The 68899-nt window shown below is 46.9% G+C and overlaps 6 protein-coding genes and 1 pseudogene across 11 annotated transcripts; 3 read left to right on the forward strand and 4 right to left on the reverse strand.

Moving 5' to 3' along the window:
• Window positions 1-219: 219 nt before the first annotated feature.
• LOC120688605 lies at window positions 220-3992 on the reverse strand. Of its 4 annotated transcripts, none has more exons than XM_039970971.1 (9): window positions 3732-3984; window positions 3565-3641; window positions 3407-3448; window positions 2976-3017; window positions 2328-2411; window positions 2131-2218; window positions 1891-1988; window positions 1533-1800; window positions 220-453 (listed from the first exon to the last, which is right to left on the reverse strand). In XM_039970971.1, the coding sequence occupies exons 1-8, from the start codon at window positions 3907-3909 to the stop codon at window positions 1780-1782; spliced, it is 630 nt and encodes a 209-aa protein (XP_039826905.1). In that variant the 5' UTR covers window positions 3910-3984; the 3' UTR covers window positions 220-453; window positions 1533-1779. The 4 variants fall into 4 exon arrangements, with proteins under 4 accessions (XP_039826905.1, XP_039826908.1, XP_039826907.1 ...); XM_039970974.1 differs by lacking the exon at window positions 220-453 and having other exon boundaries at window positions 1706-1800; window positions 3565-3638; window positions 3732-3779; window positions 3822-3990; XM_039970973.1 differs by lacking the exon at window positions 220-453 and having other exon boundaries at window positions 1706-1800; window positions 3732-3779; window positions 3822-3990.
• Window positions 3993-4151: 159 nt separating this feature from the next.
• LOC120688604 (putative magnesium transporter MRS2-G) lies at window positions 4152-7131 on the forward strand. The gene is made up of 4 exons (XM_039970970.1): window positions 4152-4670; window positions 4780-5225; window positions 5910-6194; window positions 6538-7131. Exons 1-4 carry the CDS (start codon window positions 4247-4249, stop codon window positions 6817-6819), a joined length of 1437 nt encoding a protein of 478 aa, XP_039826904.1. The 5' UTR covers window positions 4152-4246; the 3' UTR covers window positions 6820-7131.
• Window positions 7132-9722: 2591 nt separating this feature from the next.
• LOC120693314 lies at window positions 9723-14530 on the reverse strand (annotated as a pseudogene).
• A 2406-nt stretch (window positions 14531-16936) lies between these two features.
• On the forward strand, window positions 16937-17809 carry LOC120689128 (uncharacterized mitochondrial protein AtMg00310-like). Its single transcript, XM_039971462.1, has one exon. The coding sequence runs from the start codon at window positions 16937-16939 to the stop codon at window positions 17807-17809; it is 873 nt and encodes a 290-aa protein (XP_039827396.1).
• Window positions 17810-19688: 1879 nt separating this feature from the next.
• Window positions 19689-24297, reverse strand: LOC120689806 (probable protein phosphatase 2C 72). Of its 2 annotated transcripts, none has more exons than XM_039972215.1 (5): window positions 23805-24297; window positions 23235-23662; window positions 22385-22752; window positions 21568-21804; window positions 19689-20297 (listed from the first exon to the last, which is right to left on the reverse strand). In XM_039972215.1, the coding sequence occupies exons 2-5, from the start codon at window positions 23554-23556 to the stop codon at window positions 20010-20012; spliced, it is 1215 nt and encodes a 404-aa protein (XP_039828149.1). In that variant the 5' UTR covers window positions 23557-23662; window positions 23805-24297; the 3' UTR covers window positions 19689-20009. The 2 variants fall into 2 exon arrangements, with proteins under 2 accessions (XP_039828149.1, XP_039828150.1); XM_039972216.1 differs by having other exon boundaries at window positions 19689-20279; window positions 23805-24294.
• Window positions 24298-35325: 11028 nt separating this feature from the next.
• Window positions 35326-41478, forward strand: LOC120689753 (plant cysteine oxidase 5-like). The gene is made up of 6 exons (XM_039972153.1): window positions 35326-35575; window positions 36867-37114; window positions 37686-37849; window positions 37985-38135; window positions 40608-40808; window positions 40902-41478. Exons 2-6 carry the CDS (start codon window positions 37015-37017, stop codon window positions 41024-41026), a joined length of 741 nt encoding a protein of 246 aa, XP_039828087.1. The 5' UTR covers window positions 35326-35575; window positions 36867-37014; the 3' UTR covers window positions 41027-41478.
• Window positions 41479-51062: 9584 nt separating this feature from the next.
• Window positions 51063-55076, reverse strand: LOC120687209 (NEP1-interacting protein 2-like). 2 transcript variants are annotated; one of them, XM_039969200.1, is made up of 4 exons: window positions 54776-55076; window positions 54517-54695; window positions 52526-52609; window positions 51063-51535 (listed from the first exon to the last, which is right to left on the reverse strand). In XM_039969200.1, the coding sequence occupies exons 1-4, from the start codon at window positions 54903-54905 to the stop codon at window positions 51245-51247; spliced, it is 684 nt and encodes a 227-aa protein (XP_039825134.1). In that variant the 5' UTR covers window positions 54906-55076; the 3' UTR covers window positions 51063-51244. The 2 variants fall into 2 exon arrangements, with proteins under 2 accessions (XP_039825134.1, XP_039825135.1); XM_039969201.1 differs by lacking the exon at window positions 52526-52609.
• Window positions 55077-68899: the final 13823 nt, after the last annotated feature.

Genomic DNA, 68899 nt, shown 5'->3' on the forward strand with positions numbered 1-68899 from the left:
AGAAAGTACTAAGCGGTAAGCCTTGGAATATTCGAGATGGTCCATGGTACATGTCCATTGTGACAGACCTGCCGAGTTAAAACACTTAATTAAGTATAACCGCCATCATTTAAACGCATCAGACGCATTAGTTTAATTAAGTGTAACTTGACAAGCTGTTTCCAACCCACAGGCCGATCGAAACACACCAGAAGTCTCGCACGAAGGCGAGCGCAGAAGTTACCAGCAAGATATAAAGTTACAAAAAAATGTAAATAATATTAGGACTTTTACAAAAAACAGCTTTAAATTTAAAATTTACAAAAAAAAGATAACAGCGAAAGAGAATCTGACTTACAGAGCATTTTTACTAGAGAATAAATAAAACAAACTAAATAAGTCGAGGACTACCGAGACGTGAAGACAAGGCGTAACATCGAGCCCACCGATGTGAAACCTAGTTAGCACATATACCTGAAATAGGGTAAACAACAAACCCTGAGCAACTAATACTCAGCAAGACTTGCCCGACCAGTGGGTATAACTTAGCCCACATATCTAGACATGCAAGGCTTTCTGGCCGATGGTTAATTTTTGCAGAAAAAACTTCTAAAATGAGTCCTTATTTTTTTTCCATTTTTAGCTCCAAATTCCATATGCAAAAATCATCAACTAGTATTTGCACCTGCTAAGCAATCGTAACAAACATAGAGTAATAATTCATGATAATTATTTCCAATCATCATTTAAATTTCATATAGCATTACTACGATGCGGTGCTGTGATCAAGGTGCTCATATCCAAGAGCGACTGACGGCGAATCGATCCGCTTTAACATTGCAAGGTGGACCTAACCAACACGGCACCCAAAAGCCCCGTCGGACCCCACGCACCAACATTTCCCCTCTCTGTCTCAAACTACAGAACCGCCCCACCTGCATATAGTCAGCCGAGCCCTACGAGAGACCACAAAAGTAAACATATGCATCCCAATTCTCCGTGGCCACTCAACTCGCCCTAAGGGGTGGGTAGAAGTTCTGTACTTTCGAAGCAAAGCAGTACTCGGCTTACCGGTTTCGACTACCTCCTACTCCCGGCATGCGGCTAGTACAATTCAAACTCGATCATAGGGCCAGACAACGGTACGGTCCTTAACCGACACAGACGGGGCTAAACATTTCCCGCCCGGTCTCCAATTCCTTTCCTTTCCTGCATCTTCTAATATTCCATATATTCAATTTATAGAGACATCCTATATCTCGCGAGTAACATAAAATTACTCGACTCTAAAATATCCTATATCTCGCGAGTAACAGTAAATTACTCGACTCTAAAATATCCTATATCTCTTGAGTAACATGATATCACTCGACTTCTACCGAGACCTATTAAGCATAGCAGTGCTACCGACCTACACATACTAGTATAAGGCCCAGGGAAACCTAGGGATCATACAACTAAGGTTTCAAACAACTCCTGAAACGTAATGCACAAGTAATAAGCATATATAGTGATTCATAAATTGAAATAGTAGAACATGCACCGGGGCTTGCCTGAGGGTAACACTAAGTTAGTGTTAATTCTAGCAAGGCCTTGGGCCCTTCCGACCATTGGGCCGGGTCTTCACGAATTCCCTCTCAATCCTTCTTCTCCGATCCGGGGCTTCACGATCCATTAACAATCCTAGAATCCTAGCACTTGGTGATTTCAGGAGGTCGTTTCATGGTTTCTCCAGTGTTCCTGAATGTTCTTCATAGGCCTTGTCATTCTGCTTCGCCCATTTGCTACTTCAGATTCTCTTCACTCAGTGTTCTTTCCTGTCTGCAAGCATAAGGGGAGGACTTGACCTGATATCCCAGAATCAGGAAAGACAGAAGAATTGCGCTTATCTTAGTAAAAATCAGAACTAACCAGCATCTCATGGTCACCCATTATTTCCTCAATCACCTCACAGAGAACCTTCTCCGCACTGTTAGGAACAAGTGCAGCAAAAGCAGCAGGTTCCAACCCTGAAAAAAGAGAAGAGGAAGAACAATCAATTTTATGAGACATGACCTGCAAGCATTCAAGTTTAGTCAATTTGTTCGTGAAGATTCATCTCATCTAATCTGTTTCGTCATTTCATAATTTAACATAGAACTTTTGAATTACCAGTTTCTGGGAAGGCGTTGATGAACATCATCATCTCCTCACCAGTCAGACCAGAAAATACGCATATCCTTGGCAGTGAGTCTGCAATCTGTGAATTGGACATGCATCTTTGCTAGAGTGATGTATACAAATTCAAGGGTACGAACAGGGCTCGACAAATACTGTACTAAAAAGTTAGGTTTACAAATAGTGAAAACCTTCACAGCTTCTAAATTAGGCTGCTCAGTGTGCATGGCATCCCACAAGGTTTGCTTTGTCATCTCCTCGGTACAATGAATCACCTGATTCAACAAGTGAAAAACATTGGTAGAACAAAAGCAAACAAACTGGGTGGACTTTCAGGATTGCATGTAGCTATTAAAAAGTGAGATCACACTGGGGCAACAACAAGAGAAAGGCATTATAAACTGAAGGGAGGATGCTAATAAGTCTACCATTCTTGACACGTTTTATGGCATAGCACAGATAGGATTTTCCTCAGAGTTCCAACTCATATGATTGTGCTAAAAAAGATTAAGTCCTTATCCCTAAGTTCCACTCATATTTAGTTCCTTTCTTTTCTAACTATAGAGTACATATATGGGGGTTCAATTCAAGTTCCATCTGCAATAACATGTAGTAGAACTACTTTCTCTTAATCACAGCAAAAGTTTGTAGCCAACCTAGTCAAAAATTCCTAAATCAATGGTAAAATTACAAAAGTTACTACCGTGGCTGTGCGTATATTGAATAAACAAGTGACTGCATCTCTCTAACCAACATGTAAATGTAATGAATAGGCTGCGATGCGACTGGAAAATTAAGGCATTCTTGCATATGTCAGTGGCAGCAGATGCAGAACTTGCCTTGAGGAATTCACCTTCAAGCTCTTTCAGGAAGGCCTGAATCTGCATAGGTTGTGGAACTCAGATTAGTTGAAGCTGGCAGTGCTACACAAAGTATATTTTTTTAGGAAGCAACACAAAGTATTATTTACTAATATTGCCCATGACACTAAATGCAATACATATCTGATCTTTTATTGTATTCTTTTAGGAACATTAAATGTTCAGGTCCATGAAAAGTACACGTTGGCCGTACAAAGTATTTATACATGATATACCTGTCGTGTGCTTAGTGGAATTTGACAGTATGTATGATTATTTTTAACTTCACTACCGTTTTTTCCAGAGCCAGAAAGTGCTAAAAATCATCTTTCAAGTGCTGTTACTTAAAATGTATTAGTGCCAAAATCCAGAAAAATGCTACTGTTCTGCAAATTGACATCGCTGTTTACCTTGTCAGTTTCGCCTTTATCAAATCCGATAAGCAATAGCGCCTGAAATCCACAAATAATATAGCGCAATGTCGGCATTTTTTCGAGTAAAAGCACTACAAGAACGCAGCGACCAGCGATGTGGAAGAACAAGTGAACAACCCCGAGCTGTGACTCACCGGTGGGCCGTACATCGGATCATCCGCGTTCAACGGCACGAACTTGGAGTCCTCTTCCATCAGCTCGGCCGGAGCTCCTGGAACGCACGCGTGTAACGTAAATGAACCGAAACCGAGTATGAAATTATCTGAAACGCGCAGTTCCACCACCACGCCTAGCATCTTACCTTCGGGAGGCAGCGACCGGAGCGGGCCACGCCACCGCCGTCTCCTCGGCGGCGCCACCGAGATGGAGGCGGGACCGCGCGGCGCCGGCGCCGGCGCACGGTGGAGGGGGATGGCGGCAGCGGAGCGTGCGACGAGCACGCGGTGGAGGACAATGGCGGCTGCGGGTGTCGCGGCCATCGGCGCCGGCGGCGAGGACGGGGAAAGCTATCCTCTTCGCTCCCCTGGTGGCCTCTCTTTTGCTGCGCGGCCTCTGCGCTTTGCCAGCGCGGCTCGTTGGAGTGCTGCCGCTGCCGCTCAATGCCAGCCGTCCGATGAGCATCGTAGGGCTTTCGCACCGCGGGCCGTTGACTTGGCGCCGGCCGAGCGCGAACCCCAAGGCGGCATGGGCTGCGGCCCGGCCCAGCCCACTCGGCTAGATCAGTTGGGACCTCGACGACCGAACCCGCCGACCCATCTCCATCCCCGTGCCTGTGCCGTGCCGTGCCGTGCGGCCGTGCCACGCCGCCGCGACGCCATGGGGAAGCGATCCGGCGGCAGGAAGCTGCCGTTCTTCACCAGATCCTCTTCAGCGTCGTCCTCCTCCAAGCGGAATCGCTCCGCGCGCCGCCTCCCTAACCTTCCCAAGCAGGACAACGCGGCGAGGGCTCTTCTCGCATCCCCCGCCGACGCCTCACCTTCCGCGACCCCGGCCGCCGCCGCGGCGAGGCCGACCGCGCAGCCGCCCCCTCCCATCTCCGTTTCTGCGGGCGCCGGCGGTGTCGTGTCGGGTAAGGGCGGCAAGAAGAAGGGCGGCGCGCGTCTGTGGATGCGGCTGGACCGGTGGGGTACCTCCGAGATCGTCGAGCTCGACAAGGCCTCCATCATCCGGCGCACCGGTCTGCCCCCGCGGGACCTCCGCATCCTCGGCCCTGTCTTCTCCCACTCCTCGAGCATCCTCGGTGAGCCCCCCCCCCCCCCCAATTTAGACCCGAGCGCTTTTGGCGGCGGCAAAACCAAGAAGACACATTGTGGTGTCGTATTAGTAATTTACAACGATTAATTCTGCAGCTAGGGAGAAAGCGATGGTCATCAACCTCGAATTCATCAGGGCGATCGTTACTGCCGAGGAGGTCCTCCTGCTGGACCCTCTCGCGCACGAGGTGCTCCCTTTCGTTGACCAATTGAGGCAACATCTCCCTCTGAAGAGCCTGGTGGGTGGGAATGGTGAATGTGCCCCGGATGGCAACGGGGAAAAGCAGGACGGCTCACCTGGAGGTCAGCTGCCCTGTCTTAATGAGGCGACTGGGGCAGAGCACGAGCTTCCATTCGAGTTCCAGGTGCTAGAGGTTGCGCTCGAGATTGTGTGCTCGTCGCTGGACTTAAGCGTGGCCGACCTTGAGAGGCATGCTACTCCGGTGCTTGACGAGCTGACCAAGAATGTGAGCACGAGGAACCTTGAGAGAGTGCGGAGCCTCAAGAGTCTTCTTACCCGTTTACTTGCCCGTGTGCAGAAGGTATCATTAAAGAGATATCATTTGTGCTTGATTCCTGTCTATCCGTATTTAAATACTTTTTGGCCATCTGACTGTTCATTATTGTGCTTATCAATTTTGTAGGTCATATGCCCATTGGAATATATTTCTACTGAGTTAATCCTAATTAATTAGTTTCCAACAGTCTATTCTGTTTGCAACATTGGAGATATCACCGAGTTTTTTAAACAACCCTGAATACTTTATGGAATTGCAACTTAGATTCGAATATCCTTGTATTACTCTTAGTTTCTTGTGCATAGAGTCACTAACTTGTATTAGTTTTAGATTGCCTCATACTTATCGTAGTTGCTTGTGCACAGAGTCACAAACCGCTCCAGCGCAAAATTCTGCTCTGATTTTCTTCTTATCTGCCCTTAAGCATTATGCTCGTGCAAAAGGAACTGCTTGATGCACTTGCTTTGTGTGTCCTTTTTGGATTGGCAAAAGAGGCGTGACAAATAGGAATAAAGGGATCACACCAGCTGTTCAATATTTTTTAAAGTACATTATAAGGTTTCTTTCGTTCTCTCTTTAGCTTAATAATCTGACTGTTTAAATTGGATTGTTATGAGCTGGCAAATTTTCTGTTGTTGTGAGAATTTTGATGATATCTCATATGCTGCTATTCTGGGATCTGTTATGTATTTTGTTTTTTTTTATCAGGTGAGGGATGAAATAGAACATCTTCTAGATGATAATGAAGACATGGAACATCTGTATCTAACAAGGAAGCAAGTACAAAACCAGCAGGTTGAGACTATAATGTCATCTGCTACTTCCAACAGCATTGTTCCCGCCGGAACAGGTGTGGCCAGGCTGAACTCTAGCTTTCGGCGTAGTGTGAGCATTGCTACCAGCATGCATTTGGATAATGATGTGGAAGATCTAGAGATGTTGCTTGAGGCCTACTTCATGCAGCTGGATGGAATTCGCAACAGAATTTTATCGGTCAGTCTCTTTATCCATATTAGTTAGCATTGTTGTTATTATTCTGGATTGTTGGTTTTGTGATTATTTGGAACTGACGTATGATACAGGATGTACTTGCTATTGAAAGCATTTAATTGCAAAGATAAAATTTCATTTCATTTTTTGTAAAACATAAAGCTCATATATAAGGTAACAAAATGTCAGATGTTGGCTTATTTCTGATTTCTGGTGAAGAAACCATTTGCTTTGGTGTTTCCATCAAGAGGCTGAGAAGGCATATGTTGTTTGCGTGATATTATTCGGTGCTCTGTTTCATATCTATCTTGATGTGGACATTGATTTCTCCTTGGAAATTTGACAGGTTCGGGAATATATTGATGACACAGAAGATTATGTCAACATTCAACTCGACAACCAGCGGAATGAACTCATTCAGCTCCAGCTTACACTGACCATTGCATCCTTTGGGATAGCTACCAACACATACATAGCAGGGGCTTTCGCAATGAACATCCCGTCCAGTCTGTATAGCACTGACGGCAGCCTCTTTTGGCCATTTGTCGGGGGCACCTCATCGGGCTGCTTCGTAATCTTCATCATCTTGTTAGGGTACGCCTGGTGGAAGAAGTTGCTGGGTCCTTGAACATGAAGTGAAGGAAAGCCATGGGAGAGAGTCTTGTCATGGTTGCAGAAAGGAAGGAGGCACTTCTAGGTTAGAGGAGAACCACGGTATAGCAAGAATACCGTACATAACATCTCATGAGTAGTCAATAAGATGAGCGCACTGTAATTTCTCACCGGCACAAACTACAAGATGAGATGATGTAATAATCAGTATGCTGTCATCTTAATATTAGTGGATGTAGCACTTGCTGGCGATTAAAAAAATGTTGCGATGAAATTATAGATCCGCAAATGCTTGTTTTATGTACAGATTTATGTCTTTCTGTTCTACGGCTACCTTATTTCTTTTTGTGCTTCAGTTTTTGGGCAGGTGGTGTTGTTATGTCGACTGTAGCCATATACTGTGTCCAGTTTACTGAGCGATATCTCTCACCAGACGACGAATTGCGACCCGTGGATCTGATACATCTATAAACTGATGCAATTTTTTTGAAGTAAAAGAACTGAGGCAATTTTAGAAGGTATGTAAAGAGGGTATTTTTTTTAATTCAGAGATGAAGGGTTCCGATATTAGCTACGGCAGCAAAAGTGCTTATCTAGTTATCTGCGGTACACTATAGTCGTCTTTGACCACACCATGGTGGTGGGGTAGGGTAAATGCTTTGGTTCCCTCGATCTAGCATTTTAGTTGGTGAATTTTTTTTGTGAAGAGAATCTTACCATTTATGAGTGGTTAATGTAATTGCCAAATAACAACGAAATTTGCTACAGTATCAAAATCCAAACTTTTTCGCGACTAAACACTGTCTAATTATAAAACTAACTACAGATCTCGCCTAGAAATCGCGAGACAAATCTAATGAGGGTAATTCATCCATGATTAGCATATGATTATTGTAGCATCACTGTTGCAAATCATGGATTAAATAAGCTCATTAAATTCGTCTCGCAATTTACGGCCCATCCGTGTAATAAGTTATTTTTATCGTCTACATTGAATACTTAATGCATGTTAAATTCTCTTTGATAGAAGTTTTTTTTGTATATATCCTTATTATGATGACTGGATGATAGAGGGTGTTGACCAGTTAGGTTTAACAATTTAACAGCGATCGAATGTAGCATCCTCCGCTACCGATGTGATTACGTTCATAAAAAAAATGTTTTAACTGTGTTTACACCCTGTAACAAGCTTAGGTAAAACTTGGTACGTCATGGAGGGCGGCGGAAGCCCCGGGAGTGGTGGCAGCATCAAGCAAAACAATGCTGCGCAGATGGACGGAGCGGGAGACGTGTTACAGGAGGTGAAGCCGCAGGGGAATCGCAGGCCAGGAAAGGAACCTGCTGATGCGTCCCTGCCTGTGGAACATCGCATGGTCCTGCATGGTGCTAACCAACAGGACGAACAGGATGATGAGGATGAATACGCCTTTGAGGAAGATGTGGAGGCGACTCAGATGCCGAAGCGCTGGTTATCAGTGGCCCGTTTCTTCTCTGGAAAGGACTTCTATACCAGAGCCATGTTCGATGAAATGCGGAAGGCATGGGGGCTGAAGGAAGCGGTGCCGTATAGAGAGCTTGGAGACAATCGTTTCCTCCTGGAGTTTGGCTCTGAAGCTCTGATGGTGAAGGCAACGCAGGGTGGCCCTTGGCGTCATAAAGGAGATGCCCTAATTTTCGTTCCATATGATGGAGTGACGCGATTATCGGATGTGACCATTGAGTCTATCGGATTGTGGATCAGAATTTATGATATTCCAGTGGATATGATGACAGAGGGTTTCGTTCGAGCACTTGGTGGCAAATTGGGCAGGGTTATCCAGGTGGGAGAAGCTGTGCAGGATTATAGAAGAGTGAAGATCGACTTCTCATTGGCGAAGCCGATCATGCGCACCGTGCAACAGAAGGTGAGGGCATGGGATGATGGAGTTTGCTGTTCGCTATGAGAATATTCCGTTCTTTTGCTTCTAGTGTGGTAGGATTGGACACGACAAAAGAGAATGTCCGGAGGAGATACCAGAGGTGGGGGGTGTGCGCTTTGGTGAGGCTCTTCGGTGTTCTCCGCATAAGAGAGATGTGGGTAGGAGGCAGACTCTGAAGCCGCTAGAATCGAACGCTCGCAGAGGTCTGAATTTTTGTGGCGTACAGAAGGAGAAGGTCCGGGCAGCAGCGAGCTTTTCCAGCCACCATAGCGGAGGGTGGAGCGCTTCCCACAACTTGAAGCGTGGTAGAGATGTGCAGGGATGGCAGACCGGAGGAGGTAATGATGGCTTATACCCAGGGAGAGGCAACCCGGAGGACATGGAAAATGAGTTGTCAATGGGTGTCAAGAACCTGGCTATGAATAGCTCTCTGCCGGATTTGAATGCTAAGGCAAGTGAGGTGATGGAGGATAGTAAGGACAGGGTTTCTGGGCTAAACTCATATAATGGTACGTCGGAGTTACCCACCAGTGGTGATTCCAAGCAGGAACATGAGCATCTAAGTATAGGAGAACGTCTACAGATGGCGAAGGAGCAGAAGGCGGGCAGGAGCACTGAAAAGAAAACCTCTTCTCGGGGACTGAGTGGTGCAGCGAAGGAGATAGACAAACTGAAGAAACCCAAGAAGAGTGTGAAAGCTGGGTTAGCAGAATCGATCAAAGAGCTAGAGAAGAGTGGTATGGAGGTTGCTGATCTGATGGCGTCCTTGGAAAGGGAGTGTGAGTCACCTGCGAAGCGTAGCCAAGGTTTTCTTTACCGGTAACAAAAAAAACCGGAGGTCACCGATAAACACGTTTATCGGATTTATCGGAAAATTCTCGGATTCGAAGTTTTGTTTTCGGACGAAATTTCAAAAAAATACCTCATTTTGTACGGAGAATAACATAGATTATTTTCAAACAATCTAAAAGCGAAAAAAAGATATAACAATGCATAGAAATGAGAAATATGGCTATCACGAAGCAACAGATAGTCTGTTCAACATGGAGTTTCAAATATTGCACACGAAGATGCTCAATCCCAAATATTACAGTCTCCATCCATAGTTCCAATTCCAAGTACCAACAATTACTACATAGAATAGTCCATGGTCCTAAATATTAGAAGCACACGAAAAGACAAGCTCAAACCCAGGCAAATAGCAATTTATTTTGCATGGACCCTCGAATCTGACTTTCAGGCTTCAGTACAAGGTCTTGACAGAACGTTTCTTCATCCTTTTCGAGCTCGGACGGAGAGGGATTCCCTTATCCTTACCAGCTGATAATAGAATACAAATTAATCAATAGTGGACCAAAATTTTCCATTGCAAGTTGATCAATAGTGGACCAAGATTTTCCATAGCAAGTTGTTCAAGTACTAGTACAAGGAACATTACCTCCTTCCTGAGTTGTCGAGCCTCCCTCTCCAAGTTCATTTGCATCACCGGAAGCATGAACAGCATCACCATCACCTTTAAAAAGATTAATATTTCAGCAAAGCTACAATATATAATATGCAGAATCCCATCAAAAATTAAACTTACCATTGCCTTCACTGTCATCAGAACTACTCTCCCCTGACTCAGCATAAACAGGGCTACCTTGCTGATCCGATTCTGATTCATAATCAGAGAAAATATCTTCAAATTCTTCCTTCCTTTTCTTACCCCGTTTCCCACCAATCTTCTTTTTAAATGCAGCCACCTCTTCATCACTCATCCCTAACTCATCTATAACAAGTCTGCTAGGATTAGGGGGTTCGGGCCTCTGGTCATCACGCTCATCTAGAGTCGGCGCGGACTCACTCCTAGAGGTGCACAACCAATCCATGATCGGGTTCCTTTCATCATACATAGTCACATCTATTAGGATGCTACAAGGATCAGAATCTCTTTCATGCTCCTTGTTGGTTTGCATTTCTTGAAGGTTTTGCATGTCAGTTACGAAATGTTGGATACGCAACTTCAAATTATAATGTACAAAAACCAACTTGTGAAGCTTATCGTAACATAACCGGTTCCTCAATTTGGTGTGCACCAAGGCAAATGTGCTCCAATTTCGCTCACACCCACTAGAGGACATGCATTGTGAGACAATACGCCTTGCAACCTCTTGTAGTTCACTACAGTCTCCACCATATTGATCCCACCAATCAGCTAGGAAAATGATGGTAAATGAAATAAGAATTCAAACATAAGAAAGCAACAAAATAATGCACATTAAAAAAATTAAACATGCAATTACCTGCACTACACCGGCCATTAAGAGCCGATTTTCGAGCCTCCGCTCCTCCAAATAACCCTCCCTGTTTTGAGAGAAAGTAAATTGATCGATTGCAGCAGAAGCCTTTGAAGATGAGCCTGCAAGCTTCTTGATGGCCAATGTGACAGCATGTCTAGACTTTGGTTTCCTTGCAAGCTTGGAAGTGTACAGTGCTTTAGGATCAAGTGCGGCAGCTAACAAAAAATAAAATAAAATCAGCAATCTTAATAATTAGTGATGCATGAAACAACAACATGAATTGAACAATTTATCAATTAAGCCCTCACCTGCAAGCATAAGTGTATCATTGACAAGATAATCAAGTCTTCCTTGGACTTTTTCCAACACCCTATTCTGTAGATTTTTTTGGATGGTATTATCACTTAAATTGCCACGTATTTCTGCCATAGATTCCATCATTTTTGGAATGAATGCAGATATAGAATAGAACTTCTGTTGCTGATCAGCTAAACGAAGTACAGAATAGATTGGGGAGACAGCTTTTAACACCACTTCCATTTGACTCCACCATTTTTTGCTGGTCAAACAATCATATGTGAAATCATGGTCAGCCTTACCAGCCCACACACATTTCTCCCAGTCATCAGATACCATCCATTGCTTGAACTTATCTTGTCTATCCCAAAAACTCTGGAGAAAAATGAAAACAGTGCCAAATCTAGTGGCATTCCACCGAATCAGCTCCCTCCCTATCTTTTCTCTCATCATAGCATGCAGCCTACAAATAAAAAACATGACAACAAGAACATTATTGAATTTTCATAAACACAACAAGAAGACAATACTAGATGGCTGAATTATTTATCCAATACAAGAACACTAGTCACTAGTCATACCTATTATGCTTATATAAGAATCTGCAAATTCGCTTTGCACTATCCACTACTTCCTCAACATCAGGAAAGTGCCCTATGTCCTTTAGCATCAAGTTGATAGTATGGGCAGCACATGGTTGCCAAGTAATATGTGGATACATGGTAACCAAGTCTTGACATGCTTTCTTATAATTAGAACCATTATCTGTGACAACTTGAACAACATATTTGGCTCCAATCTCGTCACCAACCACTGTACCAATCATGTCAAGAAGATATTCTGAATTTTGAGTACCACCGGTTGCATTTACAGACTTATGGAAGAACATGCGTCCATTGCAATATATCATGAAGTTAATGATGGACATCATGGTAGGACCTGTAGATGCAGCAGAAAAAACACAACGCTAAGTGCACAAGATTAATTATTTTAATATGGACAGTACAACAAAATATAGGCCTACAAAGGTACAAGTATTCACCTGTCCATGAATCACACATGACAGTAACCCCATAATCTTTCCAATCATCCTTGAAGGCAGCCATGTGAGCCTCCATGTCAGCATAATTCATATCCAGCAAGGGACCATCTATTTCTTTCCCACGTGGAATTGGCACTCCTTCACCAAATTGTTGGGTTAACTTAATTGCTGAGCGGAAGTATGGGCAGTCCGCTTTTCTTCCGGGAATATCATTAGCATGAAACCATTTTGACCAAGCTTTCCCAAGCTGCTCTTTGGCAACCCCCTCTAGCATAACATCCACCCGAGGTTGTGCTTGGGCCTTACTGCGAGCCAAATCGACATCAAAAGGAGCATTGGAAGAACTTCCAGGACCTTTATAGTATCTATCAATCGTAGTTTGATGATTAGCTGAATAACTTGCACCAGCCTTGTTACAAACAGACTTGCCAAAAGATGAAGAATTATCTTGCTGCATGGCGGAATTAGAATCCCTTAGAGACTCACTCATTGCCATCTCAATCTGTGCTTCTTCATCAAGAGGGATGCTTGTCCTACCAGATACCCTTTCTGTTGCCACCTCCTTTTCAACATAGAGACGAAGATTAGTATTTCTCTTCCTTCTTATTCTTCCTGATGCAAATTCATCTGCCATTATATTCTTAATATGTGTTGGCACATTTTTACACTCCACTACATTCCCAGTTATTCCACCAAGATGCTCCCTTAGACGAGATACACCACCACCCTTTTTTGTTTTAAAACAATAGTAGCACAAAAATCCGGCCCCATTAGGTTTGGGGTAAGGCTCGCCATGGCTCCATGTGACCTCAATTGGTCCATTTAACTTCACCACTCTCCCTGCAGGAACACATACAAACTCAACTTTAATTTATGCAGCACACTTGCCAATTAAATCATTGTATATCATTGTATATCACGGATTGAACTTGTTCAATAGTACAGATCAAGAATTGTTCAATAGTACAGATCAACACTTGCCAATTAAATTTATGCTGCACACTTGCCAATCTAAACTCTAAAATCTAAATCTCACAATACTACTAAGGGAGCTACTCAAATAAGCACTTCAAAACAAGATAAATAACCAACATTTCACAATGACAGTCTAATAAGCAACTAGTTTGCCGATTTACCATCTTTTGCAGTCACCTCCACTCCACCGTTACTGTTCGTTGTTCCCCTAGGAATGGCACCACTGTATGATGCGCCGGCGGCACCACTGGAGGATGCACCAGCGATGCCTTTACCTCTGCAGCGGCGTTGCACCGCATCTTGCTCAACAGCATCATCAGGACCACGCGTGGGATGCGCAGGCGCATCATCTTCCCTTCCCCCATCCATTGCCATCACCACTCCGAGATGCTGAAATTGAAAAGGCTCAGCTTACCTTGCTACAATCGGCAAGCACTGCTGAAATTTAAGAGGCTCACCTTCTCTGGTAGCCTGGTCAAGGCATCGGGGAAGGCGCAGCTCCGGTGCGGCGTCGGGGAATCGGGTCCCGGCAACGGCGGCGCCTCCCTCCAGCGCCAAATGCCCAGGTGGCGTGGTGCCGGCAGTGGCCCAGGAGCTCGATTTCTCCTGGAGGCCGGTGAGGGCGAGGGACCGGAGCTCCTGGAGGCTGGAGCTAGGCGAGGCCGGCGAGGGAACTCAAGCGGGCGGCCGGGGCTCGTGCGTCGCGGCGTCCGGGCCGTTGTGCGGCGCGGAAGAGGCGGGGTGCAGTGTGGCCGGGCGCAGTGCCGCAGTCGCGCAGGGAGAAGCCGCGGCCGGACGCAGTCACGTAGAGCGGCGGCCGGGTGCGTCGTGTGTTGCGGCGTCGGGCCCGGCGCAGGAGACAGGCGAGCGCGACTCGACCCGGCAGGAAGGAGGCGGAGGCTCGGCGCGCGGTGCCGACTGGGAGGTGAGGCGGTGTGCACCGCCACAGCTACGGGGCCGGCGAGCAGGGAACGAGCGGAGCGCAAAGCCGCAAACCGCAGAGTGCTGCCGCCGCCAGAGCCTGAGATTGGGAATTGAATGGATGGCGCTAGGGTTGGAATTGGAACTCCGAAGGTCACCGGCGGGGTGGACTGGTTTTTGGGCTGGGCCAATTTCAAAACCAACGAAAATTTTGAGCGGTAGAAAGAATAACCGGGCCCCACCGAAAAACGTGATTTTCGGTTTTATCGGAATTTTATCGCCGAGAAAAAAAACCTTGAGCGTAGCAGGCAGACCATCCCTCACGAGGCAAACCTGACGGGAGCTCATGATGAATGCTCTAGCTTGGAACTGCCGGGGTGGGGTGGGGAATCCCCGGACAGTTCGTGACTTGGCTGCCTTTGTGCAGTCCTACAACCCTAAGATGGTTTTCTTATCGGAAACCAGACAATCGGAGGAACAAATGAATGTGTTGCGCTGGCTTCTGGGATTGAAAGGATGCCTAGCTAGAAGTTGTGTTGGAAAAAGTGGTGGGATAGCTTTATTCTGGGATGAATCTTTAAAGGTGGATCTGATCACAACTTCAAACAAGTTAATTGATGTGGAGGTCCTGGAATATCCCTCAGCTACACCTTGGAGGATCTCTTTCATTTATGGTGAACCAAGGGCAGAGGATAGACATCTTACTTGGGAGTTGCTGAAGCGTATTAGGCTCAGATCAGACAAGCCGTGGGTAATTATGGGAGATTTTAATGAGGTAATGTGGCAGTTTGAGCATTTCTCGGAGACTCGTAGAAATGAGAGGCACATGGAAGCTTTTAGGGATGTGCTGGATGTGTGTGATATGCATGATCTTGGTTTTTCAGGGAGACCGTGGACGTATGATAATATGCAGTCTGGGAGGAGGAATGTGCGTGTTCGGCTAGACAGGGCGGTGGCCAGTTCGTCTTGGCTAAACTGTTCGAGAACGCAGCGGTCGACCACCTAGCATCACCGTGCTCAGACCATTGTCCGATCTTGTTGCGTACATCCCCGACAGTCCACGCTAGTGCTGGTGCCAAAATATTGCGATACGAAATAATGTGGGAGCGGGAGGAGTCCCTGGTGGAGACGGTAGAAGAGGCATGGGCACGGGCACGACCAGCGGCCGAACTGGGTTCTTTCGCCCGACCTCTGAAGGAAGTCATGGGATCACTTCAGGAGTGGAGCAAAGCCAAGTTTGGGTCAGTACGTAAGAAATTGAAGGAGCTGAGGGACAAACTGAGTACTGCGCACGGGGGTGCGGATGATGACAGCCGCGCAGAAGCTAAAAGGATTGCCATGGAGATGAATGAACTACTTTATCGTGAGGAGATGATGTGGCTTCAACGTTCAAGAATCTCCTGGTTGAAAGAAGGTGATCAAAATACTAATTTCTTTCATAGGAAGGCAGTGTGGAGATCATGGAAAAATAAAATAAAAAAGCTTAAAGCCGACAATGGCCAATGGTGATATGATCCAGTGGAGATGGCGAACATGGCTTCACAGTTCTTCCAAAATCTTTATAGGAGGGACGAAAATGTTGTTCCTGATTGGTTGATAGAGCTGTTTAATGACCGCCGATATGAATGATCATCTCTGTAGAGAGTTTTCTGATGAAGAGATAAGTGATGCATTATTCCAAATTGGGCCTCTAAAGATGCCCGGTTTAGATGGATTCCCTGCACAGTTTTTCCAACGCAATTGGAGTGTTATCAAGGAGGAGATTATTGGTGCTGTCCGATCCTTTTTCAAGGACGGGATTATGCCGGATCAGGTAAATGAAACAGCTATTGTTCTTATTCCAAAGATTCCCTATCCAGAATCCTTGACATATTTTCGGCCGATCAGCCTGTGCAATGTGCTATATAAAGTTGTGTCAAAATGTCTGGTAAATCTCTTGTGCCCGCTGCTGCAGGATATCATCTCCCCAAGCCAAAGCGCGTTCATCCCAGGGAGGATGATCACAGACAATGCCATCATCGCTTTTGAGTGCCTACATGCCATCCAAAACTCCCCCTCAGCTCGGACAAATTTCTGTGCGACTGTGCGTACAAACTAGATCTCTCTAAAGCATATGACCGTGTTGATTGGTCTTTTCTTGAAAAGGCGTTACTGAAGCTTGGTTTTCATAGTACTTGGGTACGGTGGATCATGTCATGTGTCTCCTCTGTACGATTCTCTATTTGCTTCAATGGAGTCCTGTCGGATTCCTTCTCACCAACACGCGGTCTTCGCCAGGGTGATCCTCTTTCCCCGTACTTATTTTTATTTGTTGCTGATGCTCTTTCTATGGCCCTGCAGAAGGAAATCGAGTCTGGCAATCTAGAGGAGCTAAAAATCTCGCGGGCAGCGCCGGGTATCTCCCACCTCCTCTTTGCGGATGACGCTCTCTTATTTTTCAAGGCAGAGGCAGGCCAGGCCAGGCAAGTCAGAGAGGTGATCAGAAGGTTTGAAGTAGGCACAGACCAGATGCTGAGCCCGTCCAAGTGTTCCCTCTTGGTTCGGGAGAATTTGGCGTAGGAGGAAAAGGCTGAAATTTGCAATGTGCTAAGGGTGGAAAAAGCCCAATTTGAGGCCAAATATTTGGGTCTCCCTACACCAGATGGCCGACAGAAACAAGAGAGGTTCCAACCGCTTAAGGAGAAATTTGCGAAGAGGATGGCAGCATGGATAGAGAAGCATTTATCCTCGGCAGGCAAGGAAGTTCAGATTAAATCGGTGGCTCAGGCCATACCAACATACATTATGAGCGTGTTCCAACTATCATCGGCTGTCTGCGAGGAACTGGAACGGGGAATACGAAATTTCTGGTGGGGTTCAGAAAAGGGGCAGCGCAAAACCCACTGGATCGCCTGGGATAAATTTACTCGTTCCAAGGATAGAGGGGGCCTGGGCTTCAGGGACATGAAGATGTTCAATCAAGCACTACTAGCGTGGCAGGCATGGAGGCTTGTGGCCTTCCTGGACAGCCTGTGTGCTCGTCTGCTAAAAGCGCGATATTATCCGAATGGTGATCTCCTGGACACGGCTTTCCCGTCGGTTGTGTCCCCTACATGGAAGGCCATTATGTTTGGCTTGGAACTCCTGAAGAAAGGTGCTATTTGGAGAGTTGGTAATGGGAGGCAGATTAAAATCTGGAGGCATGCATGGATCCCTAAGCCAATTTCGCTCAGGCCGGGAGGATGCATTCGGCCTTGTCGATTAAAATGGGTGCACCAACTGATTGATGAGGATTTCCGCTGTTGGAAGGAGGACGTGCTCAGACGTTTCTTCTATCATTTTGATGTGGAGGAAATTCTAAAAATCCAGATTAACCAGAAAGCTGCAGAGGATATGATCGCCTGGCACTATGAAAAAACCGGTCTGTTCTCTGTGAGGAGCGCGTACCGGTTGGGCGTTAGACTGAAAGAATTGGAGGGAAGTTCAGACTCCTGCAGCGCCAACCCAGATGGTGCTAGGCCAGCGTGGAAGAAGCTCTGGAAGCTCCCAGTCCCCCACAAAGTACGTATATTTGCCTGGAAGTTGATCTAGGGCGGCCTGGCTACCAAGTGCAATAAGCAGAAAAGAAGGCTTGCCCAGGAGGCTACTTGCGACTTGTGTGGAAAAGAAGATGAATCTAAACATCATGCGGTTGTCAGTTGTGACCATGCCGTCGCCCTGAGGGAGGCGATGAGGGAATTCTAGGCCATGCCGGCTGAGAATATGTTGACATTTAACGGCCCGGAGTGGTTACTGTTGCTCATGGATAGGTTGGAACGTGTGGTAGCGGCTCAACTGCTGCTGATCCTTTGGAGGGCATGGTTTGTGCGTAACGAACTAACGCATAATGGCAGATGGCATCCCATGGCGCGTTCGGTCAGCTTCCTGACCAGCTACTGGGACACTCTGGCTAACATCCGTTTGGGGAATGCGGAGGATATTAAAGAAAAATCGCCGGTGATAGGAACTACAGTCCCTGGACGTGAGCGTGCGCCATCCAAACAACCCTGGATACCCCCCAGGTCGGGCTGGGTGAAGATCAATACTGACGGAGCTTTCTCGGAGGCGTTGGGCGAAGCTGGCATTGGCGTTATCATCAGGAATCATAGGGGGCGGGTGATCCTGTCAGGATGGAAATATCTTTCCAAAGCTGGATTGGCAGAAGAGGTTGAGGCGCTGGCCGCTCGAGAGGGTCTAGCTCTTGCAGCCGATTGGGCCCCGTACCCAGCGATCGTCGAATCGGATTGCGCCGCAGTAATTAAGTACTTGACACACCCAAGTACCCAACGTTCATCTTCCATGTTCATCATTCGGGACGCGTTGGAGGAAGCCGGCAAGCTGCCAGGAACTGAGTTTAGGCATGTGGATAGGGAGCAAAACGGTGTTGCTCATGAGTTAGTGCAGATGGCCAAGCCCCTTTCGTCATTGCGTTGTATGGAGAGAGCGAGTTCCAGCGTGTGTCGAGCAAGTCGTTGCTCAAGATGTAAACTCTTCTGATCATGATTAATAAAGCTCTCTCTTTCGCAAAAAAAAAACTTATCTTTTTTCTGTTGACTTATCTGATTCTCGAAAACCTTGTAATTTTGAGTGGGGTGTTGAGGAGCTGTTGGATCTTGGATCGCTCAAAATTAGCAGCTTGCGTAGCAAAAAAAAAGAGTAGTTGTGGTTTCAACTTAGTTTATTTTTCATTTTTATATTCATCTTTTTGTTGACATTATAATTCATTTTTCCACCAAATTAATGGTTAGGTAACATATTCTACATATAAACTTAGCATCAACTCAATGTAGCTTACTGGTAAGGTTCATTATAGTGGAACCTGTCATTTAACCAGCGCTATTCTTTCGGTGGTAGTGACATGTCCGTCGACAATGAAACATCTGTAGTGACTTTATCAATCTTGAGGGTCTACCAGCTCAGTCTTGCGGAGATGATCATAGGAGTAAATTGCATGTCTGTGCATGGATATGAATGTGTGCGCATGCATATGAACGTCTGCACCTGTACTGTGTTTCATAAAAAAACAATTTGGGAAGGCTTGTGTTTGTGTAATGGTGATATATTTTATTTTCTATCGATGATTGAATATGACAAGCAAGGGTCGAGGACCAAGTTGAAAAGAAAACAAAGTACTAAAATCATTCTCAGTCTTCTAACGAAACCCCCTCTAATTTTTCGTTTCTCTTGATCCTAACTAGTTAAAACTTAACTTGGGATCGCAGCCGTTAAGCATCCCTGTGTGCACCGCTCTCAACTTCGTCGCACCTTTTTTTGTTCTATAAAATGGTAAATCTGCTAATCATTTGCCTCACCATATCAACACAGGAGAGGCCTTGTCGATGAACCTGAGCTGTGCCCAGCAGGCCAAGGCTTCCATCGTCCAGGGAGAACACGCACCATCAGCTGAGCTCAATGTGCTGGACAACCAGTATAGCATGATGTGCGCAAAAGAAGGGGGCGATGAACTATTATCACAAGTTGATCCGGAGAATGTACAGCCACCTGATATCCCATGAGTAAATCTAAAGGGTAAGAAAAAAAAGAGAAGAAAAAAACTAAGAATAATCTAATCTTATACCTTGCTATCAGTACGCTAGTCGCCAGGTTGAGAATCTAAAAAAGGTTTTACAAGAACACGGCAGACGACAAAATACACTACTGCTGATCACAACTGCTGCTCTTTTTTCTTCTTTTTTTTTCTTTACTTTCTTTTGATCTTCTTGCCTGGCCCCCTTTCACCTCCAGTATGGTTTCAGTAAGAGCTGTTTAGCTCTGTGGGAACTGAGAATGGAGCAAGGGTGTTGGAAGGGATTGGAACACCGCCCCCACGTAGGGAGACTGTGGGTCTGCTCCAGGCAGCAGTTGCCGTGGCATTTGAATCGAAAAAGACCACGATGACAGTTATATCATCATGGAAGTGCCTCCTCACCCCACGATCAATTTTCTTGAGGTCGGAATACCTCATCTCCCTCTTCTTCGCTGCTTCCTGCATTGCAGCCTTTACTAATCTTCGAGCAATTCCCTGCGACGTAAGTAATATCTGTAAGAGCAATAAAGCAACAAAAAGAAATTGCAAATAAGGAAGTTGTGGACTCATGGTTGCACTATTTCTGCCTGTTAAAATACTTCCAGACTTGTTTAGGATGTGGGCACGGCTTGCAATATACACTATGACTATTACTTATCCTAATTAAATTATAGACAATTATATAAAAAAAGAACATCAAGAATACAGAAGAACATGATGGAGAACCTTTTGATAGAATTTCAATGTAGTGGTCAAGGTTTCAAGGGATGACTGCATGCATCTGAGGATGACATTGATTTAGCTACTGTAGTATCTATTAAGTTAAGTTTTGAAAAGCAAACGTGACTGCTATGAAAAATCAGTACCTTTGGGGAGGCGCGAGAAATATAGACTAAGCAGTCACAAAATAGATCATTTGTATTTCAAGTTGAATGCAAATTGCCAAATTTACACATGAGACTCCCACCCAACACAAATACATGCCTTTTTGACACAAATGCAGTCAAAATATTTTTTAGATCTGTAAGATTGAAAGTCATGCATGGATTTGTCTCGGGAAGTATTTCATAATTTTACTAAACATCTTACTATGTCCACATGCACTAGAAATCTGTGGTCAGCGTTGCATTTTGGACACAATACCATTGTCGGGAGTATCCACCAACTAAACATCTTACTATGTCCACATGCAGACATATATATACTGTCCATAATCAAGATTACACGAGTAGATACTCATCTCAATCACCAAAGATTCAAGCGACACAAAAAAATGTTGTAGAAGATGAAGATAACATAACATTCCAGATTATCCTGGAAATGGTCTAATACAGTATGAGGTGAAGAACACAAACTTGCATGAACTAAGCCACAGAGCAGTTTGCTTGTATTACACATTTTGCTACACACAATAATCACCAATAATGCAATAGTAGATCCATACAAACTTGAATGCTTAAAGACCTAGAATGGAGGAAATGCTTACTCTGGTACAATTTTCAAACTCATGGCCTACATCTACTATACTACACTATCGTAGAACTCGTTACATCTTTAGAAACTTAGAACAGAAGCTTCTAAAGACATACAGATAGTATACTCTCAAATTTCCTAGACAACAAGGTACATCCATCTACCTCACCAGGAACATCATTCAAAGCATGATTAAATTACGGAAAAAAGTTATTTTGTAGTTTTAAGCAGGCAAACAATAAAATAAACTAGCACTGCATCTCCAAATAACCAAGATACAGAAAGATAAACATAAGATAAGAACACATACATTTCGAGGGCTACTCTGCACCATGTCAACAGCTTCCTGATTACTAAGATGCTCCCAGAGTCCATCAGATGCAAAAATGATGAACTTATCAGTTGGCTGTATTTGGTGTACAGTAATTGCTGGATCAGAACTAAGAAGCGGTCTCCTGAAAGTTTCCTGAAGGCGAAACTTGGCATGCAAAGGTTCTCTATTGAACTCCGGTTTCTTCAGATATACATCTCCAATTGACCTTGTTATCTGCAAATCATCATCATACAATATGAGATGCCTTGATGCAGAGCAGTTCAAAATGCAATGCATAACAGAAGTCCCTTGTACACACTAAGCATCAGAAGTAACTGGCTTGAAATTTTTGACTTAACAGTTACTACTCGACCCAGATCATCTACAAAATAATTAACCTACAAAATGCACCTATTCATATCTTGTGTCTCACACAGCAACATCCGTTTAAGGCACATCATTAACATTAAGTTCACTTGGAGATTGCAATAAGAAAATTGCATTCAACACCTTACAACGTATTGGCCATGGTTCATAACAACATTGTCATATTATACACCCTGTTGGGTTTTTTTGAGAAAGGAAAATAGGATTGTCCATGACTGCAGAATAATTATAAACACACATGATTTGGCTCTGCAAATGGGACCACATAACATCAAGCGAATCAAGAAAATGCAACAATAAAATTGCAATTTCTATACAAGGTTACAAGAAACTTTTTTAGGACTGTTCAAAATATTTTGATATATAAGAATGAATGAACAAAAACTAGAACTTTTATCTTATGAAATTATAGTTAAAGCTCTTATACCTGGATGATGCCCTTCACACGCCAAACATTGTGCTTTAGGACAACAATATGGGGATCGTCAGGATGTGCTGCCTGCAGCTCTCGCCTAACCTCCTCATAGGATGCATTGTGTTCTGCTGAGAGCTGCATTGCTAAAACCTCTCCAGTTCCCTTCACCAGTCTCCCAAGAACAGCACGGGAATCCCCAAGGTTTGCAACATATAGAGTTCCACTGCAAATCACGCCAACAAGACAGCAAGAGCCAACCGCTGCTAATTGAGGTCTCAATGACCATTGGCTACTAACTACAGAAATGAACCCCTCCTCGGTCGCTCGGAAAGCCTTCCGAATCACATCTGCTGACATGCACTTGTGCTCGGATGCAAATCCTGAAAAAACAAAGTTTGTCATGCAAAAGGCATATATGAAATAATGAAAATAAGTAAGCAGTTAAAACATATTATGATATAATTAGAAAATGTGACAGAAGACACTATCCATTTTCAATCATCAATAACTTTTAGCAGTTTTATAATTATCGCACTACTCCATGCAATGATGTGCATAAATTCTGTTGTGATTATATCATCATTGAATTTAGGGGTAATGTTGGTCCTTTGTCTAAACATGATTGCATTTAAATTTGCACGCGCTTTTTCATAGTATTACTCCACATTGGACAACATTCTATGCAATGCACGCATACAATCAAGATCCACCGAAATGGCAAATATCTTTATTTAACAGCAATCAGCATCAACTATACACACTTGCATATCACAATACCGGATGTAACAATCATAAATCTGATAGCATAGCTAGATTGTTATTTGATCTAAAGCATGAACTTCAGCAGCAGTAGAGGCCTTACTCCTCAGGTGGTTGAAGAGATGATCATTGATGTAGCGCGCCGTCTCCGGGCCACCATGCCCATCATAGACGCCAACGAAGGTGCCTTGGAGGCTGGGGTCCGTTGCGCTGAGCGGCCCCGATTCCACCTGGCTATGGTCCTCCAGCAGGTTGTTGGCCTGGACAACGGCCATGGAGAACTCACCGTCGACGACCTGCCCGCCGTCCTTGTACCAAAGGAGCCCGTCCTGGCGGCCGGCAGCGTCCGATCCTCTGCGGGGGGGCCCGGTCGGCGAAGCCGGCCCCCAGCAAGATCTCAAGTAATCCATCACAGCCGATAGCATCCCTCATCTCCGCCACCGCCCCATCGCCCACTTGGTCACGAAGACCATTTCTTTACCCTTGTGTTCCCCAATATACCTTCTTCCTGCCCCGTCGCACCCGCAAAATCTGCAATTGGAATCAAAGGGGGGCGCACATGAAGAGGAGCCGCCGCGCATCTAGCACCCAAATTGCATGATCAAAGGGAGGAAGACCGCCAGGTCCACCATACTTTCCTTGCATTGGGAGGAGAAGCAAAAAAAGGAATTACCTTTTCTAGGATATTTTTCCCTAGTAGCAGCGCGCCGGATTGCTGCGCCCGCGATCTCCGAGCCAGGGGAAGGGGGCCTTAGATCTGGAAACCTATCGATCTCGGCCGCGGAGAGGGCAGCAAAGATTGGGTTTTTGTAGAAACGGTGGGCTCCTCCGCGGGATCCAAAAGAAGCAACCAGGAAACCGAACCGAAAATACTAAAAAAAAGATGGGCTGTTCCGCTTTGCTTCCCCCTCCTCCTTCCAAGTCTCCCAGACTCGTTCGAAGAACAGGCAGACAGATCAGAGCACCCGCTCCGCTCCACACGATATATGAAGAGCGGAAGCGCAAAGCGAGAGAGAACAAAAAAACTACAGGAGAAGCAACCAGACCGGGAGGAGGGGAGAGATGAGAGAGGGTCCTGGAGGGAGGTGAGGTGAGGCAGAGCCAGCAAGGCAGCGCTCAGAGATGGGCTCTACTCTACCAGTCGTAATTTCTCAAGAGGGATTTGGGATTGGGGCTGTGTTTAGGGTGTGTTTAGTTGGTGAAAATTTTTGGTCCAAGTGTCACGTCAATAATTTGACCAGATGTCGGAAGGGTTTTTCGGACACTAATTAAAAAATTAATTTCAGAACTCACTTGGAAACCGCGAGACGAATCTTTTGAGGCCTTTGACCGCATCATTAGTAAATGTGGGTTACTGTAGCACTTATGGCTAATGATGCACTAATTAGGCTTAAAAAATTCGTCTCGTCATGTACATCCAAACTGTGTAATTAGTTTTGTTATTTAGTTACATCTAGTGCTTCATATATGTGTTTAAAGGGAGGTGAAAATTTTTGGGTGAAAATTTTTGGGAACTAAACGGCCCCGCATGGAAAAAGTACCGTAGCGCCGAAAAGAAACTGTAGCAATATAGCATTTTTTGTTTGTTTGTGGTCCTACCATGATCTAATTAGGCTCAAAAGATTCGTCTCGCAACGTACATCAAAACTATACAATTAGTTTTTTTATTTATCTACATTTAGTACTTCATGCATGGGTCATTTGTTATATTTAATGTTTCGATGTGATGAAAAATTTGGAAAGTTAGGAGGAATTTGGGGTATCTAAACACACCAGTGGTAGCGACTGCCTGCTCCGCGCTGCTGCGCGTGTGACCTTGCTGATCCATTACCACCTTTTTTTTTCTTCGTTGTTCCTGTGCACCTGCAGCATTCTTCCCCAGGCCGTGTTTGGTTTACATCACAAAAAAAAATTTCACAAAATTTTTTTCACGAAAAGACGAATTTATGTATGAAATTTTCAAATGCATGTATGAAGTACTAAACGAAATTTATTTGCGAAACTTTTTCACGGATGGGTGTAATTTTTCGAGACGAATCTAATGACAGTAAGTAATTCATGATTTTGCTACAGTGACCGTCATCTAATCGTTCGGTCAAATGCTTCATTAGATTGGTCTCGCGAATTTACCACGAGTCCTGCATGTGATTTTGTAATTAGATTTTATTTAATACTCTAAATTAGTGGTCAAATATACAGCCCCAAACCAAAGAAAAGCTTTATAGTGCCCACTCTCGAAGCCCCTTTTTTTCTACCCTTTTCTCCCCTTTTTTCTAATCTGCGTGACGTGCTGCTTCGTATCGTACCCTTGCTCGCCTCACCGTATCGCCTCGGTTGACCTGTTTCACATCACCAGTGCTAGTTTTTCACGCATGGGTGAAAGAATTAGGTGGAAACGGGTCGCTATAATCCTATTACGACGTGCAGGCCAGTGAGCGCGAAGCAATGTGCCTACGCCTCCACGGGGGTTAACGCAGGTGCTGATGTCATCGACATCACTGCTCAAGTCAGCAACAACGGAAAACCTCGTCGCCCGGACCCCGGAGAAAAGAAGTAACCGCCACGTTGCTTAACGAATTCACAGCTGGGACGTTGCTTGACAGCTTAGGGGGTGTTTAGTTGGTGAAAAATTTGGATTAGATTATTGTAATACATTTTATTGTTATTTAATAATTAATGTCCAATCATGAATTAATTAGTATTATTAGGTTCATCTCGTAGAAATCAGTTGGACTATGTAATTAATTATTTTTTTCAACTGTATTTAATACTTCATGTATATGTCAAAAAATTTGATGTGACAAATACTGTGCAATTTTTTTTGGAAACTAAACCCAGCCTTATGCTTTTGACCCGACCGGCGCTCAGCTCTCGGGTAACTGCCGCCCGATAATTTCAACACGACTTTCAATTCCTGAAATCAAGCCATTAATTTTTTTTACCAAACACTTTCAAGTTTCAAAGTTGACGTGTACCCGTACACTAGACCACTGGTGACCATTAGCAGTGTGGTGGTACCCATTTTCCCCATGCAATACAAGTGATTTAGACATGACAGTTTTTTAATGAAACGACCGTACATAGAGCGGCCACTTTGCCGGGTTTTTTACTCGCCCGACCAAACCAAACCACGGACGGACCTCGGTAGCGCCGCGGCACGGCGAAGTCATCTTCCCGGAAAATTCCTGAAGACCGGACGGTTGCCCCCGCGCCGCGCCGCCGCCGCCCCTGGGCCGCCGGAACGGCTCGGGGCCCGTGGCGTGGCGACTGGCGATCGTGCGTGCGTGCGTGGGGGAGTAGTAGCCATGGCGGCGGGCGGCGGCCACGGCTGGCATGTGGCAGGGGACTGGGAGCGAGGGACAAGCGGGCTCACGCGGCCGTCCACGTCGCCCGGCAGCGGAGGCGACCTCGCGCTGCCTTTTTAGCGGCAGCAATCCGAGCGAGAGAGCGACTCGAAAAGTCTCCGCGCTGAGCCGAGCGTTGGCCACTGTGTGCTCGCCGTTGCTCCCGGTCATTTTTCCCCCTCGTGTTAGGTTGGTGATGCTGGCTATTGGACGTGGTTGGTTCCGAGGGCTAGAGCTATTTTTATAGTCTAAAATAGCTCAAAATAGTTTAAAATATCCAAATATGAGAGTTAGTTTTTGGCTATTTGCAAATAACCTACCTCAAAAAACTATTCCACCCAAAAGGTGATTATTTGAACTATTTCAGGTGAAGCCCACCATAGCAATAGCAAGAGATGTAATAAGGCTCCAATGATTGGGAAAAGATGCTTTTAAAGCCAAATAGCTCTTGAATCCAAACATGTTAAGGACTATTTACTTGAGCTAATTAGCTATAGTCCAAATAACTCTAATCCAAACACGCCCATTATACTCTTGTGAGGCTCGATGTGGTGCGGTGCCGCTGCCGGCGCAGGTCGAGAGCAGCGCGTTCAGACGGGGAGCCCGAAGGGAGAGAGCTCCGATCGACCGCTGCTCGACGTAGCGCGAACCGATCGGTGCTCCGGGCCTCCGGCCCGCACGAACCGGCAGCAGCCAGGCGGCCGCCGGTATTGATGTCTCGGCGTCGGCGGGCCGGGTTCCAGCCGGCGACCGCTCGCCCGTGCGCTTTTGGGTGGCGGGCGGCGGGGGCGGGATGATGCGAGCGGATGGGACTTCATGGGATCGTGCCGTGGCGGCCTGGCGCGGAGCCGGCAATGCGGCGTGGCCATGTCACGGTCCGCCCGCGTGCGCCGGGGTGGATGGAGATCGGATTGGGGCTGGGGACCCGACCGGACCCCCTCGTGCGCGCTCCCTGCCCGCGGCGTGGGTGCTGGCTGGCTGGCGCTGGCGTGTCCGTGCGCGCGCCTGGGGCTCCGCGCTTTTCGGCTGAGCTGTGCCTTTGCTGGTCTGCACGGCGCCCCGAGGCCGTCCGATCGGGATCCGACGCGTGCTGTCCGTGCTCCGGCACTGGGAGCGAACGCTGCCAAGCGTGCGTCGAGCTGTTGCTTGGCCTTGTTTGGTTGGTAGCGTGCTATGAATGTTAGAAGATAGTGATATTTTGATCGTTAATTATAGCGTTAAATAAAGTTAATTTTAAAAACTAACTTCAGAATCCTACGCTAGTGACCTGAAAAATATAATGAGGTCTTTGACCGCGCGATTAGAGAATGGTTATTGTAGTATAACTGTAGCAAATCATCAATTAATTGCTGTCATTAGATTCGTCGCGAAAAATTACACCAATTCCTGAAAATTTTTTGCAAATAGACTTTATTTAATATACTATGCATGCGAGAGAATGGAATAGCGTGGTGGAACCAAACGAGGCCTTGATTGCTCCTTTGCCGGTGGTCCCCCCGCCGTGACCCGTTTGCGTTGCCGATTGCACGATTGCGCATGTGGTGTGGTGTGTCTGCCAAAAAAAAATATTGCTAGATTTCTCTGTACTAGTACGTGTGCCGTCCGGGCCCTGGTCAACACTTCAAAGTTATCCTGCCACTTCCATCGTTGGGCATGTCCGTTTCTCCTCACCTTCGCATGTGGGCGGGCGAATGCAATGGCTAGCTTTCGCCGTACCGTGTGGGCTGATGGCTGATGCCAACGACTGATTGCGCATGGGATGTGGGGATTTCTTTGATAAATTCATCCATCTGCGGAGACAAATCAAACTAGCAATAGACAATATTCAACTCGCCACACGATGTTCAGTGCTCATCCGGTGAAAAATTACTCAATAGTAGGTCAGAGCAAGAGAACCTTTTTCTGCATGATGAAGTGGTCCACCGGGACAATCAAGGGACATTTTTCTTCCGTTAACACCATTGCTGCACATGAAAAGCACACAAGACACGGTACAATAATTGAAGAGCCCTTCAAATTCAATACATTTCGTAGCAGCTCCTTCGGGCAGGGTAGATCCATCCATTATTACAGTCTTGCTTTCATCCAAGCACCACCAGGGCCGTGTTTGGTTGCCTCCGTAAATTTTTTAAAAAAGCATTTTTTATATTTGAAGTACTAAATATAGACTAATCATAAAAATAATTACAGAACTCGTCTGTAAATCGCGAGACGAATCTAATGAGGCTAAGTAATCCATCATTAGAGGTTGTTTACTGTAGCAATTTAGCATCTAATTACAGACTAATTAGGTTCATTAGATTCGTCTCGCCATTTACAGACAGTAGTCGCAATGCGTTTTTTATTTCGTCTAGATTTAAGTCTCCATGCAGGTGCCGGAAAAAAATTTGGAATTTGGAATTTTGCAACCAAACACGGCCCAGGTCCCGTAGTACGAAAACAAATCATGAGAGGGGAATCATGCACTGCATCTTAACCTAGAAAAGCCATCAGGGGTCACCTTTTTCTCTCGCTGCCCGCATGCAGCGCGGCAGATCTCAAATGCACCGAAAGCAACCTGATGCGGACGGGCCGGATGCAACGTTGTGTTTGCTCTGGCAATTAAAGAAAGACGACGACGCCGCGTTGCTCCTCCCCGCACGTCCATCCATCTATATATGCGACGACCGCGCGCGTGGTAGTGCGAAGCGAAGCACTGTGTGCAATCGGAAAGGAGGTTAAGGAATTATATGTTTACAGAGGCACTCCATTTGTATACATTCTTGTTTTGTCGCGCAAGTAGTCTTTATTTTCCTAGACTAGCAGCTGTGCAGCGCGTGTTGTTATGTTTACAAATATAGAAAAAAGATTCCCTTATGAAATAACTAGTTGAATGGGGCATTCCAAATCTCGACGGTTTTATTTGATTATTAATACCTTCCAAATCATGCAATTGTTTGCCTTCTAAGTGTGTGTTTATTAGTTCTCCCATTTTGGAATTTTGAAAGGGAATCTTTTCACATTTAAAGTATTAAACAGAGACTACTTGTAAAACTAATTACAAATCTCGTTTGTAAAGTACGAGACGAATCTAATGAGCCTAATAAATTTGTCATTAGCATATGTTTACTGTAGCAATTTAGTGCCTAATCACAACCTAATTATATTCATTAGATTTGTCTCGCGATTTACAGTTCATTTTTGTAATGCGATTTTTTTCGACCACATTTAATACACCATGCAGACGATTTACAAATCTTTTGGATTTTAAATTTTGAATCTAAACAAGGCCTTGCATGGCTGCATGACAGTATGAGACTTTTTCATGCAGCATATAGGCCATCATGCCATTAAAAGTCGGCTGCTGTCGATCTGAAGAAAAAAAAACTTTGGTGCCTTGGTAACTTAGGCCATATTTAGTTTCCAAAAAATTTCAAGATTTTCCGTCACATCGAAATTTTAGACATATGCATGGAGTATTAAATGTAGTTTAAAAAATAATCAATTGCATAGTTTAGTTGTAAATTATGAGATGAATCTTTTGAGACTAATTAGTCCATGATTGGATATTAATTATCAAATAAAAACAAAACTGCTAAAGTAGCTAAACCCAAAAAAAATTGCGAACTAAACACGCCCTTAGATTCGTTGATGCTTGCTTTGCAGTGACGAAACCAAGAAATTGCGGTCCAGTTATGTATACTACGGCCTTTGTTTAGATGCACTCAAAATTCCAAAATTTTATAAGATTCCCCATCACATCAAATCTTTAAACGTGCATGAAGTATTAAATATAGCTAAATAAAATAACTAATTATATAATTTAACTATAATTTGCGAGATGAATCTTTTGAGCCTAATTAACCCATGACGGGACAATAATTATCAAATATAAACGAAAGTGCTACAGTACTTTACACATAAAATTTTTCGGACCTAAACAAAGCCTATGTTCACCCTAGTCGTGGATAAACCGGTCAAACATCTATAGCTTGGAGTGCAAACCACGGTTAGAGCGATGTGAAGCACACGGCGCGGAGAATAGAGGAATATATATACCAGGTGACGGATTTGGCATTGTGCGGCGGCGCCTGCAAACTTTTTCTACGGCGCCGATGTATACTGTAGTACGATGGTGCAGTGGCGGCAACGTGCGATTGGTGGCAGACTGGCAGGGCCGTGTCCCCTAAAGCATGCTCGATTGTTGCCCTGCCAAATTTGACCCACCGATGATATGGTATAACTCTATATTCATATCATAATACTAGTACATGGGTACTACGAACACGGTGCATGCACGCGCGTGCTGAAATTGCAGACGGTGCATGCACGCGCGTTCTGAAATTAACGTGCTTGTGTGTTCCGGGACGAAACAACCGAACAGTTCTGTCATCGATCAGATCCGTTGCGTAAAAAGTCAAAAACTCAAGGCTCTGCATTTGCGCAGCAACAAAAAAAAAAAAAGCGTACAAGCTCAGAGGCTAGCTAACCTGAAAATGATAGGATCGTTTGTACTTATCCTTAACATGACATGGCAACCCTATACTTGCGTGAAATATATACAAATCCTTTTGGCATATACACCCCGTACGCCTGTAGGACCACTATCTTACTATTACATATTACAAATTGGAGACTTCTTCTGAATCCTCACGTGAAATCACCTAGGATCCTAAGTAGACACTAAAAGAAAATAGAGAAATACTAAAAATTTCACAAAAATCAGAAATATCTGAGCAATTTGAAGGCTCTTTTTAAAACCTCACGTGAAGCCACTTAGGATCCTAGGTGGACACTCTAAAAATATAGAGAAATACTAAAAATTTTCACAAAAATCAGAAATATCTGACCATCAATCCAACAACTCTAATTATAATATCCATTGGATCTATTATTTTTCTAATAAATTGCCCACATTCGCCATTATGAAAATAGACTAAAGTAACCCTCTAAACATGTATCTAAATTACCCACCTCTGCCATTATAAAAAATTTAAAGTAACCCCCTAATCTTCATGTAAATTATCCACCTATGTTATTATAAAAATAATGCAAATAACTTTCTGTCGGTGTTTACCGCCAAGCCTGCTCAGAGATACCCTTAGCAATAAGGTTTGTAGGTAGGGATCGACTGCTCTGGAACTCGATGGTACAAGGAACACAAAGATTTAGACAGGTTCAGGCCGCGAGTTTGCGTAATACCCTACGTCCTGTGTGGTTGTTTGTATTGCCTTAGGTGTTGATGTTCTTCGAGGGGTCCCTACCCGCCCTTATATATATCCGGGAGGACAGTGTTATATGGAAAGTCCTAACTGAGTACAGTTGGAGTCGTACTACAGCACGATCAGGTAGTTTTCTTTGTGCTGCAGCTAGTTCTACGTCTATTCGGGTAGTTACAAGAGTGGTAAGGTACATTCATGAGCTATCCCTTACTCTAAAATATTCTATGCCTATAAGTAGTCCCGCTGCCCCGGGTTTGACATCTTCTAAATTTGCATATAAATTATCCAATTATATCATTATTAAAAATTAAATTAATCCCTAAATTTAAATATAAATTCTAATTATTATTTGTATCATTATTAATATATTATTTATGTTATTGTCTATATAAAGATACTACCCACAATATGGATCACCGTGTATTCATATATGATGAAAAAGATAAAAATATCAATTCACACATAAATGGTTAATATACCAAACAAACATGGAGGTGTGATCCAAAATTAAACTGTTACAACTCGATAATGATACATATGAATTTTAGACTATGTGCTAGAATGCTTAATAAATGAAAGAGGGCTTGAGATAGATAATTATAATTATTAGCTATACATCTTATTTTATATTAATTTTAATAAATTCGTGCATAAGCACGGATTGATAGGCTAGTTGATTAAATGGTAAGTTGGTAAATGTAGGTTTGATAAAGTCTAGCCAGTAATTACAAATTATTGCACTGTGTACTGACCGGAATCACACTCTTTATTAGTTGACCTAGCGTGCGCATGCACGCTAATTTACTACTACTAGTAGCCTCCGGCATGAAATCCGAGAGGGGGAGGCTGGCTGAGTCAGAGCACCGTCAGCACACACTCAGGTGCCTCCTTGCTGTTCTGCTCTTCACGCGGTTGCTGCGCTATTCGTCGGCCAAATCACGGCCTCGTGACGCATGGGAGAGGTAAGAGCAACTCCAGCAGCCAAAATAAATTGGCTTCCATATGAAAATTTAGTCGGTAACTATCAAAAATCAATCTCCAGTAGAGAGAGCTAATGAGCTGCCTATCAAATCCGGGGCAGCGGTACTACTTACAGACATAGAATGTTCTAGAATAAGGGATAACTCATGGATGTACCTTACCTCCCTTGTAACTACTCGAATAGGCGTAGAATTAGCAGCAGTATAAAGGAAACTACCCGATTGTGTTGTAGTAAGACTCCAACTGTATTCGGCTAGGACTTTCAATGTAACTCTGTCCCCCCGGATATATAAGGGCGGACAGGGACCCCCTCCAAAATCATCAACACCTAAAGCAATACAAACCACCACACAGAACATAGGGTATTACGCAACTCGCAGCCCGAACCTATCTAAATCTTTGTGTTCCTTGCACCATCGAGTTCCAGAGCCGTCGATCCCTAACTACAAACCCTACTGCTAAGGATATCCCTGAGCAGGCTTGGCGGTAAACACCGACAGTTGGCGTGCCAGGTAGGGGACTCGGCGAGTTCATCGACGAGTTCGATGGCCACGTTCGCTTTCAGCACCATGACGCCTCCCAGAGGCGCCACCTTCATCTTCGGTTCATGGGTTTGCGTTGCCAATGGTTCAGGCGGCTTCGACAGCCACTTAACCAACTCTCCCGTGCCGAAGAGCTCCACGTCGGAAGACTCCAACAAGCTCGCCAGATCTCACGATCGCGGCGTTATGTTGCTTCCCGACCTCGCCAAGGAGATCGAGCCAAAACTCGAAAACAACTCGAGTTCTATTCGGACTCAGATTGATCTCAAACCAAAATCCACTCGGATTGGGACTCTTATTGCGCAACCCATCTTTGGTTTGCGCAATTCATCGTTTGTAAACAAACAGATAATTAGATCCTCCTATGAAAATAGCTTGGATCGCCTACTTCGCGTCGAAAACCAATCAGCCACCGCTAGCCGGGAGGCACCCGTTTTTGACATCTACCCAGATCCAGTCGAGTCACCTCAAGACAGCCTGGATTTCATCACCAATGCGCTGGTTAAGATGCAACTCAAATCTTGCCAAGGTCATACCCTCGCAGAACTACTCGAAAACCAGCGATAAGTCGCCAGCATTGATGATCTCCCATTTCAACACGGCACTTCCCTCGAAACCGAGAGGGAAACTGGCTCCGGTGGAACTGTCCTAGCTGATTACGAATCAGACCTGGAAAGCTTCTCTCACGAGCGTTTGGTTCCGGTAATCATCCAATCCGGGGGTGCTCCAAGCCTCCATGATCCAAACGAAGCCTTGGATCAGATCTCAGCAGACAATCTGACCCAAGACGCTCCAGCTGATGAAGACGAAGTCACTCGTACAGCCTGCAGGGAAAGAAATCAATGCAATGAAGTACGCAGGACTCGTGCGGCTGAACGTGCTCGTCTCCCGCCACGCAACCTCAACAACGAATTCAACAATGCTGCGGATCCTATCTTCAGAACACCAATCGCCACAATGACAGAAGCAACCCTGCGACTCATGACGATGCCCCAGAATTCCGAGTTGGAACGAGTCATAAATCTCACCAAAAACGCTGTTGAACAACTCGAGAGACAGAAACCCCCGTCCTTGCTTCACGGTACACGATTAAGGGCTACTGCAACAGCAATACCTCAGGAACAACAGAACCGAAAAAACCAAGAGGATCAGGAAGCTGCGAGTAGTCATCGCCCCAGAGGTGGCCAATCACAAGCAAACCAAGCTCCTGGCCTTCAGCCAAACCGCAACAACCGTGGGAACAACAGGGAAGAGGTAGCCGATTCTATTGTGGACGCACGGGATATCATTAACGCAAGACGCAGAGTGCAACTTGCGAATAACTCCGACCGCTTCCAAGCCCTGAGCAAGGCTTTCGACAACATCGAGTACCCGAAGGATTTCAAGCCTACGAACATCCAAAAATACGACGGTAAGATCCTGCTCAATGGTTACGATTATACTCGACCACTATTAGTGTTGCAGGGGGAGACACCAACACCAAGGTCCTCTACCTCCCGATGGTCCTGGAGCCCGCACCCCTCACGTGGCTCGAAAGCTTAGCGCGCGAGACAATCCACTCGTGGGAAGACCTCAAGAAGGCGTTCGTTGACAACTTCCAAAAATCGCTACACCGAGTAGCTACTCGGCATGCCCTACGCCTGGCCTTGTGACCTCCGCGTAGCGCTCCAAACTTCCAAAAGTCCAAACCCTAAGGCTGACCACAGCGGAGGGAGCAAGAGCAAATTTGCTCCCTCCTCGTTTCCCACGCCCTCTCTGTCTACAGTGCCAAACAGTGCATCTACAGTGTCAAACAGTGTATTTGCTCCTTCATTTTCTCCTTTCACTGTGGACGGTCTAAGCTAGCTCCCAGTCCACTCCCAGGCAGCCGCCGCACCATCCACCGTCGATCCCTCTCCCTCCCTGGCTTTCGCTGCATCGATCCCGTCAGGCCGCGCCGCTTTCATCTCTACATGGCACTTGGCCTGATGCAGTGATGCCCTCCGCGGCCGCGCCGCTGCGCTGGGGCCCACATCGCCACCACCTAGTACACTTCTCGGACTCTCGGCTCAAAAAAAAAAAAACGATGACGCAGGAGCAGCAGAAATACTTCTCCGTCTCGCCATCCTTAATGATGACCCCGTTTGGAGCCGGGGCATCCTCCCTCCGCGTCCCCCACACCCCAAGAGTTACCCTGCTGCCCTACCTCCCCGACGCGCGTGCCCCCCCCCCCCCATGGCGAAGCGGCGCTGCTGATGCCTCGCGGCGTCGGATCGGGCGCGGCGGCCACGAACCCTAGCCGCGTGCGGAGGCGCTCGCCGATCCCCCGACGCCCAATCCGCCGGCGCGGATCCTCCCCCGCGAGATTCGGGGCTCGTCTCGTCTCGTGCTGCCTAGGTGAGGTTCTAGCCCTCTGGGTGCGTTGACGGGATCTGAATCCGTTTGCGTGTCTTCCCAACCGCCCAGCCCCATACTCGAGCAGCGACCCACTCGACTGGCCAGGTGCCGAGCCCCCTGAAGTTAGCGTGCGTGCGTCGCGTCGACACCGTGCGCGTGCGCGCTGACGCTAACCCTGTCTGCAGACGGAGCGGCGGTTCAGTGACCACCGCCGTGCAGCAAGGGAACACCCGAGTCACCCGGCGGCTAGGTGTTGGCCTCCACTGTATCCTCTCCTTGATGATATGCCCTTAGATTAGTCGATTAGTCGGTGAGGAATTGGTTTTTTACACCAGAGTACTGGGCTAACTAGCGCTACCATCTGTATTAATAACCTGATCAAGCACTTCCTGAATTATGAACTTCTGTTGTGTATCCTTCCAGCCAATTAACCATATGATTTTTGGTCTGAAAACATGGCACTAAGGTTAGCCTGATTTAAATTATTATGATTAGTGCAGTGAATGTGTCTTAGTATAAGTTGAATGTTTTTTGGCATTCGGCTGCGGGATGCCTACAGCCATAGAAATTTATCTATATGTGCCACCATTTCTGGGCATGTGGACGGATCCGTCTCAATTTTTTTGGTCATTTTTGGTCTAATGCAATCCTGCCGATTTGGTCTTTGGCTAAATGTCACCCATGTGACAATAATCTTTATAATGATTTTGATCAGAGATATGTTATATGGTTACTTAAAGAGTAATGATGATGTTTTGTATTGGTAGTAATTGGGCTCCTGTGGTCTTTAGCTGTAACTTGGTGCTATATTTCAAGTGAGTGATTGCACCTTGTACTTGTAGGGCGATCAGCTACCTAAGAGCAGTTGTTAATTTATATGCTCTTGGAGTTTTCCATTTATTTTTCTACACCAGACCTTTTGGTTTTATCCTCATGTATTGTTGTTTTTAGAGATTAGTATTTTCATGTATTAAGATAGCGAGTATGTGCCTAGTAAAACAACCGAATCTCTGTGGTATTAGTGTATTACTCGCTTGTAGACTTGAATGTATAGCAGCTCCTACTACGAAAGAAATTTGTGGTTGCCTGTTTCTTTGCATCTACTTAATTCTCATCCCATCCCATACAAAGTGCGCATTTGTTATACTATTCTCAAAAAACCACACTGTATATGGTTTACATATCAATCGATCTGTTGAATCTACCATAAATTCCCTTTCTATTCATAATCTTTGCTTTGAGGAGACTGTCCTGGGTAATCTCATGAAATGTACTCTTGTTACTTTGGCAGTTGCAAGGATAGGCGTGCTTGAACAATACATCTGTGGATCAATTGAGCTGTATTTTAGTCTCCCAGTTGTGGATTGAAGGAGTCTTAAAGTAGAGGTGAAGAAGTTTGACAATTTGTACCTGTTTTCAAGGATACATTGAAGTGCAAGATGCCAAAAATAAAGAATCTCTCCAATGCGTGTAAAGTATCATTTTCTCCAAATGGGCCTATATCTGAAGAGGCACTTGAGAGAGTCCGTGCACTGTTAGGTGAGTCAAATTTAACTCGAAATCAGATACTAATCATTCCTATTAACTCTAATTTTGGGAGTTTATACACACTTTTGGCTGTGATGTCACTTTTTGGTGGTAAACTGTCTAGTTTTGGATGGTGTAATTCTTGATCTCGTCCTTTGTATGTTTCTTTCTAAACAGTGTTGTTTCTGTAAACAGTGATATTTTCGACTTTTCCTGTTTTATATCAATAGCTTCCAGTTGCTGGCAATATTCACTTGATCTAGTTTGTTTTTTTGGTGGGTCATCTTGATTATTACTCCATGAATATCTTGGCGATACTCCAACCCGCTAACAATAAATGATAAAGCAACTGAATTCAACTATTGAACTTTAGCTACAAACAGGTGTGTGTGCGTGTGTGTGTGTGTTACCCTTTTGCTGGGTTAATTTACCCTTATAGTTCAGGAATTTTTTGTTTTGCCTGCATGTCTGATATAAAATTGCTGTTATAGACTTTATTTCAGTTCGACATAGAGCTCAGATTGGTTCTTATGACATAAAACCATCGGCACACATGAAGTATCACTCACGTTCCTTTTCACAGATGAGATAAGGCCTTTAGATGTTGGCCTAGATAATGAAGCACAAATTGCACGCAACTGGAACAGCTCTACACGTCCATCCAATGGGAGACGGGGACGTAATGGGGCTAACCAGTTCACCGCGCCAATCAAATATTTGCACATTCATGAATGTGAAAGTTTCTCTGTAAGATCTCTTGTCCATTCATTATTTCATTTATCTTATGTTAACTATGTGAGGCTTTCAGGAGAATAGATAAATTGGTCCCTCTGCGGTGCTCACTGCATTCAGTATTTGCTAAATGTACTTTTGATTTTGCAGATGGGTATATTTTGTATGCCACCTTCTTCAGTTATTCCACTTCATAATCATCCTGGAATGACTGTACTTAGCAAGCTTCTTTATGGAAGACTGCATGCTGAATCTTATGATTGGATTAATGTACCTGATCATCCAAGTGATCAATTACAAGGTGTGTTCTGTCTTTTGAATTAGTTCCTTTGTTCTGCATGCCATTGTCTATTTTTTTTTTGTCAATGAGAATATGCTTAATGGAAGCACAAAGGACTGGGGGCCTTGGAGTTGAACGTCGATGGAGAGGGGCTCGCCTAACCCCGCGATGAACAACTGCACTTGCTGTGATTCCAGGAGGGGTCCCGCGCGGGTGAGAAGCGCGAGAAAACGATTCTGGTAGTCGGCCACCTAGCTAGAACGCCGACATGCCGCCAGTTCGCCTAATGGATTGGATCTGATCGGTGGTCCGAAGCGCATGTCGAGGAGCGTGGAAAAGCGCCGCCAAGAGGGAACGCCTTCATCGCGCTCAAGGCGCATGTACCACTGTTGGGCTGATCCTTGAAGATGCAAAGCCGCTAACCAAACTTGTTCCTCCTCGAGGGTTCGCTGCCCATGGAAGTAATGTTCACAACAATTGAGGAATGGCAGTGGATCGCCGGTGCCATCAAAAGTTGGGAACTCTAACTTGTGGAAGCGCGTGTGGCCGAGGGGACCTTCCTTGCGCTGCTGGAGGAACTCGGGCCTTGCGTGTGCAAGGTCATCTGCTTCTGGGCGTGCTCGATGCGGCCGAGACGGTCTTTGAGCGACGACAAGACGTCGAGCTTCTTGAGGAGAGCTGCCATGAGCTCCTTGTGTTCCTGCTCCGCCGCCGTCAATGATTCAGCCGAGGCCTTGCCCTTGGCGTCGTCAGCCATGGCGTTGGATCCCTGGTCGTCTGATACCAATGTAATGGCCAGGGGTTAACCTAGCCGATAGATGACAACAGAGGGGGAGGATCGTGTCCACCCTGCCCTGCGCTTGTTGGAGTTGGAAGGAGGTTGAGGAAATACTTGTATATTGATTGCCAAGTGATTACATGGTCAGGGATATATATATCCCGTACAGCAAGGACTCAAGCCAATCTTAACCGACTCAAACTCTCTAACCGAACTAACTTAATTCAATCTAGCTAATCTGCTAACAGACTCCTCTAACAAACCGACTCCAAAACTGAATCTAGACCTGACTGAAACTCAACTTGATCTAACCAGCCACCTTCTTTGAACGTCGCACATAGTGTTTACCCCACATAACAGATAATGAAAAGGCATAAGTTGCAGTTTAAAGGTGATACATTTGTCCCTAAAACTCACAATCTTTTGTTTCTTGCACATCCTTGTGTTCATTGATTGAATAAAACAGCAAACAAATGTCAAGTGGAACGATGTTACAAAATTAAAATTGTAGTGCTTAAATTTATAGCTGCCAAGAACAGCAATGTGGTCAGCACCAAACTAGGAGAAACTTGGTGGTGGTGTTGCAAAAGAAATAGGCACCTAAATTTTAGTGAAGAGGATACAGATCGTACAGACCCACATCTCTGGCCACCTAAATATTAGGGTGCGTTTGGTTTCCTGGAGATGCTTTGGCCAGGCTCCAGGGGGGATGCAGCAGCATGGTGTTTGGTTGACTGGGTGAAGGCATGAGCCCGTCTCTCAGCATGCAAAAGCAGCCAGCTAGCCTAGCTCCCAGGGAACGAGAATGAAAAACGTTTCTCTAGAGCCAGGCTCACGGGATGCAATATGTTAGCAAGTTAATGATGGTATTAGGAAATTATTAGCATATTTTGAGGCATATTAGTATATTTCTAGGTAGATTAAAGCTTAATATGTTAAAAATAAGTACTATACAACCTATTCGAACAAAATAATTATTAGTAAAATTGTCTTTGTAATTATGCTAATCTAGCCAACCAAACTGCTGTTGTACTCATCTTGTGCAAATCGATCCAGTCAACCAAACATCAGGTTGTTGCATGTCCCTGTACGAGAGAAGACTCCCCTTGACAGTGAATCAAGCACGCCCTTAGTAGGCCTAGGCCGTCTCATATGTTGCACTATAGGATGTCTAGCCAAAATGAGTTTCTCCATAGTTCAGGTCTTTCGTGTTTACAATGCATTAACATTACTTTCGTTTTTCTTCAACTTAAGGTTATTTCCTCTGTATTTTCTGTATCGGACTCGATTCCATTTGAACCGGCATCACTAAGAATGTATTTCATTTGCTAAAAAACCAGTATCACCCACCGAAAACTATGTCGGCGGCTGTTCATTTCTACTGTACCACCTTATTTTCCGTTTACCCCTATTTTAGTCTGTTACCGGCAATTTTGAGTTTGTCCATTTGTTATACTGGTTAGTACAAGTGTTTTCCCCCCTCGTGTTCGGGAGCTAAACAAGTAGAGGTACACTCCCATGTGGGAACCTTAGAGGCTGCTGGGAAATTGCTAATTTCTAGACATGTTTTTTCTTTCTGTTGCACAGAAAATTAGTATTTTCCGCTGGAGCTAGAGATATGGTTATTTTGATTTGACTAACCATGCCATTATTGTTTTCAATAATTTTGGACCTACATGTTCCTTGATGCAAGCCTTGCCCATTGAAATTTGCAGCAAGACCAGCAAAGCTTGTCAGGGATTGTGAAATGACTGCACCAGAGACGACCATTCTTTACCCTAATAGAGGTGGTAACATCCACACTTTCAGAGCCATCACACCTTGTGCTCTCTTCGACGTCCTTTCTCCACCATACTCTGCTGAGGACGGACGGCATTGTTCTTACTTCCGAAAGTCTCTAGTGAATCAACAACCTGGTACATGGAGCCCTCGCAACTTGAGTTCTGAAATTGTATGTTTAAATGCTTATGATGAGGTTTCTGACTTTTGTTAATTTTTTCCCCTACCAGTTGTTTTGCCTACTGAGATAGATAGCTCACAAGTAGTCTGGTTGGAGGAGTTGGAGGACCATCAACCCCCAGAAGGATTTGTGGTTGCGAGAGGTCTGTATAAAGGCCCTGTAATAAGGAGATAATTGGGTTGGAGCATGGAATCAAGCGAACTACAATCACCTGAAAGAGGGTTCAGGCTTCTAGTATATCATGCATGTGAGTTCTAGTATGGCAAACACCAAATGGTCACTGTGCAGTCCATGGTTTACTTTGTACATGTCAAAGTGATCTGTGATAATTTAACAGCAACTTTACAGAACAAGAATGGATGTTTATGGTTTGACTAGAACTTTAATTATGTGCCGCACTGCTGGAGTATCTCTGACCTAGCTATGGAGCTGCTACCAGATCAAGACCTTGGCGTACATACTTTTGAGCTTAGTCTAGCATATCAGGTGTCATGCTGTACTAGGAGATCAATGGAACATGCTTTTTCACTTAATGGTGTAGGGGCCGCATTTTGCCCCCCGGCGTGTAATAGCATCATTAGTCGTTTCTGGGATCTTGTCTATACAATCTGGGGAAAAAAACGTCACATGAGTTTTGCCCCTTATCCCCCATTTTTAAGTTCTGTTTTCGTCCATTGACAGCACTTCCATTGAAAATGTTGCCCATTAAGCACCCTCCAAGTCATGGCATCGCCCGTTAGCGATTGATGTTTGTTTGTGTCACCTGTAATTTATGCTGTGATGTTAAGTTATTGTGCATTGGTGCTTGATTCGTTCCCATAAATAATTAATAGTTATGTGCAGATTACCAAAATTTCTCCTAGAAATCGCTCCTGTTTCAAATTCCCTGATCCCTTTGTGTAAGCTGCCGCCGCCGCGGCGGGCGAGGAGGCGCCCCCGCGGAAGCGGGTGCGCTTCCGCGTGGTCCACCGCGACGCGTTCACGGTGAACGCCACCGCGGCCGAGCTGCTCAGGACGCGGGCCGGCGGCGGCGGCGGAGGGGTCGTGGCGTCCGTGGTGACCGGATTCGTGCAGGGGAGAGGGAGGTGGCGAAGCGAAAGCAGGCAGAGGCGCGGGCGAGTGATTGGGAGGGGAGAATGACAGGTGGGCCTAGTTGTCATTTGGAAAAATAGAAGTCTAATTTAGTCAGCCTGCTGGAGTGGAGGTCCATATTTGGGTGGCTAAAATTTAAAAGTGAGTTTTTAAATGGGTATTTGCTCATCCAAATTTAATAGCCCTACTGGAGTTGCTCTAACTCTCCCTAGTCCATGACCAATTGACCATACCACGGCCGCGGGCCGAGACACGATTGGGACGCGATGCAGAGAGAACTGAGGCCCCGTTTAGTTCTCAAAAATTTCCGTGCGCTACATTAACTTCGAATGTTTAACCACTAATTAGGAGTATTAAATGTGAATAACTGATAAAACTCATTCCACAACCCCGGGCAAAATCCCGAGACGAATCTAATAAACCTAATTATACATTGTCCTGCTACAGTAATCAATCTCTAATGACGGATTAATTAGGCTTAATAGATTCGTCTCGCGATTTCCCATCCATCTAAGTAATTAGATTTACAATTAGATCATGTTTAGTCCTCCTAATCTTCAGTTGAAAATTGCTACAGAAATTTTTCCCAAAATTTTTTGGGAACTAAACGCGCATTGAAGGAACGCGCTCACAACATTTCACGGGCCTCTGATAGCCTGCACGCCCAACGTCCGTACGCGCGTGTGGCGCGCCCCCGCCGGTCAACCGGAGCCGGCCGCACCCTCACGTACCAGGAAGGTTCTCCGTTTTTTCGGCGCCACGTGACTCTCTTTGACAGGATGCACCAGCACTACCCGTCCGAGCTGTCCGGCCCGGCCGGTCGAGATCATACGGGGTGGACGCGTCCATGCGCACGGGGCGACGCGGCTCGTGGTCGTGGGATCATTCGTGGGCGGAGGCCGGAGCAGAGCGGCCGGGCAGGGCTGTCAGCCTGTCACCCAACAACCCACGTAGTAGGACTCCCGGCCCCCCGCGCACGCGAACGCCTCGATCGCCCACATGCCTCGCCGGGTAACGTGCGCGGGAGATCAGGTGCCCGATCCGCGTCCCCCCGGACGGCGGGGTTCGGAGCTCGGACGCTCGCGCGGCGCGTCCGGCCAGGTCGCCGGCGCCGCCAAGGCGCACGCATCGGGGGGATTCAGGGGCACATATATTGCTGCGTCCGCCCGCGGTACTGCCGCCGCGGCGGCCGGCCGGGCCGGGCCAGTGGGACAGGTCCAACCCGCGTCGCTTTCTGCTGATATCTGAAGCGGCCGACCTGTGGAGTGATACAGTCAATTCCTGAACGCCACAGGAGCAGGGCCAGTGCGGCGTGCGGGCGGTGGCTGCAACGCACGACAGGGTTTTATTTCCCGACCGGTAACCGTGCCGTGCCGTGCCGTGCTGCCGCAAGCCCGCGCGCCGACCCGCTGCGCACCCGCGACCGCGCGCGGAGCTGCCTCGCCCGCCGCGCCCCCGCCATGAAGAAGCCATGAGGGCGAAGGCCCCTGCGTCTGCCTGACGCCGGTGCCATTCCTGGCAAGGCTCGAGATCCCGTTCTGCATCCCCTCCGATGCTGCAAACAAGAAGCAAGGAATGCAAACAAGAAGCAAGTAAGGAATCTGATTATGAATCACGGCCATGGACCGTGACGCCGGATTGGAGTTTGACGCTGACCTGTTGCGGACACGTGCACGGCGTCGTCGTAGTTCACCGGCCTAGCCGCGCCCGTCGAGCCGCCACGCGCCCGCCGCGCAGCCTCAGCCCCGCGCCGCCGTTGAGCCCGCGCCGTGCCGCCGCACGTTCGCGCACCGAGCTGCGTCCATGGATCGATGAGAAGGAGATGGTGAAAGGCAAGAAGAAGAGCTCGTGAGAGAGCTGAGTACTGATATAAGGATAAGGAACCGAAAGCCTTAGATGGCGCTCGTTCGTTGCAACAGACTAGCAACGAACGGACGCGTGTCACTTAGAGAGACCACTCACGTGAACCAAAAACAAAGCGCATCTAGTCGAGCTGTACAAGTCCATTTCGATTTCTTTTTCCCCCTTTTCATTTTGCATCTATTTCGTCTCCCGAACAGCCACCTAGCATCCGCTTGCATCTCGTTCCCATTCCATCTTCTTCCCTCGCGCAAAATCCTCTCTAATGGCTAGGCGAGCTCGGCGGCGCAAGGATCATGACAGTTTCAGCCCCGGTGTCATCCATTCTAACGAGTTTCTATTTCGCCATTCCAATGCTCTGTCTGTTTCAAAATACACTGGTATGAAGTCCCTAAAGTTAGATGCTAAATTTGTTCTTCTGTTCACGATTCTAACATTTTTCAGATAAAGTTAGGGATATAAAGTTTATGATAGGTTAGGACAAAGTTCTCAATATGGGAATGCAAAGTTTTTTAATTATGAAGTATTAAATCTAAAAGTACAAATTTTTAAATATTCTATCACAAAGTTCCATATTTTTTGAAGAGTAAAAAGTTTATAACATACTAGTAGAAAGTTTTCTAATTTGGGTTGCAAAGTTCAGAGTTTGTTTTACTAAAATATTTTTTGACAAGTGTTTTTTTTCAAAGATCTTGAGTTGAAAGTCCAAAGTTATTGAATTTAGTGTTAATTTTTTATTTCAATAGAAAGTTTTATGTAAAAGGTTCTATATCTATTTGTAAAAGATTTCAAATATTCATGTATAAAGTTTCATATCTAGTAGTATAGATTTTTAAATTTAACTGTATAAAGTTCTGAAATTTAGTGTACAAAGTTTTGGATTTACAAAGTTGCAGACTCCGGTGTAGAAAGTTTGAAAATATGTTAGTAGAAAGTTTTGGAATTTAGAGTGCTAGATTTGAATTAAAGTTTTGGATTTGGAAGTACAAATTTTAAAATAGGCTAATAGAAGGTTTTTGGAGCTAATAAATTTAGTGTACAAAGTTTTTGGATTTGTGGTGACCTGCATCGTCGCCCTTGCAATCCCAGCTTAATCCCCCTTCCGCTTCCCCCTCTGTCTTTTCCCTGTGTTTGTGTGGCCGATGTGTGGGCGACGAGGTTACCACCACTGCTGCTCACTGCCGGCCACCAGCCCACCACCATTAGCAACTGTTTTGTTTGTTAATGGTTGATGACATAGGTAGCCTATGCTATCTGCTCTTTTGTTTACGCCCTGTTTTTGGCCTGCATGTGTTGCTACCTGCTTGTAGTCTGGTTCATTCAGAATTGCAAACATTGCTGCCTACTAGATTTTGATGCCCAGTCTAGTTAGTGGTCACAGCAGTACCTACACATGAAACTGTAGCATTAGTTTCTTTATCAACCACAATAATCTAGCAATTAGTAGCCTGTAAGTTTGTTGAGATCTAGTCAGAGCACATGCTAGCTCACGATTGAGACATTTCTATTTCCTATTGCCTTATGTCGCTCCCTATTTTAAATCATATAGCTTAATTTTTATTTGAACTATAAATGGAAAACTTCCAAATACATGTATCATAAGAATTTTAAATATAATTATAAAGTTTCGAATATGTACATTGAAAGGAATGTATTATTGAAACTTTTTAGACATATGAGTCAAAAGTTTTCAGGTACAATCATAAAGTGTTATATATGTAACTTGAAAGTTTGTCAGAACATATAGAAAGTTTTAATCACGTAACTTGAAAGTTTGTAAACACATAGAAAGTTTCCTAAGATTTTTATCTAAAGACATGGTTGTGCATTTTATAAATCAGTGTCTTGTCCATAGTGTTTGTTGATTTAAATAACATTGAAAGGACATTTAGAATTGTTTCCTTTTTAATTGTGGCATGACATTTTGGGTGGGTTGCTGATTATTTTTCTACATTGGAGAAGAAGTTATGTAATTTGCAATTTATGTTTAGGCTGAAATGCATACACACTTTTTTCACATATAACTCCAATGTTTTATTAATTGTTGTAGAAAGTCGTAGATCTATGAGTTAAAAAACTAGGAAGGAGGGAGAGTGTATAGAGTGCTCCAACACTATTTAAAAAGTTTTTAATCATTGCATATAAAGTTCTTGGTTTGCCATTTGAAAGTTAGAAAGACCTATTTGTTTGTGTGTGTGTGTATGGGGTGGGGGGTTGGCTTTTAAACTATGAGTTAAATAATTTTCAATATTCAAATAGAAAGATTCTAATGTGCATAACTTAAGTAGAAATTTTTTCATTTACACTTTAAAGTTATCAGTATACATGTAGTAAGGCCTTGACCATGGAACAAAAGGTTTATATGTTGAAAGCATCTATGAAACAAGCAAAATATATTTTTTTGGCATGCATGTGTGTTGAGTTGTGTTCAAAGCTTTCGTAAATCATGCCAAAAATTTCTGGTACTGCTGATTTAGAAGGACCACAGTACACTTCTCAAGTATATAGTTGGGATGGCTTAGAAATTAAAAGGTTTTCTATACATAGTTTCAAAGTTATTCTATTAGCAACACAATGGTTTGGATTTGAGAGTACAAAGTTTATAATGTGCACATGCTAGTAGAAAGTTCCCAAATTTGGTGTGTGAAGTTTGGAAATACAAAGGTTTAAAGTTCCATACACCCACTACAAAGTTCTAAATATACGATTTGAAAGTTTATTTTTAAATTTCAGATAGCTAAGGTTTTGATATGTGTAAAGTATTTAATATTATAATATAAAAGTTTTATAATCCTAGATACAAAAGTTTTGATTTGTAACATGAAAGTTTTCAATTCCTAGTACAAAAGATTTTTAGTATGTGTACTGATAGCTAGATACTATAATGTTTTGAATACATAATTTTGAAACTCCTTTATTTTTCAGCTGTAAAGGCTTAGATATGTAACTTAAAAGATATCTTGCCCTGTTTGGCTGGTGGGAGAAGCCAATTTGGGGCTGGGTGGAGCTGCTTGACTGGCTGCTCCAACCCAGCCACTTGTTTTGAGCCTGCGTCCTGCGAGAGATGTTTGAAGTTTTGGATATATAATTAAGAAATTTAAATTCTAAGTCTATTTTTTCAAAAGACTTGAAATTATATTGTTTTCAAGTACTTATTTGGTGTCGTAATATTTTTTTGCAGGTGTATTTGTGGACTCTTTGCTTTTGATTTATCTCCATTAGTCTTGCTTTTGTACGGAGGTGCATATTTATATGTGTCTATGTGGTATCTGTTACTGCATCTGCCAAAATTTATAACAAGAGTTTTTTTTTATTTGACCAATGCTTTTCTAAACTATTGATTTTTTGTTAGTGCCATTTGTATGAAAAGAGATTACAACGTAAGGTATAGTGTTTTTGTTATTTGATTTAGTACTTACAATTATATAAGAATAACATATACTTCAACATTCATATGTATGTAAAACATTTCCCCCACCCGTTTCATCTCCCTCGTACCCACTGTCCCGAAAGGAAAAGGGAAAACATAATAAAGATGTGCAACATGCGTAGTAAATAAAATACAACAGAAGGTAGACACTGGAAAGGAGAAACAGTGGATGGTGGTGAGGGGCATACGTGGGAAGATATCAATATTCACTGCTAGCTATTAGTTGTGCACGTGCACCACTTGAATCCTCTGACGCGCATTCGTCGGTAACAGTAGCAACGATTGCGTGCCCACTAGCGGCCCCCGTAAGGAACGGATGGATGGGAGAGGAGATAAAATAAAAAAGTGACGGGTGAGTGCACTGCGGGACTCATTTAAAATGGCGCCATCTCCGAAGATATTTTAGCGGTGATGTTTTCAAATTTTATAGAGCCCCTAAAATAAGCTCTGTTTTTAGAGGTGGGTGATACTGTCACCCGTCCTTGAAGATGCATTTTCAGAAACAGGTGAAATGCTACAGCACCCAACTTTTGTTGTAGGAGCGGGGTACATTTGCATCCGCCCCTAGAAAAAAACAAAGTGTCCCTGGAAATCATTTCTGTAGTAGTGGAAATGATTAGGGCCGGTGGACGTGCATGTCGCATTTAGCGCGGGCATGATGATGATGATGCTTGTGGAAAGGCAGGGCACGGCATCATCACCCGGACCCCTCCGGTGGTCTCGTCTCGTCTCGTCCAATAAAAATCACGCACACACGGGATGAACCTTCGTGTTTGGCTCGATAGATGAATAAATCTCTGCATGGAGCCGAAACTGATGCAGATTCTGAATACACTAGGACGCGTGGCGCGCTTTGCCGCGCCCACCCCAGCCTGGAGAATAATGTGCCCGATATGCTGTATATTTCTTGTTTCGTTGGTGAGTTGTTTTGCCTGTTGTTTCGATCGTGGGTTATCTTGCCCTAATGAGTTGGTTGAACTGCAGAACTTGCAACATAGTTTGAGTCTTTGGTCTCATGATCCCTGTTGAAATACTTGCATCTTGTGTTTGCAAATGGTTAAGATTGGTATATCACATTACACGTAAAACCAAAATTTGCTGAATCTTTTTGGAAAATGGATCTGATTGGCACCTTATTTTTTCAAGCTTAGCACCGATCATTTATAGATCAAAATAATTAGCAACCAGTCATTATATAAATTTGAACGGAAAAATGCAAGCAATATGGACATCAAACTATATATAGAGATATTACCGCTGCTCCACACGTGTTATTTAGAAAATGCAAGCAATATGGACATCAAACTATATATAAATTGGTATAAGAGTGTACATATATATATGTAGAGATTTATTTAGAATCTGCAGATGATGACTCCTTCCGTTGCAAATTATAAATCATTTCAATTTTATTGGAGAGTCTACGAGACTACGACACAGTTTTTTTTTTGCGAGAAAAGGATGTAACTTATATTAAGGAAATTGTTTGTGCAGTACAACCATTTCTTGCAGAAAAGACCTCGAAAGTAAAGAAAATTACAACGAGACCCGCAGACGTCACTGTTCTTCTTCCTCTGATTAAGGTCCCGGCCGCCATCTCCGATCGCTGGATTGCGCACCGAAGCTCCAAACCACCAGCATCCACCCCCAGAACGAAGATCTGACACAAATGTAAAGGCAATAAACTATAAATGTAAAGACTACGACACAGTTGTTTTTGCCGGAATCGGGGACCATCCCAGTCGCGGAGCTGTAGCCTGCCCCGGCGGCGGTCAGCCACGGCTTTAAACAATGCACGGATACGGATTCGTATGTGCTTTCCTGGCACGTTTGTTTGTTCATCACTACATTTCGCACGATGCGACACAAAAGCCACTGCTGCTGACTGCTGCCCTCGACTCCTGGAGATGTGTAGTGTATGCAAAAAAAGAAGCAGCAAAGCTTGGGACTGGGATATAAGCCTATTTCGCACGTGGGCTCAAAGTTGGTCCAGCCCATCGAGCGTTTGGGCCCCTCTGTTTACAAGGAGCAAGGTAGGTCAGGCCACCTACTCGCCACGACTACTGAAGAACGCGACCAGCCCATGAAGCTTGATTTTGTTCAATTTTTGTTCGTATGGAGCTTTGCTCATTATCCCAAAGTTTCCAACTGCTGGTCGCGTTGCGCAGGGCGACAGAGCACGAGGGCGCCCCCTCGGGCAGCCGAGCTCACAGTTTTGCGAAACCAGACCCGGCAGCAACCACCTCAACGCGTTGTAGTAATCGCACACACGGTTTGGCAGGCATGGCTGCCCGTTTTAGTACGGGGCCTGCCTGAATATGGAAACTGCAACGGCCTGCAAGCCACTGCAAAAGCCAACGTCGCGGCCACATTTGGACACGTTCTTGCTACCGCATGTGTTCGGAATCTGCAGATGAGCGCGACCTGAACCTGCAACTTTGCGAGGTGCTCGGGCACGGAACCAAGCCAGATCAGAGTTAAGACTGACTTCAACAACGGAAGGGAAAATGAGAGAGGCATTGGTTCGTTTGCCTCGCGCACAGTCAATGCATCACACACCCAAAAATTCATGTCTCCAACGGCGGAGGCAAAATCGCGCGGGGAAGGAGGGAGGCGGAGCGAGACGAGCGCGAGGCGGACCGCACGCCGACCGGGCCGGTTCCCGCGTCGAGCCCCACGGCCGGCGGTGGCGGGCTGCGGCACCGGCAGATGCGGTGCAGAGGAGGCCACCGCGGCCGCGTTCCGGGGCCTGGAGCCACTCTGGCTCCCTAACAGCGGCACCCACGCGCGGCTCGAGACCATCCTCTTGGGCAAGGACGGCCTCGCCGCAGCGGCGGCGCCGGAGAGGAGGAGGTGGCCCGCCGGGGGCGGGCGGCGGCGCGGGCGGAGGTTGTTGGAGCTGGAGTTTGAGGAGGTCAAGGGCCTGCGGGACCTCGGCTTCACCTTCTCCGACGCCGAGGTGGACGCCGAGGAGGAGAACCGGGCCGCCGCGTCGGCTCCCGCGGCGCCGCGGGACGCGCCGTCCTCCTTTGCCCAGCCGGAGGAAGCCGCCGTGGCAGCAGCCACCCAGGCGCTGCCGAGGACGGCGAGGAGGAAGCGGAGGTCAGGAGGCCGTGGAGGGGCTGGCGGCCGGCGGAGTAGCACAACCTCCTCCGCACCTCCCGCCCCGGCGACGAGGTGGAGGCCGGGTATGCCGCGCCGCGCCGCCGCTCCTGGAGCCCCTTGTGCGCCGACGATGCCCCTGGGATTGAGCCTGGGGAGGAGCCCCTTGCCCGCCGCCGAGCTCACCCGGCGCCGATTCGAGGCGGGGCACGGCGGCTCCTCCGTCCCGGCGGCGTCCAAGGCGAGGCGGAGGGGCTGCGTGCGGGGCCCGGCCGCGTCTTGCTCCCTGCCTCACTCCTGCGCGCCGGCCCCGCCTCCCTCCGCGCGTGTAGGGCTCGGCCTCCGCCTCCGCTGCCGGGAGGCCCCGCCGTTGCAGGGGTCGCCCTCCGCCGTCGGGAGGCCGCGCGCGCCACCTCCCCTGCATCCCCGCCGTGGCGAGCGGTGCGGACCACGGCGTGACGAGTGGCAGCGACAGCAGTTTGCATTTGAGGAGAGAGGAAGCGTATATTTGCACTGTCTCTCTCCAGCGACGGCAAAATGCCTCGCGTGTTGCCTCGTGTGTTGGAGGCGGCGCCTCGCGCGCACAGTAGCGACGAAGATGCATTTTGCTTTTGCCTTGCCGGTTGCAACGCCTGCTGGGGTCAGTCTAAGGCAGGCACGCGGTCTCTGAACCCGCTCTTATGAACATACGATCGTCACATCACACATGCCGTTTCCTCTCATTCGTTTTCTTTTCCGTTTGATCGTTTAGGGGGCCTGGTTTCTTTTCCTCACCAGAGAGCACCATTTCCCTTACGGGCACCCGGTGCCGCCCCGTCAAGTCCTACTCCACTAACCCACCAGCTCGCCGCAGTAACAGCCGTACGACGAGGAGTCCAGTCCACGACGGCCCGGCGGCGGTCGAGGGTTCAGATGTCTCGGCGGCAGAGCGGGCAGGAGCCGTGCCGGAGGAGCCAGCAGTCGATGCAGGGCACGTGGAACACGTGCCGGCACCCGGGGAGCCTCCGCGCGGCCTCGCCCACCCGGAAGTCCTGCAGGCACACCGAGCAGCACAGCGCCTCCCCCGCCGCGTCCACGGCGCCGTCCGCCGCGATCGCCATCGCCGGCAGCCGCCGCACCGCCTCCGCCGGGAGGCCCCTGCCGCCGCCCGTCTCGAACAGGTCGCTCGTCTCCTCGAACGGCGAGCTGATGGCGCTGATCTGCTTCCACGAAAAAGAAAACGTTGAGAACAGAAGAAAGTTGCAGGCCGATGACTCACTCTAAAGACCGGTAAAACACATTCATTCACTCCGTTCGCTTCACTTCTTTCGGCTTCTTCTCTCACATGAACCAGCCGAAACCAGCCAAAACCAGTTGAAATCAGCACAATGAACAGGGTGATTATCTTGTTACTAGCGAATGGGGCCAAGCCGGGCACTCGTCGAATTTTTTTTTTCTTTTGATACTTAAAAAACGTGTGGAAATCTGAAAGGGCGATGGCAAATAAACAAGCAGCCACCCGCGGGTTAGTTGATGGTTTGCCATTGATGCTAGCAAAAGCTTCTTTTACTTGCGGGCGATGAGCTCAGCTCGCTGAAAGTGATCCAGCAGGCGACAGGCACCGGCACCGGCACCGGATTTTCTTTAAAGGCAACTAGCATCTGCCGTAACTAACCATGCTATTAAAGGGATACCTTGTGCGTGTGTTCTTGGAAGAGATGCAAATACTGGCGTTAGATTAGATGGATGATGAATTGGCTTCTGGGCAACGCGTTGCGTGGACTACCTGCTACTCACCGTGTGGACAGGTTTTTCTCCACGGTACCAGATGGTGGTTTATATTCTGTTGGTTTGGCAGTTTGGCTGGCTGGATTGTGTTTTTTTTTTTTGATAAAGGCTGGATTGTGTTGAGCAGCAGCAGCAGAGCTAACAGCTAAGACACCAACAGGCACTGAAACTTTGCTGCCTGATGAACAGACATTGTCCAGTGGAAGATGGTGAGTATCGACAGAGAGTTTCTTAAAAGTGACAAGGCTCGGAGTGTACGAGAGTGCACAGTACTGTTTGTTTGTCACTGTTAAATAAAGATGGCGCCCATACATTTTAGCACAGGACGGCAACAGTGGACGCGAATAGCTCTCGGGCTGACGAAAACGCATCGCATCGTAACCTTTGGTGCGTTTGGGTGATGAGGTCGAGTGGCTACCTACCTGACTCTGCACGGCGCTCTGGACCGCCGGCCCCACCTTCTCCCGGACCAGCCTGCCGCTCAGGAGGCTGGAGATGATGTCCACCTGCGTGTACAGCAGCCGAGCACAAACAGTCCAGTCAGACAGGTACCGAGGAACTGGATGCACCAGCAGCGTCTTTGATTCGACAGGAAACTGGCTCCATCCTCTCTCTCTGTTTTTGTTTTTCGAAAAAAAAAACAAGAGAACAGCTGCCACCGCTGCAGGGAAAAACATGCCATGGGATTCACAAGCAGTTGAATACTAAGAAGGGTGAGATGCCATCGGGTAGCATCACCAACCTCGCCCCACGGAATCCATGGGGCAAACCTAATCAGTCTTCGTCAACATCAAGCCCCATTAGGCCGCGAAAACGAGAGTGGTGTGCTCCCACACTTCCGCAATTGGACCTCCCCAAGCAGCGGCGGAACTAGAAATTTTGAATAAGGGGGGCCGAGCAGATACTTTATACTATACGTAAGAAACATATCAAGTTACTAATATTTTAGATAGAGAAAATGCTTTACATATGTTCTGTTTGCACTTTACAACTTCGCAGACGTATTGCGAATTTGTATTCTCTTTCTTTCATAAAATAATATCAAATATCTTCGTTTTTTTAGTTTGACCATGTTTTCTGAAAAAAATTATAACATACTCCCTCCGTCTCACAAAGAGTGTAGTTTTAGGAAATTTCAGACACATTACTTATCTAAACAAATGACTTTGTTACCCCTAATTATTTCTACCAATTATGATTGAAAACCGCATTATTTATTTGGTTTTCTAGAAATGTAGGGTATTCACTACCGGAAAACGGTATTTTGCCGTGTGCTATAATCTTCGCCGTGTGCATTATTTCGGGCACACGACGAAGACCTCTTTTACCGTGTGTCGCCAGAAGAACACACGGCAAAGCAAAAACACACAGGAAACCTTACTCTTCGCCGTGTGCCAAGGGCCAGCACACGGCAAACCTTGCTCTTCGCCGTGTGCCAAAACCAAGGACACACGGCGAAGTCTGAAAGTTCACCGTGTGTCCACGGTGCAGACACACGGCGAACAGACGCCGACGCCGTCAGCTAGCCCGGACGGCGTCTTCTCGCTTTTTTTTCGCCGTGCGCCTATATATACACACGGCGAAAAGGTTCGCCGTGTGCGTGACTTTTGACACACGGCAAACAAGGGCTTCGCCGTCCCTGTAGCTGCCGTCGGCGCTTTGCCATCGGCGAACAGAAATGTCATGCTACTTTAATTATTAGCACATATTTAGTTAACCAAATAGAGTCCCAATACTTAATAATTAGGGTAATTAGGGGTAGGAGAGTCTTTTATATAGCCATAATTTATTCTAAAAACTCCAGAATGCCTTATATTTGGTGACGGAGGGAGTAATATTGGAGTCTTCGGGTTGGATTTGACTAGTCTTTAGCTAGCTGCCTAGGTAGATGTGTATACGTGCACCGTTCAATATGTGTTGTTGGGTTTGTTAAGGACGATAGCCGAAAAACTTAAGTACAAATCATCGTTGCATTGATTGATCTTTGTGTTGGGCTTTAGAATATAGGTGGGGGTTAAAAATTTTCACTGATTTTAGGGGGGCCGTGGCCCCTGCTCGCCCCCCTGGTTCCGCTGTTGTCCCCAAGCACCAAGAGGAGAACGCCAAGTTAAAAACCTATCGGTGGTGGTGTCTCACTGGGTGTCTTCTTCGCAATTTGTCAATGGCGATCGGTTTATAAAAAGCAGAGGAAAAGAGGGCCGTGCCGTTTCAAATTTTACAATTTGGCGTTAGGTTGGGACAGGGTGAATGAAAATCCACAATTGCTTGCTTGGATATGCAGTAACTGAGAATTTTGAAGCAACATGTGCTGGCTATTTCTCCTGTCCTGCCGGCGATTAATTTGACAGGGTACGACGAGGCAGGAGCTATCGGAGCAGACAGCAGAGAGAGGTTAGTTGATGAATGCGCGTACCATGTAGAGGACGGTCCAGACGCCGGAGTCGCCCGAGTGCCAGAGGTCGCGCGACGCCTCGGCGACCTCGATGGAGAAGACGGCGCCGGAGATGGCCCCAATGCCGGCGCCGCGCAGCACGCCGCTCTCGGTGGCCAGCCCGATCATGGACCCCGTCACCGCCCCGACCAGCGACCCCACTGCGAAAAGAGGAACCCTGCTCAGTTCAGCTCGGTCACCAGCGACTCTTCTTGCCTGAACACCCGCGCGGGGCACGCACCGGCGGCGAAGACGCAGGTGGCGACGACGCAGAGCACCCTGCCGGCCAGGCCGCACGCCGCGGAGCCGAGGCCGGCGCCGGCCCACTGGCACGGCTCCGGCGCCGAGCTGGGGCTTGGGGGCAGGTCCATCCGGCCCGGGGCGACGAGGGAGACGATGAGAAGAACGGGACTGAGGATGAGGAGACGCCGAATCGGCAGCCCCGTGTGAGACGGCACGCGCGCTGCCGAGTGGTGCTGACGCGGGAGCTCGGGGGCGGCGGGTGAGGTGAAGTGTCTGGGAGCGCGGAAGGGAGGCGAGACCGCGGGAGCGTATAAATAGTGGCGGGGAATATAAAAACTGTGGTCTGGTGCGTAGCAGCCGCTGGTTTTGTTCTGCTCTGCCTCTCACCCTGCCCCTGTGCCCACGCGGCCACACCCACGCCCCCGATGCCTTGTCCGCTAGCCGCTTCTGAACCGCCGGCCCCGTCGCGTCCCCGTGCTGCTGCGGCACCGCACCTCACCTCACCTCACCGACGGACGCTTGCAACCGGACTCCGTCGCGGCGGCGAGTCCGTCGGTGCCACCGGGTTCAGGCCACGACGAGTTCAGAAACTTGCGGATGGGTTCACAACTTCCGGGAATGTTGGGCGGCTGAGCCGTTCTACCTTGGAGTGCAGCGACCTGCTCCTTCTCGGAAAGGACGACCAGCCGGTAGCTGGCCGCACGACGTGATACGATCGCGTTGCCATCAGGGGAGGAATTGCAGAAAACCTAGCGGGCGGTTGCTAATGAGTATGGGCGTGCGTTTCTTCAGAGCTTCCTTCTGGGTATACAGTACTTGCAAGAGTGGAGTTCAGCCAGCCAGCACGACGGTTTGCTGACCGTGCCGATCTCTGAGAGCGTCCTTCCCCGTCAGGGATTCAGAATTTAGTTGAATCTGAAAACGACGCCCCGTTCGTAATTTTGTACTGGCGTTTGAGTCATCACCTGCCCGCATAGAACAAATCAACAATGCTGCAGGCTCTGCCTGTAAAATGTATTTTCCCCATTCTTCGTCTCGGCTATCTGTTTTGGACTGACGTGAGCAGGTAGGGAAGAAGTGCTAACCGCGCAGATATGAATATGAACTCGTTTTCTCTTTGAATAAACAAAACCGGAACTCCAAAACCAGAGTCTTGATTCATGTTTACTTCCACACAAAAAAAGCCCTACCCGACGTAAGCGCAACCAAAGTGGCATTATCTTCCGCCACTTGAAGAATAAAACATGCATCAATCAAGTCCCCAATCCATCTTTCGTCGCCGGCTGTTAATGGTAAAATGCTTCTCTGACACGCGCCGCAGTGGACTAAGGGTGTATTTGGTATGGTTCTGGCTGTAACTGAAACAGCTCCGGCTGAAGCTTTTATGGTGGTGCGAATTCTCCAATTAAGATAAAACGGTTTTAAAATGCTTATGCATGGTAGATAGTTTTTTCCCAGCTGCTGCTCCGTTTACCAACTCCTCTTAGAGCATCTTTAAGAGTCTCTGTAAAACAATCTAACTAGCTAAAAGTAGCAAAATTGGAGTGAAAATTGGATCCAACAATCTCTCCAAAATGATCTGTTCGCTAACTACTTCGCTATCCAGACCCCTCCACTCGTTATCTTCCGCGAGCCCCCTCCACTCGCCATCCCCTCCTCCCGCGCTTCGTCTTCGTCCAGTCGTCCTCCCCACTCGGCCAAATCGGAGGCGGCAGCGTCACGGGGACCTCGAAGCCGCCCACCTCGACGATGCCGCGGCCGCGGAGGTCCGGAGCCCCGAGCCCCCTCACTCCGGACGGAGCCGCGCAGCGGGGAAGAAGCAGGCGAGGAGGATGCAATTGGGCCGCGGAGAGGTTGAGGAGCCAGACCAGCTGGTTGGAGATCGGAGGGAGCAGCTGCTCCGCAGGCTCGAGCTGCCGGTGGCCGAAGCATGTTCGTGCTGCCTCCTCCAGGACCTGCATCCGCCCTTTCGTGTTGGGGAGGCATCAGGATTCGTCGGGTGGGAGCAGGAGCAGAGCGGGCGACGGCGGCGAGCGCGACGCGGCTCCGGCCGTGAGGATGGCCTCCACCTTGCGCGTGTACTGCAGCGGGGACTGCGGCCGCGGTGGTTGCGGCGGTAGGGCGGACGCGGCGGCCGGTCCTCCTCCAAAACCTGCCGAGCTGCCGCAGGTTGGGGAGAATTTGAGGAGGGTTGACGCGGTGGTGGCCATGACCGAGAGCTTCTTGGCTGGCGATGAGGCCGCCGTGAGGGGTCGCCGGGTGAGGGGGCCGGCAGTGGGCTGCCGGAGGGGGCGGATGAATGAATGCAGAAGCTGTTGGAACTTGGATCTCGCACTCATTGAATAGCCAAATGGCCAGTTAAGTGACTAGCTAAATCTAAACAAGATTTAGCTAGTGTGATTGGGAAAATCTCTTGGAGATGCTCTTAGACGGAATTTCGGAGGATTCTCCAGAGCCGGTGCATACACCCCGTTTGGCAAGACTCCAGCATGAGTCGCCGAGGGAGCTGAAACTAGAGCTTCCTCGAAGAGGGTTCAAATTAAGAGTCTATTTGAAATCCATGCTGAAGCTGAAGTTTGTGATTAAATATTTTATATTTTTATTGTAAATCTAAAATACAAGTAGCAAAAGACTACTGAAGGATCGAAGCCGGCGACCAGAGGAGGGTGAATGGGAGCTGATCAAAATTTCTCTCGAAATCTGAAACGTCGGCCTATGTCACAAAATCACCGCAAGCCCTCGAACCTAGGTCAGCGAGAATAGCTATGGACAAGCTATCTCGAAGCAGAAGACCCGGGTCGCAGCGCGGAAGCAAAAACGAGAGAAATTTCTCGAATTGCAGCACAGCACACACAAACCGGTCTGACCGGTGCACTGGACCGGTCTGACCGGTCGGGCAATTCAAACCCTGACTGACCGGTCTGACCGGTCTCTCCCACCGGTATGACCGGTCTCATCCAGAAAACCCGCAAACAAACCTTCAAACTACGAATCTTGAGCAAACGAAGTCCAAATCCAACCAAACTTGGTGGAAAGCTTCGTACCTACCCCGTGAACATATCCCCAAAAGATCTCACCCAAAAGATTCACGGATCGAGAGAAATCGAGGAAAGATCAAAGAGGATTGGGGTTTTATCAAGAACACAAAATCGCCAATTCGTGAGAACCCATGATTCCAGGGGGTTTAGCACTAGGCTATAAGCATAGGAATCATTCCAAAGAGTTCATCAAACCACGAAGTCAAGGGTTGGTCTCCTCCAAACAAGAAACACACCAAAAGAGGAGAATTGAACCCAAAAACGCAAGAGAGAAGGGCAGGACGAGATGCTCAGCACACACAAGTGAATTTCAAACAAATTTCATCCATTAATTCTCAGAGGAATTCACCTATACAACAGCTAGAGCCATCCGCCCATCATCCACCCTCTAGATTGGAGAGATTTGCTATAATCTAACTCTCTTTGCGTTGGAGTCCTTGGCCCTAACCTAGAGCAGGTGCAGGGAGAAGGAAAAACGAAGAGAAAACAAAAGATTCAAGAGACTCAACCAGCCACGGGCTGGTGGGGGTATTTATACCCGAAGGACCGATCAGACCGGTACGCTGGACCGGTCAGACCGGTTGGTTAGACCGGTGCCAGGGACCGGTCAGACCGGTTTGCCTGCAGCACCCCCTGTACACGATCCCATCTGACGGCTGAGGTTCTTTCTTCGGAACGAAGTCTTCTCCACGATGCCGCCGTCTTGATGAAGATCCAGTCCGCGGTTTTGGAGGGTCCGCGAAACCCGGGTAGGTGGTCGGTTTTGAGAAAACCGCCAAAACCTCACGCGCGGGAAGATTCCCGCCTCCGCGCCGTGGCCCTAGACGCCGTTCCCGCCTCGGCCTTCTGACGGCCCTAGACGCCACCCGACGCCCGTCACCTCCTCGCCCGCAGCGAGGCCCTAGACGCCGTCGACGCCCGTCGCCTCCGTCAGTCCCGAGACCGACGCCCGTGCCTCCACGACTCGGCGTCTTCAACCGCCGTCCGCCTCTTTGGTTTGTGGCGCAAACCAAGAAACCCGCCTTCCGTCGCCGCTTGCGCCCTCGATCCAGGAGTGGACGCCACAGCTGCCGCCCGGTCCGAGCTCCGGTCCCGGCTGCCCTTCACCGCCGTCCACCGCACGGTCCATCGGCCACAGCACCTCCACGGCAGCTCCCCGTCGACACTCGACGCCCGTGTACCTGCAATCCAAAGACCAAGCGCACGATCACACCGCACGGTTGATAATTCACTCATTACAGGTAGGATAGAGTACTCTCGTTCCTCAATCTTCCCCTTGATGAGTGCATTGTCAATACACCACCTGAAACCAGAAAAGTGATAAAAGGAAGCAGAAAGAGAAGAACTCAAGCAAGTGACGAAAAGCTCAGAAAGGCAAGAACAGTCACTTACTCAAGTAAAGATCGATCCCCTAAGACAAGGGCAACAGCTCAACGCAATCAATCAAAAGCCAAAGCATGACTCCTCAAAGACAGAGGTAACGCTCGACGCAGTGATGCAAGAAGCAGCCAAAACCAAAGCAGAAACTCCCCAAGCAAAGTTTTTCCCTCTCACAAGTGCAACTCTCCCAAAATGATGCACTCTCAAGGCCTTGTGCACAACAAGTTTTTCAAAAAAAAAATCAAACATGTCTCCCCCTTGTTCGATCACTTCTCCCAAAATTCCCCCCTTGTTGGCACATGCACACATCAAGTATAAAAATACCTAAAGCTCCCCCTGAAACTGAGACTCCCCCTGAACAGATGCTATGCCATGAATGCAATGCAGGAGGTGTAAGTGAAAGCATTCAGGGATACAAGGATATGAGCAACATCTAGTCACAAGCACGTGTGCATCCATAAACAAGACCTGCATCTAGCTCAACCGGGTATATCAAATCAGTCTAGAGCTAGGCAAGTTCAGTTTAGGAGAAATAAAAGCATCACCCATGATTTCGCACTAACAAGTAGGAAATGGAAAGCAGTGCTACTCAAACTCATACAGGTGAGCCAAACCAGCCCAAAACAAGTTGCCAACATTCATTTTTCAATCAAATTTATAGCAATCAATTCTTAATGCCAGGGGTTGAAAGCTTGTCATGGTTTACTTAGCAACGAGGCCAAGCCTATGCCAAAAGACAATCAGAAGCTTAAAGCACTCATTTCAGTCATGCACCGCCTTGCCCGGGTTCTCACAAGTGCAAAGTGAGCCGTCCTGAAAGCTCGATCAGTGCGACAAGCAATCCCACCTGGATCTTTTCAATCCATTTCTTGAGCAGTTCAAGCAATTTGATCAGATTTAGATCATTTCAAGTATGAATTGCTGAACGAAAAGCTACACTAGCATGAATCAGATAGCAAAGCATATCAACACGCCCTAACATGCTAGTAGCCAAGACAGGGTGATCATGTTTTCAGATTTTCAAATCAAAATAGCTTAACTCAGATGATGTCATATACGCAGTGGAGCAAGCTATACATGATCAAATTTATCAACTCACACTAGCAGTTACTAGAAGATCATAGCAGTGTATACAAGAATGCTAGTGCAAGTGAGGCAATGCAAAATGCAAACATGTACAATGCATATGCACAATGCAACTACCAAACCTAGAAAACCAAGAGAAGCAGAAACAAAGACCTACAAAGCTAACCAAACAAAAATCAGCGATCAAAAGGGGTAATAAACCCCAAGCTCCCCTCGCAAGCGAGCAAAGTGTCCTGCTCTAGCGGTTTGGTGAGAATATCTGCGGTTTGCCTCTCTGAAGGGACATGGATCAGGTCAATGTGTCCTCTCTCATGGTTGTCTCGCAGGAAATGGAATCGGATGTCTATGTGCTTGGTTCTGGAGTGTAGGACAGGGTTCTTTGCAATGCTAATGGCTGACATGTTGTCTACAAAGATGGGAACCCTACCGAAACTCAAGTCATAATCCTGCAAGGTTTGCTTCATCCAAAGGATCTGGGAGCAGCAGCTAGCAGCGTCAACGTACTCAGCTTCTGTGGAAGAAAGCGCTATGCTAGCCTGCTTGCGAGAGGACCAAGACACCAAAGATGTACCGAGAAATTGACAAGTGCCGGATGTCGACTTGCGATCCAACCGACACCCACCGAAATCGGCATCAGAAAAGCCCACCACAACCAGAGAAGAATCCGCAGAATACCAAAAACCAAATTCAGGGGCGAATTTCAGATACCTGAAGATGCGTTTCACCACCTGCCTGTGGGAGGTGCGTGGAGAAGCCTGGTAGCGCGCACAAAGGCAGACGTCGAACTGGATGTCCGGACGCGTCGCCGTCAGGTACAGGAGGGAGCCGATCATGCTCCTGTACTCCTTCTAGTCCACCGCCTCGCCGTCCAAGTCCTCATCAAGCGCCGTAGATGTGCTGATCGGAGTCGGCTGAGGAGACAAGTCACTCATGTCGAACTTCCGCAGCAAGTCTCTAGTGTACTTGGCTTGATGGACAAAAGTGCCCTGAGGAGTTTGCTTGATCTGCAGCCCGAGAAAGAACTGCAACTCACCTATCATGCTCATCTCGAACTCTCTGGACATCTGCTCAGAAAACTTGGAGACAAGAGCGTGAGAAGAGCCACCAAAGATAATATCATCCACGTATATCTGAACTAAAAGAAAATCAGTGCCAGATCGTATGAGGAACAAAGTTTTATCCACACATCCCATTTTAAAGCCCTGAGCCAGCAAAAAGGTTTTCAATCTATCATACCAAGCTCTAGGTGCCTTTTTCAAACCGTAAAGAGTTTTCTGAAGTTTATAAACACGGTTTGAAAACTTGGGATTTTCAAAATCAGGGGGTTGCTTCACATAAACCTCTTCTTCGATAAAACTATTCAAGAAGACAGATTTAACATCCATTTGGAAAACCTTAAAACCCTTGGAAGCAGCAAATGCAAGAAAGATTCGAATAGCCTCCAAACGAGCAACAGGGGCAAAAGTTTCCTCAAAATCAATACCCTCTTTCTGGCAAAATCCCTGGGCAACAAGACGAGTCTTGTTTCGAACAACCAAACCATCCTCACCCTGCTTGTTTTTGAAAACCCACTTCATTTCGATGGGATTACAAGCAGGTGGAGGCTCGACCAAAACCCAAACTTGATTTCTTTCAAAATTTTCAAGTTCCTCATGCATGGCATTGACCCAATTAGAATAAGAAAGAGCGTGTCCAATATCTTTGGGCTCAAAAGAGGCAACAAACGCTAAATGAGCAAAGCCAGCGATACTTGTTACCTTGGACCGGGTGACTCGCTCGTTGAGATTACCTAGCATTTGTTGAGGTGGATGGCGACGCTGAATGTGTCGCGGTGCTTCCCGTGTCGAAGTCGCCTCTTCCTCAACCAAAGCTGGTGCCTCCTCAGGTGCAGCTGGTGAAGCCTGAGTCACCTCCTCGATCAGCCCCCGGGAAGTAGACATAGTCGGATCGGGGCTGTCGTCATCGTCCGAGCTCGTGGCAGAGACGGCTGGGTCCACAGCACGCGTGGTAGTCTCAGCCTCGCCCTCCGCAGCTTCTTCCTCCTCATCTTCAAAGATGGAGGTGCCGAGCTCATCATCTCCTGCAACTTCAAAGATAGAAGAATTGCACGGTGCAGTCTCATCGAAAGTGACTTCACAAGTCTCTCTGACGATGTTAGTATCAATAATCATCACACGGTATGCTCTAGAGTGAGAAGCATAACCGAGAAAAATACCGTCAGACGAGCGAGACTCAAACTTATCAAGATTTCCATCTTTCAGCACAAAGCACCGGCAACCGAAAACTCTGAGATGATCAACACGGGGCTGGCATCCAAACCGCAACTCATAAGAAGTCCTGTGCATGAAAGCACGTAAGAAAATATGGTTGGACACGTAAAAAGCGGTGTTAACCGCCTCAGCCCAGTATTTGCGAGGAGTCCTATGCTCATCGAGCATCATCCTTGCCATCTCAACCAGCGTCCGATTCTTCTGCTCTACAACTCCATTCTGATGTGGAGTGTAGGGAGAAGAATACTGGTGTTCAAGCCCTTGATCACTGCAAAAGGCGTCAAAACGAGCGTTTTTGAATTCTGTGCCATTGTCACTGTGGATCGCTCTCATGGCCTGGGGTAACTCGTTTTTCAACCTCAAGATCAAGTCTCGAACAAACTCGAAAGCCTCATCCTTGGTTCTCATGAAAAAGACCCAAGAATAGTGAGAAAAATCATCCACGATCACAAGAACGTACCACTTCCCACCAACAGACATCACCCGAGAAGGACCGACAATGTCCATGTGTAGCAACTCTCCAGGGTGAGAGGTCATCACCTGATTAACAGGTGGATGTGAAGTGGCAATCATCTTCCCGTGGCGACACGGATGGTAAACAAGGTCCTTTTTAAACTTCAATTTGGGCAATCCTCGGATCAGGCCAAGTGAGCTCAGTCTAGACAAAGCTCAAATGTCCAAGTCTCCTATGCCACTTCCACAGATCAGAAGAAGGACCAGCCATCAAGCAATGAGAAGGGCCAAAAGGAGTTCCAGAGAAGTCAACCAAGAAAACCCGATCGCGAGGTGTAATCTGGCAAACCAAATCTCCCCTAGAATCCAGAACACGCGAACAACCCTCTTTGAAGCGAACCTCAAACCCCTCATCAAGAAGTTGCGATACAGAGAGCAAATTAAAGCCAAGATTCGAAACCAAAGCAACTTCTCTCAGGGTAAAGCGATAAGAAACTCGAACAGCGCCAAGTCCACGTACCTTTCCTCTTCCATTATCCCCGAACACAATGTACTCCTTTGAGCGCATCAGGGTGAGGCTGGAGAACCATTTGTCATTTCCGGTCATGTGGCGCGAACAACCGGAGTCCATGATCCACCTGTTCTCCAAGCCTCCGACCTGCACATCAGTAGTGAGACAAAGGGTGAGCAAATGTCTCAACACTAGGGTTAGCAAAGTGAGAAGCAAACCAGTGTTGAGCCATTTGCTCTACAGAAGGGTTAGCAAAACCAGACAAAGCGTATCCCCCATCCCGTCTACCGCGTGACTGAAGAACACCACCGCGTGTAAGGATCGATGGACCAAGAGGGGGGGGGTGAATTGGGCCTTTTTCAATTTCTAAAACAAAGTAAAGCAACCTTAACCTATGCAATGCTAGTAAGGCACCAATTCACCAACCGGATAACTAAGCTACCTACACAAGCTAAGAGAGATAAAAAGAGAAGTAAAGTCTAGCAAGGTAGAGCTAAGTTATGATCTCTAAGTCAAGCACATGAATAAATTGCATGAAAGAAAATGCTTGAATAAAGAGAGTGGACAAGAGACGACCGGATTTTTTTCCCGTGGTATTGATGTGTTGGCACACACCCCTAATCCACGTTGTGACACTCACAAAGAGTCTTGTCACCTCCCAAGTCACCGAGACGAGGGCGCTCACTAAGAGTCTCCGTTCACCATCCCGGCGTGGTGGAGATCAAGCCACGTACAATCTTCTTCTCCGGGCTCCCACAATCTTTGGCAAGCTCCGCGAGAAACACCTCGATCACCAAGATCGCCTAGGTGATGCCAATCACCAAGAGTAACAAGCTAAGGCCTTCACTTGAGTAAGAACCGATCACCAAGAACGGATGCACACAAGCTTCTCTCTACTCAAGTCCTTAATCTTGCTTCTTGATTGATTGAATGAACAAGTATGTGAAATGATGAAGCTCAAGGTGGCTCTTGACTATAGTATGACTGTTTGGATGTTGCCTAGTGTCAAGAGTTGCAAAATGACCAATTGGAGGGGTATATATAGGCAGCTCACACGAATAGAGCCGTTGGAGAAAAGCTGCCAGAAAACTGCGTAGCGCCGATTAATCCGACGTACCTCCAATAGTCATCGTCGGTTTAACCGATGAATGTAAACTGCCCCTTCTGAAAACTAGCCGGTACAACTTGGTCAGATTAACCGACGTATCATCGGTTTAACCGTTGAGTGTAGTTGTCCACTGATTAACTGAAAAACCAAGTCTCTGGACAACTGCACCGACGTTAACTCAAACCTATCGTCGGTTTAACCGGTGAGTACAACTTCTGAAATCCTTGGAAAAACCATCTCACTGGTCAATTGCACCGACGTCCCATTTCAAACATCGTCGGTTTAACCGGTGTATAGAACTTGAAATACCCTAGAAAAACCAACTTTGGACTAATGCACCGACGTTAAATTCAAACATGTCGATTTAACCGGTGTATTGATTTGTCCAGGCTCTGCTGACTTCGTTTAACCGACGTATAGAAAATTGAGAGCGTCGGTTAAACCGGTGTTAAAGACTTTTTCTGATTTTGCCTTTTCTGATTTGAGTCTTGAATGAAATCCAAATATTCTTGAGATATAAGTTGAGAACCACTTATTTGAACTTCTAGAAACCTGAGTGACCATAGTGTGCATCCATTTTCAAATGACCATGTCCATGCTCAAGTTACTTAGCCTTAACCCCTCTTAATAGTGCGATCACTACAAAACTATAAAAACTATACTAACCTAAGTGTCCTTCTCAACCTTGTGACACTTAGGACTAGAAAAATCCTTAGTCTTGACATATATATAAGTTGAATACCGAGATCGCCTTTTTGGATAACGAAATTGAGGGGCCTCTTTTGTCATATGACCAAATGAGCAATAATGATCTATTAAGCTGCACAAACTCATTAGTCACAATAATGGTTGTTATTAATCACCGAAACATACCTTGAGGGCCTAGATGCTTACACCGCGAGGAAAGCGTGGAGCCTCAAAACCTCCTCCAAAGCCTCGATCCCGTGGTCCATAGCCGTACTGAAAACGACCAGGAGCACGGCCGGCAAAGCGACCACCTGCTGGAGCATGGTAACCACCACCGTCTCCCTGACCTCCACCTACACGGCGCGCCCTAGCATCTTGCCTACCACCACGCCGAGAAGGACCATGCACCCGAGCAGAGTACATGTCCGCGTTCCATCTCTCCTGCTCTCTCCTCACAGCCCGCTTCCTCCTGAAGCAAAACTCCTCCATGTGACCTTCCTTGTCACAGATCTCGCAGTGGTACCTCACCTCACGCTTGAGAGGTGGAGGCCTAGCCTGCGGATGGGGAGGAGCAGCCCCCTTCTTCTGGGCGACCTGGGCTGCGGCAGCAGGGAGCGTGTCGAGGGAATTCCTCAGCTCACTAGGCTTTGGAATCCAAACCTGCTTCTGCGGAGGTGCTTTCGGTGGTTCTTTAAGCACACCATCCGCGGGGTCAACAAGCGAAGGCTGCGTGCTCGTACTAGTAGTGTTTCCAGCAACCTTGCCAATCTTACCATACAACCTGTCAAAGTCTGACTTCGTGTATGTGTAACCGACCCCAAACCCATCACCACGCTTGAACTGCTTAATCATCATGCCCAACTGCGGCTCACTGCTAGAAACCCAACTCAGAATCGCCCTAAGATATGTGTTCTCATTCTCCAAGTTGGCTTTCTCTACCGCAAGATTATCCAAATCAAAAATCAAACCAGGGCAAACAGAGCAGTCAATAGGTGGGCTAGACTCTATGACCTTAGTCTTTCCAAAAGACTTGATCAAAGCGTTCTTCTCCTCTAGCTCCGACCTAAGCGTGGGACAAAGCTTACAAGCGCCAAGCAAAGCAGGCCTAGATCTAAGCTCCTCTAGTTCACAAACTACAGTAGCAAACTTGGACTTCAAAGAAGTTAGATCAGACTTGAAGATAGGGCACTCATCGCATTCAAGCACATCACTAACAATGGGAGCGTCCTTGACAAGTTCAAGCTCATGCTTGGCCTTGGCTAGCTCGTGAGGCACGTCAGAAAGCGAAGTCTTAGCAATATCTAAGTTCATGACGTTCTCATCATGCTTGGCACGGAGAGCAACAAGATCATTCATGTGAGATATGCAGCCAGCGCACTTAGCCTCACCAGATTTCTCCCTAGCACAAGCCAGCTCAGCCCTAAGCTTTCTACGCTCTCTAGCTACTTCCTTAAGCAGCCTCTTCTGGTTGTTGAGAGCAGCGTACAACTCCCTAACCTCTGTATCAAGCAGGTCAAACGTGGAGTTTACCTCTGAATCGCTCTCGGATCCAGAAGAAGAGCCGGAGTGCGTCGGTGTAGCATGTCCACCCGAAGACGCACGAGCACCATCGGCTTCGCCCGCCATGGTGTAGAAGCTCTTGCGCCGACCGGCCGCCAAGCAAAGGCCGATGAAGCTGGTGGCTTCCTTGTCCCGCTTCTTCTTCTTCTTGTCGTCGTCGTCGGAGGTCGGTGAAGAAGAGCGGTCAGTGTCGGAGCTCTTGTCGAAGTCGCTGTGCTGCGCCAGGAAGGCCTTCTCCCGCTTCTTGGCCTTGTACTGGAAGCGATTCTTGAGCGATTCCTTGTCGAAGCGTCCTCCCCGGTCACGACTACAGTGCTTGTGGCGCCGACACTCGTTGTTGGAGCATCCCTCGTCGTGGTGGCGGTAGTAGTAGAAGGAGTTGTTCTGGCCACTGCCGGACTTCTTGGGGCAATCGGCGACGAAGTGGTTCAGATCGCCGCAGTTGTAGCACCCGGGGTTCTTCTTCCTCTGCCTGTTGTGGTAGACGCGCTGGAACTTGCTGATGAGGAGGCACAAGTCGTCGTCGCCCAGCATCTCTAGCTACTCATCTGAAACAGAAGGCAGAGAGGCAAGAGAAAAGCCAAGAGCAGAGTTAGCGTTAGAGCTCAATCCACCTGGGCCAGTCACAAGAGCGACGTTCTTGGAAGGAGGGGTACCATTGAGCTTGGCTCGTGTCTGGTTATCCACCTCCATGGCCTTGAGCTTGCTGAAAAGCTCGTTCACGGTCAGAGTCTCATAGTCTACAGACTCAATGATCGTGTTCACCTTGAGATCCCACACAGAGCGGTCAAGTGCATAGAGCAACTTGAGAGCCTTCTCGTGCTCTGTGTACTCAAGGGCACCAGTAGATCTGTTCGCATTGACTTTGTTCACAATCGACTGAAAACGACTGAACATCAAGTCAATGCTCTCACCGGCTCCTATGTGAAGTTCTCGTATTCACGCCGGTGAGTCTCGAACAGTCTGGCCTTCACCTGAGGTGTACCCTCGTGGTAGTTCTCAAGGCACGTCCAAATTTTGTGGGCTTCCTGAAAACCCTGGACGCGTGAGAACTCCGCACAAGAAACGCCAGCGAACAAGGCATTGACGGCCTTGGCGTTAGCCTCGTGCTGGGTCGCCTGGAGAGGTGTGGTCCGAACAGCAAGCACCTCGTAAAGCTGGTTCGTGGTAATTTCCCAGACATCGGCTCCCATGCTCTGCAGGAAGGCTCTCATGCGAACCTTCCAGTAGGCATAGTCCTTGCAGGAAAACACCGGGATCTTACCAAGACTCGCCATGGTCGCCGAGTGGTTTTCGAACCAGTTAAGGTACTGAAAACCTCAACCGAGCTCTGATACCAATTGAAGGACCGAAGCCGGCGACCAGAAGGGGGGGTGAATGGGAGCCGATCAAAATTTCTCTCGAAATCTGAAACGTCGGCCTATGTCCCAAAATCACCGCAAGCCCTCGAACCTAGGTCAGTGAGAATAGCTATGGACAAGCTATCTCGAAGCAGAAGACCCGGGTCGCAGCGCGGAAGCAAAAACGAGAGAAATTTCTCGAATTGCAGCACAGCACACACAGACCGGTCTGACCGGTGCACTGGACCAGTCTGACCGGTCGGGCAATTCAAACCCTGACTGACCGGTCTGACCGGTCTCTCCCACCGGTCTGACCGGTCTCGTCCAGAAAACCCGCAAACAAACCTTCAAACTACGAATCTTGAGCAAACAAAGTCCAAATCCAACCAAACTTGGTGGAAAGCTTCGTACCTACCCCGTGAACATATCCCCAAAAGATCTCACCCAAAAGATTCACGGATCGAGAGAAATCGAGGAAAGATCAAAGAGGATTGGGGTTTTCTCAAGGACACAAAATCGCCAATTCGTGAGAACCCATGATTCCAGAGGGTTTAGCACTAGGCTATAAGCATATGAATCATTCCAAAGAGTTCATCAAACCACGAAGTCAAGGGTTGGTCTCCTCCAAACAAGAAACACACCAAAAGAGGAGAATTGAACCCAAAAACGCAAGAGAGAAGGGGAGGACG

This window comes from Panicum virgatum, chromosome 9N (assembly GCF_016808335.1).
Source record: "Panicum virgatum strain AP13 chromosome 9N, P.virgatum_v5, whole genome shotgun sequence".
Lineage (NCBI taxonomy): Eukaryota > Viridiplantae > Streptophyta > Magnoliopsida > Poales > Poaceae > Panicum > Panicum virgatum.

What these genes read in the sequence shown, in the direction of transcription:
- LOC120688605 (XM_039970971.1), bottom strand. Translation starts at nt 3,909, where the DNA reads ATGGCCGCGACACCCGCAGCCGCCATTGTCCTCCACCGCGTGCTCGTC. An exon ending in CCGGTCGCTGCCTCCCGAAG is followed by an intron (nt 3,642 to 3,731) that starts GTAAGATGCTAG and finishes CGTGCGTTCCAG; the next exon opens with GAGCTCCGGCCGAGCTGATG. An exon ending in TGGGTGACCATGAGATGCTG is followed by an intron (nt 1,801 to 1,890) that starts GTTAGTTCTGAT and finishes TTATGCTTGCAG; the next exon opens with ACAGGAAAGAACACTGAGTG.
- LOC120689128 (XM_039971462.1), top strand. Translation starts at nt 16,937, where the DNA reads ATGGCAGCATGGATAGAGAAGCATTTATCCTCGGCAGGCAAGGAAGTT.
- LOC120687209 (XM_039969200.1), bottom strand. Translation starts at nt 54,905, where the DNA reads ATGGACCTGCCCCCAAGCCCCAGCTCGGCGCCGGAGCCGTGCCAGTGG. An exon ending in TCTGGACCGTCCTCTACATG is followed by an intron (nt 52,610 to 54,516) that starts GTACGCGCATTC and finishes CTGTACACGCAG; the next exon opens with GTGGACATCATCTCCAGCCT. An exon ending in AGAGCGCCGTGCAGAGTCAG is followed by an intron (nt 51,536 to 52,525) that starts GTAGGTAGCCAC and finishes TCGTGGAAGCAG; the next exon opens with ATCAGCGCCATCAGCTCGCC.
- LOC120688604 (XM_039970970.1), top strand. Translation starts at nt 4,247, where the DNA reads ATGGGGAAGCGATCCGGCGGCAGGAAGCTGCCGTTCTTCACCAGATCC. An exon ending in TACTTGCCCGTGTGCAGAAG is followed by an intron (nt 5,226 to 5,909) that starts GTATCATTAAAG and finishes TTTTTTTATCAG; the next exon opens with GTGAGGGATGAAATAGAACA. An exon ending in TTCGCAACAGAATTTTATCG is followed by an intron (nt 6,195 to 6,537) that starts GTCAGTCTCTTT and finishes GAAATTTGACAG; the next exon opens with GTTCGGGAATATATTGATGA.
- LOC120689806 (XM_039972215.1), bottom strand. Translation starts at nt 23,556, where the DNA reads ATGCTATCGGCTGTGATGGATTACTTGAGATCTTGCTGGGGGCCGGCT. An exon ending in TCTCTTCAACCACCTGAGGA is followed by an intron (nt 22,753 to 23,234) that starts GTAAGGCCTCTA and finishes TTGTTTTTTCAG; the next exon opens with GATTTGCATCCGAGCACAAG. An exon ending in TGCAGAGTAGCCCTCGAAAT is followed by an intron (nt 20,298 to 21,567) that starts GTATGTGTTCTT and finishes TTGCTCTTACAG; the next exon opens with ATATTACTTACGTCGCAGGG.
- LOC120689753 (XM_039972153.1), top strand. Translation starts at nt 37,015, where the DNA reads ATGCCAAAAATAAAGAATCTCTCCAATGCGTGTAAAGTATCATTTTCT. An exon ending in GAGAGTCCGTGCACTGTTAG is followed by an intron (nt 37,115 to 37,685) that starts GTGAGTCAAATT and finishes TCCTTTTCACAG; the next exon opens with ATGAGATAAGGCCTTTAGAT. An exon ending in TCTAGTGAATCAACAACCTG is followed by an intron (nt 40,809 to 40,901) that starts GTACATGGAGCC and finishes TTCCCCTACCAG; the next exon opens with TTGTTTTGCCTACTGAGATA.